At 35.8% G+C, this 60,948-nt stretch overlaps 5 protein-coding genes, 1 long non-coding RNA gene and 2 pseudogenes across 8 annotated transcripts; 5 read left to right on the top strand and 3 right to left on the bottom strand.

Moving 5' to 3' along the window:
• The first annotated feature begins 3,415 nt into the window (after positions 1-3,415).
• On the top strand, positions 3,416-8,857 carry LOC120127443 (cullin-1). Of its 2 annotated transcripts, none has more exons than XM_039145357.1 (20): positions 3,416-3,715; positions 4,088-4,222; positions 4,335-4,434; positions 4,565-4,750; positions 4,889-4,936; positions 5,024-5,227; positions 5,330-5,407; positions 5,751-5,840; positions 5,958-6,038; positions 6,140-6,199; positions 6,568-6,597; positions 6,675-6,761; positions 6,851-7,000; positions 7,074-7,129; positions 7,257-7,377; positions 7,475-7,636; positions 7,741-7,884; positions 8,013-8,231; positions 8,330-8,497; positions 8,599-8,857. In XM_039145357.1, the coding sequence occupies exons 2-20, from the start codon at positions 4,092-4,094 to the stop codon at positions 8,698-8,700; spliced, it is 2,217 nt and encodes a 738-aa protein (XP_039001288.1). In that variant the 5' UTR covers positions 3,416-3,715; positions 4,088-4,091; the 3' UTR covers positions 8,701-8,857. The 2 variants fall into 2 exon arrangements, with proteins under 2 accessions (XP_039001288.1, XP_039001287.1); XM_039145356.1 differs by having other exon boundaries at positions 4,045-4,222.
• Positions 8,858-9,764: 907 nt separating this feature from the next.
• Positions 9,765-10,584, bottom strand: LOC120127354. The gene is made up of 3 exons (XR_005516531.1): positions 10,489-10,584; positions 10,243-10,374; positions 9,765-9,979 (listed from the first exon to the last, which is right to left on the bottom strand). It is a non-coding gene; the product is annotated as an uncharacterized LOC120127354 (long non-coding RNA).
• A 200-nt stretch (positions 10,585-10,784) lies between these two features.
• On the bottom strand, positions 10,785-18,978 carry LOC120127352 (cysteine-tryptophan domain-containing zinc finger protein 3-like). The gene is made up of 10 exons (XM_039145264.1): positions 18,434-18,978; positions 17,642-17,714; positions 17,032-17,534; positions 15,642-16,909; positions 15,022-15,458; positions 13,091-14,934; positions 12,840-13,000; positions 12,480-12,640; positions 11,672-11,823; positions 10,785-11,248 (listed from the first exon to the last, which is right to left on the bottom strand). The coding sequence occupies exons 1-10, from the start codon at positions 18,605-18,607 to the stop codon at positions 11,054-11,056; spliced, it is 4,968 nt and encodes a 1,655-aa protein (XP_039001195.1). The 5' UTR covers positions 18,608-18,978; the 3' UTR covers positions 10,785-11,053.
• A 1,959-nt stretch (positions 18,979-20,937) lies between these two features.
• Positions 20,938-28,991, top strand: LOC120127348 (zinc finger CCCH domain-containing protein 32-like). Of its 2 annotated transcripts, XM_039145260.1 has the most exons (7): positions 20,938-21,231; positions 21,380-21,522; positions 22,166-22,228; positions 22,352-22,471; positions 22,566-22,856; positions 22,940-23,257; positions 28,244-28,991. In XM_039145260.1, exons 1-7 carry the CDS (start codon positions 21,138-21,140, stop codon positions 28,640-28,642), a joined length of 1,428 nt encoding a protein of 475 aa, XP_039001191.1. In that variant the 5' UTR covers positions 20,938-21,137; the 3' UTR covers positions 28,643-28,991. The 2 variants fall into 2 exon arrangements, with proteins under 2 accessions (XP_039001191.1, XP_039001192.1); XM_039145261.1 differs by lacking the exon at positions 22,166-22,228 and having other exon boundaries at positions 20,939-21,231.
• A 2,120-nt stretch (positions 28,992-31,111) lies between these two features.
• LOC120127353 lies at positions 31,112-34,990 on the top strand (annotated as a pseudogene).
• Positions 34,991-37,383: 2,393 nt separating this feature from the next.
• Positions 37,384-38,020, bottom strand: LOC120127349 (monothiol glutaredoxin-S6-like). Its single transcript, XM_039145262.1, has one exon. The coding sequence runs from the start codon at positions 37,919-37,921 to the stop codon at positions 37,613-37,615; it is 309 nt and encodes a 102-aa protein (XP_039001193.1). The 5' UTR covers positions 37,922-38,020; the 3' UTR covers positions 37,384-37,612.
• Positions 38,021-44,322: 6,302 nt separating this feature from the next.
• Positions 44,323-44,846, top strand: LOC120127351 (monothiol glutaredoxin-S9-like). Its single transcript, XM_039145263.1, has one exon. It carries the CDS (start codon positions 44,411-44,413, stop codon positions 44,714-44,716), a length of 306 nt encoding a protein of 101 aa, XP_039001194.1. The 5' UTR covers positions 44,323-44,410; the 3' UTR covers positions 44,717-44,846.
• Positions 44,847-55,258: 10,412 nt separating this feature from the next.
• LOC120127293 overlaps positions 55,259-60,948 on the top strand; it is a 10,322-nt pseudogene continuing 4,632 nt past the window's right edge.

Below are 60,948 nucleotides of genomic sequence, written 5' to 3'. Positions count from 1 at the left end.
TTTACTAGTTAGAAAAGGTCAAAAATCTAAAAGAAAATATGGGTAATGCAATTTACCATAGGTGTCCTGCATGTAGAAGGGGCATAATATACCTAGAAAACAAATCAGCAACCCATCTTTAATATGATTAAATCATGCAGAAGAAGCTGTAACTATACTGAATAGTTAACATCGACCGAGACAAACATGATTAATTAGCAAATACATCCTTCACATGATAACTTTCTTACATTTTTCCTTTTTAGCTTTATAGTTTAGGATTTAGGGATCACGGTTGATAGAGATTATAGTTTCTTTAAAAAAATTAAATTATCGTATATTTTTTTGGTACATTGAGTAATATAACTACATCATAGCCTACAGTCTTAGAGTGGCTAATCCTCTAGTATCAGCTCGTAAAAAATGAACAATTTCCTTCGGAGGGTTGGTAAGGATTTGAGTTCCCTCCTCTCTTTCAAGAGCCATTATAGCCAAACGGTCGGCGCATCTATTCCCTTCGCGCCAAGTATGACGGATCTCGATGACTCATCCTTCCTTGCAGATTTCCACGCAGTCTTTAACAAGAGCTTCTTCATGCAGGGCTTCCGTTTCACCCTTGATTAAAGCTTCCACGACCCATTTAGCATCAGCTTCAATTATCAATCTTTCCGCTGATTTATATAGGGGTCCAATGATCATGTTACTTCAAGATCTGTCTGATCTCTAGATCAAAAGTACTGCTTGTTCTTTATGCAGGAGAGACAGCTTTATCACACACAGAGCTTTCTGTGATGCATTAGCCGAAGAGAACAACAAGGTTAACCATGCAGCACCGATGAACAATATCGGATCATCGAACTTACAAAACCAAATGCCGGAGTTGATGCCATCAATGCTAATGGGCAATGCCAATGCATCTATGGAAATGTCTGATTTTAACAACTTTAGTGCCGATGCCGTTTAAGTCCATGAACATGGGAGGAGGCATGTTTTCGAGTAGCTCAGGCAGTCTATTCGGCGGTCCTGGAAGCATTTCCTCGTATCAGCACTCGAGCTTACAACTTAGCTCGAATAGTTCATCTAGCTTCAATTATTTACAGGACAGCATAAGTGGGTGCAACCGCAAGTAATAGTATAAACTCACCCATGATGCAAAAAAGCTTTGCTAGTGGCATGGAAGGCCCCGATCAATTGATTAGACCTCCGTCGTTTAACGGGCTTCGGCAGCAAAACACATCTTACGATCAGTTCCAGTCACACACCGATCATCATGCGACCATGGTCAGGATGATTTCTAACTCGTTCATGCAAAAATCACCAGACGAAATGGCACAACTTTTCAATGTCACCACAGGAGCAATGACTGATATGGAAATGTTCACCACCACCAACATGTTCATTAATGGAGCAGAACGATACCAAGGCTTGATGAACAACATGGAACTCGGAGGTAATAGTGATGGGTTGCAGTCAACGGAAAGGAACTCGACAGTGCCGCCGATATTCCGAGAAAGCAGCGGAGGAAGTAACATGACGACCCTCGATTTCATGGGGATCGAGGGTCAAGGCTTACCAATTTGCATGAAAAACACCTTCAACAACATCGATTGCCAATGCAAAATCCTTTCCAACAACAGCTCCCACATGATGGGGATTCAGCCGTTGAAAAGCCCATCCGGGATGCCTGAGAGCTACAGCTTTTGCCATGAAGATCATCTTGTTCTTGTATGGTGGACAAAGCTGACGTGGCCACTTTGGGATTAACTACCAGATAGGGTTCAAAGGGTCCACTCCCCATCTGAAGGATCTCCCATTTGTTGTCACCAAATAACCAGGTTGCCCTCCACTCCTGGAAGAAGACGAAGACTCCTTTTGTCGTGTATGATACAAGCCGCAGCAAATTTGTGTTTGGAAACAAGAAGAAAGGCTGATGACAAGTCATTGGAACATGAAAAATGTTCTCCACGTGCTCCATATTTGCACATTTGAATATGAAAAAGAAGAAAGTTTCAAATCAAGTGCTTGAACCTTAGCTCTTATGTTTATCATTGTCAAGTCGTAGGAATTGTACATTTATTTCATCTTACCTAATTCCTAGTAAAGACTTATCGTTTCACAAAAATAATAAGGAAGAGAAAAGCATTTAGAAAGATTTCAGAACTGTATATTTTCATTGAAAAAGTATCCCGCTCACATCTAAAGAGTAGCTTATTTATACAGCTAACCAGTCGGTTAATTACATCCTAGAAACTCTAACAACTTATAACCAACCCTTAACAAACTCACGCTGGACGTGAAGTTATTAATCACGCGAGACATCAGCAAAGCCAAGGTAATACAAGACCATACTCTAACATAAAGTACATAAAAGGTTATTAAATTATGTTAAAATAGTTATTTTAGTCACTGAAATTGCAAAAGTTATAATTATTAAATTTATTGAATTGTTATAAAATGGACATTGCGATGCTATAAAAATTGTAAAAGTTTGATAAAAAATTTAATGACAATTTGCAACAGTTCAATAAAATTTAATGATCATTTTATAATAGTTTGATAAATTGTAATGATCATCTTATAACATTTGATAAATTTAATGACTATTTTGTAATGTTTGACAAATTTCATGACCAAACTAATCATTTAAGCATAGTTTAGTGACCTATAATATATTTTACTCTTTTTATTAAGCCAAATATAATTATTAGATCTACTATAGGTTGGTTAAATTATGATTTTGGTCGTTTATAATGTTTAGATTTGAGATTTAGTTATTATATTTTAATTTAACATAAGTTGGTCGGTCTATTTTTTTAATGTAAGTAATCAATCTAAACATGGTTGAATTGAGGGGTGAGATCGCACTTTTAAAATTTTAATTTTAATATAATTTAAGTATTTTTATATTTTTATTGGTTATTTAATTTTGCACTATTGAATCTTAATAATTTCAAATCCCCTAAAATTATAATATAACATCCTAAGTTCTCACCCTCCACTTGACATCCTTCTTTATTGTCATTCAATTATATCAGTCATTACTTATCTTGGTTTAATTTACAACATCCACCATCTAATCAACGTGAAATCAAAATATATTACTCTCTTCGTCTTATAGTTTATATCTCATATTGACTATGCATATAGTTTTAAAAGATATATTTAATCAAGAAAAATGATAAAAATATACTTAAAAAATAGTTGATAAATTATTCTTTAGCAATAAGTTTAAAGGGTTTTTTTTATATGAACTTAAAAGATTCAAACAACGTTCGACACTTAATGTCCGAGAGACAACAAATAATATAAAAAGTAGATAAAGTAAAAAAAAATTGAGTGACCAAAATGAAATAAATTAACAGTTTAGTGACTGTATTCGTAGTTTACCCTGTATATATAAATATCATCTCTTATTACTTGCTACTGTGTAGAGGAAGGATGAAACCAGAACCCAAAATTTCTTCAAATCAAAGCCCAAAGCTTTTGAGCACCAAAGTAGCGAAGGGGAAACGTGGGGAGGTCAAAGCTCAAAAAGGGCTAAACTTTTCAATTGGGGTCGAAATTTAATTATTTCCAAACAAATTATCGCCCTCTTTTCTTAATTCTTTTGACTGCCTTCATTCAACCATTCGTCCACTACATAATTACGCCCCCCAATCATCTTTTCCGACTCGATTCTTCTTTAGCAATAAGTTTAGGGTTTCTTTAATTTGTCTGCTTTCCGATCGTATTTCCGGTACGCTATTTCTGATTATTTTCAATAATTTTTTGTCTGATCGATTGATTTTCAGTACTTCTCGACCAATTTTAGGCTTTTTTATAAATCTGTTTTGCTTGATCGATTATTTGAGTATGTTTTATTTGTGGGTATCGTATCGTTTGAGCTGACATTGTGTAGAAATTATATTTTTTGCTCAGTTGGTAGTGTTTTTCGTCCATGTTTGACCTTCATCTTTTGATATATTGTTATTCGGTTCATCTATATGTAAGGCTGGATTATTTGTTTGCCAATATTGATGCTAGGGTTTCACTGTTCGATTTTCCATGGTTTTCCGTCAATGCTAGGGATTTTATAGGTTTTAACTTGAAATCTTTGCTCCACTCTTAGGACAATGGAGCGCAAGACCATTGAGTTGGATCAGGGATGGGATTATATGCATAAGGGGATCACGAAGCTGAAGAGGATATTGGAAGGACTGCCGGAGCCTCCATTTAGCTCAGAAGAATATATGATGCTTTATACGTATTCCTCAGTACTTGTTTTCAAGTTTTGCTGATTTTTTTTAGCTGCTTATTATCTTTAGTTATCTGGTCTCTTGATCCCCATCATCTTTCCTTAATTGAAACTACTATAGGACCATCTACAACATGTGTACTCAAAAGCCACCTCATGATTATTCTCAACAGCTTTATGATAAGTACCGTGAGTCATTTGAAGAATATATTACTTCATCGGTAAGGAATTTGGTGTTATTGTGGATACTTTTCTAAATTCAGTTTTAATAGCTTTCTCGAACAGAAAATGAAGGCTATTTATTTACTTTTGTGTGTATTTTTCTCATATTTCCTCCTTTTATGAAATCAGGTATTGCCATCTTTGAGAGAGAAGCATGATGAGTTCATGCTGAGGGAGCTTGTTAAAAGATGGGCAAACCATAAAGTAATGGTCAGATGGCTATCACGATTCTTCCATTACCTTGATCGCTACTTCATTACCCGGAGATCTCTCCCTGCACTTAATGAAGTTGGGCTGACCTGCTTCCGTGATCTGGTTTGTTATTAGTTCTTCAAAGGACACCTTTATACAGTACCGATTCTGCTTTGATGAGTTGGATTTTGAGAGTTAGCTGCTTATTATTTCCAATATAATTTTTATTAACTATATATATATATATATTACTCATTTCAGGTATATCAGGAAGTTTATGAAAAAGTCAGAGATGCTGTAATTGCCCTTGTAAGTTTGCATCACCATGTCATGGTTAACTGTATTTAGTTCACATTTTGAATATAAAACTTAAAAGGAATGGTTACTTCATATCAGATTGATAAAGAACGTGAGGGAGAGCAGATAGACCGAGCACTACTGAAGAATGTCTTAGATATTTTTGTTGAGATTGGCATGGGACAAATGGATCGTTATGAGGATGATTTTGAAGGAGCCATGCTTCAGGATACTGGTGCTTACTATTCACGGAAAGCATCAAGCTGGATTGAAGAGGATTCTTGTCCAGATTACATGTTGAAGGCAAGTGTCAAAGTTTTCCTGCGTTTTTTTCATAGGTTATAAGATTTTTACCCTGATTGACACAGATGGTTATGATAGCTTTTATTTTAATGCTAATTGCAGTCTGAAGAATGCCTGAAGAAGGAAAGGGACAGAGTGTCTCACTACCTGCATTCAAGCAGCGAGACAAAATTGTCAGAGGTCAGTAGAATGTTTGGAAATTTATAGGTTAATGGAGAGCTTTTTCTGTGAGCTTAATTTGGCTTGAAGGGTGCACTTACTCTTTTAGAGAATCTGCTTAATTGTCCACCATAAGAGGGGACATAAAATGAATAATTTTTTATGTGTGATAGTTGTCACTAAGATTTTACAATAAAAGTTATGTGAATTCTCTTTAGGTGGCATATATATTAAATTGAGATTTCACGTTTTCAACCTATTTAATGACATGGAATAGTGTAATCAGAATTAACATAGAGTTCCTTTGAAGACAATTCTATCATTTATAGATCATTCTATTAATAGTTATTTATTATGTTACTAGAAAGTGCAACATGAGTTGTTGGTCGTTTATGCAAACCGGCTGCTTGAAAAGGAACACTCAGGATGCAGGGCCTTGCTTAGAGATGACAAGGTATTGTTCAACACCGTTTCTTTGCTAGCAAGGCATGGCTTCTAGCTGTTTGATTTAACAAATATATATATATATATATATATCAGATACTTATTTGACTTTGTTTACACTATCTAGGTGGAGGATCTTTCTAGAATGTATAGGCTTTATTGTAAAATACCCAAAGGCTTGGATCCTGTTGCCAATATATTCAAGCAGGTCTGAATTTTCTGTTTATTCTATTCTGCAAGATCAATGGCCATCATTCTTTTGTTATTCTATGATTTTACTGAACCTTTCTGAGTGTCTTTCTTTTGCAGCATATTACTGCTGAAGGTAACGCCTTGGTTCAACAAGTTGAAGATGCAGCAAGTAACCAGGTTAGTTAGATAATTCATGAAGATTTTTTCTGGATAGAATTCTCTCTCTAGGGGTGAAATTATTTTCTTCTAACTAATAGAGGATTGCATGAGCAGTATTTAAGTATATCAGTTAGGTCTTGTGGGTTTTTATCTACATCTGTTACTATGGTTTTGCAGTTCTCTTAATGGTGTAGTTTTATATACCTCTTTTACTTACCAACTTCTAACTTTCCCTTGTTATCTCTCTCTGGTGGGAAAGGTGAAAAATCCCTACAACTACAGACTAATATTTCCCCACCATCAAGATAAAAAAATAGATGATAATTTATTGTTTCTAATGCTCACATATTTCTTGTTTAAGTGCTAATACTTGTTCATTTCCACAGGCCTCAAGTGCTTCAGGTGTACAGGAACAGGTAAATATCCCAACTTTTATTGCTATGGATTCTCTCGAAGTCGGCATAAATGTTGAAAATTTGTATGCTATTATCAGGTCCTTATCAGGAAAATAATTGAGCTTCATGATAAGTATATGGCATACGTGACCGAATGTTTTCAAAACCATACTCTCTTTCACAAGGTTAGTGTTGTAAATTGTAGTCCTAACTGTCTACTATGGATCATGTCCCATCATTTCCCCTGACCCAAGTTTTATTGAAATGTCCACAGGCCTTGAAAGAGGCGTTTGAGGTATTCTGCAATAAAACTGTTACTGGCAGCTCAAGTGCAGAGCTTTTGGCTACTTTCTGTGATAATATCCTTAAGAAGGGTGGAAGTGAGAAATTAAGTGATGAAGCCATTGAAGAGACACTTGAGAAGGTAGCTTATCAATTTTAATTTTAATTTGTGGTGATATGAAATTGATTCTGAACTATCTGTTTGTTTTCTATAGGTAGTTAAACTACTTGCATATATTAGTGATAAAGACCTTTTTGCTGAATTCTACAGGTGAGGCTATTAACTTTTTTTGTCAATTAGTTTCATATAATTTGTCAAGAATGGAAAAAAACCAGTAATGGTGTAACTTTTCATGTTTCATTTTGATCCTACCTTTACGATGTGCAATCATTGACAGGAAGAAGCTTGCTCGCCGATTACTTTTTGATCGTAGTGCTAATGATGATCATGAAAGGAGCATTCTGACTAAGCTAAAGCAGCAATGTGGTGGGCAGTTCACCTCAAAGATGGAGGGCATGGTGAGTTGGCCTGTTTTTCTGTAGTTTAATATTTGTCTGCTTTGATTTTTTTTTCTAAAAATTTTGTGATGAAACTTGTGTTCTGCCTTTCTAACAGGTCACGGATCTGACACTGGCAAGGGAAAACCAAGCCAGCTTTGAGGACTATCTGAGGAATAATGCAGCTGCACATCCTGGGATTGATTTAACAGTTACTGTTCTTACTACAGGTTTCTGGCCAAGTTATAAATCTTTTGATCTCAATCTCCCTTCTGAGATGGTAATGATTTCAAACATTATTATTTGCATGATGACAGTAATAAATATCTTTCTTCACAATTTGGTTGGAAGTTTTATTTATATTTAGGAATATCATTGTTTCAGGTAAAGTGCGTGGAAGTTTTCAAAGGATTTTATGAAACAAAAACAAAACACAGAAAGCTTACGTGGATATACTCGTTGGGTACTTGTCACATTAATGGAAAGTTTGAACAAAAAAACATTGAACTGATTGTTTCAACATACCAGGTAAACAGACTCCTGAACTCTGCACACTTTAAAGTAAAAAAGAAAAAATATTATGTGGTTTTGATTCATGTCTGTCTCTTTATGGTCTTCGATGGTAGAATCTAATCTCCAGTTGCCTATGTAAACAGGCTGCTGTCCTTCTGCTCTTCAATGCTTCTGATCGTCTGAGCTATTCAGAGATTATGGCTCAGTTGAATTTGACCCATGATGACTTGGTTAGATTGCTACATTCGCTGTCGTGTGCCAAGTATAAGATTCTATGTAAAGAGCCAAACACAAAAACCATCTCCCAGAGTGACTACTTCGAGTTCAATTCCAAGTTCACTGACAAGTTGAGGAGGATTAAGGTCTGTAACTGTCTTGCGGCTCCTCTCTTTTACATTATTATTGCCTTTAATATCTATTTGTATGACAAGATTATAACTTTGTATGTCATCCTACGCAGATTCCTCTCCCACCTGTGGATGAAAGGAAGAGAGTGGTTGAAGATGTTGATAAAGATCGTCGTTATGCCATTGATGCTGCAATCGTGCGCATAATGAAGAGTAGAAAGGTTTTAGGCCACCAACAATTAGTGTCAGAATGTGTTGAGCAGTTGAGTCACATGTTCAAGGTATTAAATATATGCCAACCCTATTTATCCATAGTCATATTAGTAATAAATTAGAAAGTTTATTTTTAGTAATAAAGTAATCAAACATTCGGAATTCGCAGCCTGATATTAAAGCCATCAAGAAGAGGATAGAAGATCTCATCACAAGAGACTATCTGGAGAGAGACAAGGAGAATCCTAACACATTTAGGTACTTGGCCTAAAATTTGGTGAGTTTTTTTGCAAATGGGGATTTGTTTTAAATGATAAGTTGAGTACCAGGTGTATGTAAAGTTGAAGAAAGTTTTAGTACTGAAATTTGGTTAATGTTTCACTCTAAATGTTGAGTATTATATGAGTAGACCTTCGTTTTCCAAGGAACCCTAAAGTTTCAGTCTGATTTTTGATCTCTTCGTATTCATCGGCTACACATGAGTATGAAACAAATGAGCTGGGAATCCCACAATATGTTAAGGAACCCTTCTATCTCGTTTACTTTTTGTACCAGATGGTTTTAAATTGGAGTTAATAAAGTGTACCGAGACTTTTGTTTAACAATGGAATATATGATCTTGTAAGAAATCTATAAAATGTTAAGACTTACATTCCAGGGTGCGTCTTCTAATTTTAATTATGTAGTTGAAGTTTTAAAATTGTATCTATCAAGGGGACCATAAAATTTGAAAAATAACCAAATTGAACTGCCCTTTTACATAAACTTATGTCTATTATTGTCAATATGGGATCTTTGAACATAATGTCTTGTATCTCTTGGTATCATAAGCAAAACAATATTTTTTTATTGCCTCATGACTAAGTGCTTTACTCCTTTAATTAACTCGAAATCAATATAATTGTATTTTAATTTTAATTTATCAATAGTTCATTTATCCAATATTTGGATAGTTTTTAAACCCATTTTTGGAAAGATGTACTCTTTTCTACGCATCAACATTTCAAACAAAAATAATAATTAAAAAATTAATTAAATCAAGAACTAATAATGTAGAAAACAATTTAATACTCCAAAGACTTAACATTACCTTATTTCCTTTAGTTCTGGTGCTTTGAATAGTAAGTGTGAATAATAACATAAAAAATGTTTGAGCATGTGAAAAAGATAAATAGAAGTAGAGTAAAAAACATTCAAGTATTCAATGATCAGAACAGTCATTTAAACACAGTTTAATGACATCTAGTGTACAACCTATATATATATTATTTTGCAACCGAAATAATAATAATAATAATAATAACAGCTCCAATTTTATTGATCAGAGTTGAAATAAATGTCATTGCTATGCTATACACAGAAAAAGGCAGTAAGAAGTTAAAAAGGTTCAAAATTGTGTATTATAAATGACACCTTGAGTTGCATATAGACAGTTTTGCAGTGAAATAGCAACAATAATGAAACAAAACGTAAGACCAAGTCACGATTTTGCTACAATAGTTTGATCATAACCAGCTTCGCTGCTTATGCAACTGCACATATTGTTCAACCTGAAACCAAATCATATTCTTAAATTAGCACTCAGCAAAGTGCACAACGGGCGAAAGAATAGATTCAAAACGGTACATACTACAAACATGATAAGTAAATGATATTATATTTTTCAAAATTCTCATGATAAGTAAATTCCTTAACGTATATTCAGAAAAAAGAACAATAATGGCCTCTGGAACATAAATATATACACAGACAACAAGAATGTTGGAAACAATGGTATGCCAAAATATTAAACAATAAAAAGCGAAGAGCATACCAAGCTTTAAAGGGAAGATAAGAAAATAAAGAACTCCATCAACCTTCTTTGGATCTCTAGCACCAACGATTTTTATTTTTTCGGTATATTTTCTCTCAAGTATATACAATGACATGCACTACAACAGCTGACCTGCACATACACGAACAATGAAGGTGACACTTAAAGAAAACAGAAAAGGAAATAAAATTGACTTTATACGTCGGATTTTAATTTTTATAGCAGGATGAATCAAGTGTAGCAAACCTGCAACTGCCAACTACAGTGCTCTGCTTCATAGTGCCTGAACTGAGAAAACGCATGCTGCTGCATATACCAGTGTTGTCCTAGACAGGTCTCTAACTAATAGTATGGATAAATTAAGGTCAGGTGAACTAGAACTGACACTGGCGAGCGATGAGACCAAAATTCTACTCCACCTCAATCTACAATGGCCATCTCTATCTTTACACAATTATTTCTTCAACCAAAATTCTTTTTTAGTGTAATTTTATACAGCTTGGAGCGATCTTGCATATAAACCTTATAAATCACATATCCTCGATGGAAATTAAAGCTTGTTCCATGTCAGAAAGCAGTTGAAGCAAGTGAAAATGTATACTGATAATCCCAGATCCGTCTTGTATAGCACACATGTACAGCGAGTATTAGGAAACAAGCACTTGCAAGCTTGGAAGTGTTCAGGATCGAAGCAGGAAGAACTAACCAACCCCTCTTCCTATTCCGATCTAGATCATCATGGCCAAGGGGAAAACCATCAAAAAATATTTCCTCCCAGTATACAATCATCCTTACCACCCAGATTTTTTCCTTAATGGCTAATGGCTTCCATTGCCACTCGTATCAAATGTAACACTCCCTCCAAGTCTTGGAAGCTAAAATCAAGAGCTTTCTTCACAGAAGATATAGCCTCCCCACTTTTAGCCCCTCCCAAACTTGAACTGGCAGCTGCAAGAGAAGCTCGTGATTTCCTTGAAGCTTCCATTGCATAATTTACATCCTGTGCCTGAAAGTTATCACATTGATTTTAGTTGCTATAAGTCTCTAAAATTAAATATACACACCATAGAGCACAAAATGGCATGATACATTACAGTAAGAAAGAAATAAAAATAATAAGTTATCCAAAAAAAATAAAGCTAATATACACAGCTAACGGAAATAACCACAAAAGTCGGTGCTAATGCATAAAGCTGCTAGGATACATGCAATTTCAACATACAGTAACAAGAAGCCCGTAACAGCTTCTACGCATTAGAACCAAAAGAAAATTAATTGTAGGGATAAAGGTGTACATTTGTTTTTTGTTATTTATTTTATTTTTTTCGTGGTGGTGGGGGGGATGGGTGAATACTGCCCTGACTCCCGTTCTATATAAAAATACATGAATTAGACTTTCACAATTATATACAAGGGAAGTTACACTTACAAAATTGAGTAACCGAATATATTTAGGGCGGTTTCGAGCAGAAATAACATGACTTTCGGAAGCCTGGAAAGAATTAACACCTTTTGGAAAAGCAGCCTTGTCTGCTAATGTTGGTTGGTTTAAATTATCAACATCAGAAGCAGGAGATTCACCTGATATGAAACCATCACCAAGGTCAAGAAACTAAGTTAAAATGAACTGTCAGTTTGTCCCAATCAATGGGATATTAACTAACATTAGTCATAAAGAATCTAATCCATAAAGAAAAATAACAAAAGAAAATGGTGATTAAAAAGATGTGGCCTGTGGGAGACCTAGAGACTGATGAGTATGCATGCTAGGAAATATCTATGTGCATGCATGCATACCAACAAGGACAATATCCATTTTGTAAAACCAAGTAAATGTTGCATGTCAAATGTGAACTAGAACACTGGTGATTTACAGACTCAAGTGCTCCACCTGAAACAGAAGAATAAATAAGTAAATCTGTGTGAATGAGAAAGACAACCCAAGCAACATGAGTAACAGAAAGACACTGTCTGAAGATTCTCAGATGTCAAGATGCCAAAGAACAAATTCACAATATCTAAGCAAGTAACCTAACCATCCATGCAGTGCAGTTAGCTTCAACCATGCTTCTAACAAGCAACTGTCAGGTCTTTTCACAAATAAAGCAACCAGAGATAATAGACTGCTGCTCCTAGATCACTAAGTGGTAGAACCAGTAAACAACAATTTAATTTTATATGCTACACAGACTAACAGGAAGGGTTTCAACTACTATAATGACGGTTCTTTGAATTACCAGGAGGAACCATTTGTAAAGCTGCCTGCAACTCATGCCGATCTCTACTTGCATTGGCATGACAGGAATAGATAACTCTCATATAAGCGACCTCCATACACTTGTAGGCCAAAGAAGCAGCAGCCATGTCCTTCAATCTCGCATATTCATGGGCACAAAACCTAAATATTGATTGGTAAACAAACAGAAATAAAATCAAGTACCAGAAAAAATGAAACCATCCAAATAAATTGCAACAGAAGATTTCCATGTTGCGGGAATTTTTTCAACTAATACAAGATCAAGCTCCAACAAACGTACGGCAACTTAGGATTACAAAAGCAAGAGAACACAAACCAGAGCGCCTAATATTTTACTTACTCACAGAGTTTTGCAGTACTACTATAAATTTGCACTGAATGCAACATCTCGCCATGTTTGGTACTCTCATTGTTGCAAGATTCTAGTAGAGAAGCACTATGAAGAAACTTAAGTGCTGCCTGGAAGTAAAGTACTGTGCTCTCCCCATTTGATCCAGAACTCTGAGGGAATGTTTAAAATTTATTTCAAAAAATGCTAGGCTGGTACAAAGGGAAAAATACAACAATAAGCTAAATAAAACAAGGCAAAACCTTCACACGATCAGCCAGGTGCTTTAAATCTTTAGCCTCCTTCAAAGCATTGTTAGCTGCCTGACTTGAGGAATCCTTTCTCATTGGACTTGGGGCTCCAACATCCCTGATACGTCCACTTGTTGTAGTATCTCTTGAACTATTCTGCTGACTCCCACTTTGATGATCAACTTTCTTTTTTATTTGTTTCTGTACCTTGAATGCATCATGAGCTTGAGATCCATCAGCTCCATTTCCCTTTTGGGACCCAGAAACCGTATTAGGATGATGAGTCAGCATCTCATTTCGAGTTCCTCCGGAGGGTGGTAGTGATAGCGGCTTCCTTCCCTCAGAAGCAATTTCTGCATGATCAGAGTTTTCAGAGTGAAACCGCTTTGTATATTCTTCACTACCCCTGCCCTGAAAAAGATTCTGCTTCACAGTAGACATTACATCTTGACCTCCAGTGGCAACTGGTTTGGCATCTGACTGACCGTTTGATTGATTCTCTCTTTTACCAATCTCACCAGACAATTTTCCCAAAGATTTTTTATTTTCAGCAAATCTATTCCCAATTTCATTAGACTTTTCTCCAGGCCTCTCTTGAAAGTGATTTCTACCATCCCTAGGTTTTACGTCATATGAAGGCATATGAACTGGCTGTACATCAACTGAACCAGATTTAAAATTATGACTCCCGTCTTTTGGCCACGAGGACCCTTTGCCTGACTTTCTCGAATGAGAGACATTGGCATTGCTACAGTTTTCATTCTGAGTTTCCTCATCATGGTGATCATTTATCGTCGTTGACTTACCAGAAAATTGGGCCTCTTGGCCTCCTAAATAATCATCAGTATCATTCATAAAATGCCTTTTTCCAGTGTCAGGGGAAGGCTTAATCGGTGCCTTAGCTTTACTGCCACCTGATTGATCACCAAACTTATCCTGAATATCAAGTAAGGAGGGCTCAAGGGACCCATGTTGAGCTGCAGCTGAAGTATTTTCCTTCCTTACAGTCCCTGACTTATCACTCCCACCATCATCTTCACCATCTGAACATCTTCTTGGACTATCTGAAACAAAAAGGCCAGCATCATAATACTCATCTTTCCCTGCAACATTTCTCGTTAATGGAAGTTTATCAGGATTAAGAATTCTCATAGGAGATGAGGAAACTGATTCTACTGATGAGCCTTTTGTTTCACGGAAGCCAAGTTTTGATTTATGTGAACAAGAAACCTTAGATGAGCTTGAGGTAGCTACTAAAGAAGGCTGGGCAGATCCAGAATCCCTTTTCAATGAATCCATACCATCTAATCTTTGTTGAGACAGAGAGCTAACTAGATCTTGCCCACTTAGGTGCTTCTGCGTATGTTTACCTTTTTTCTCTAGTTTTCCACTGCTTTTACTTGCAGAAGAATCCTTCCCTCCTGATTTAGATACCCTGGCCTTCTTTTCCTTCCTGCTGTCATTCTCACTGAACTCTTCCTTTACAAGTACTCTGCTACCCTGGAGGTGATTACTCGCCCGTTCATCAACTTTCCTCTTTCTTGAAACTTCAACACCATCAAAATTCATCGGATCCAATGATCCATCAGTTAAGGAAACCTGAAGTTTATCATTTACTCTTTTACCGGATACTTGTTGCCTGTCCTTATCCATCTTTGAATCCTCAAAAGAAAAATGTTGACAGTGTTTAGGCTGATCCTTTCCTACCGATGTGCTAGGCCCACCCTTGCCAGCATGGTCAAACATCCAATCTTCGCCAGAAAGATGCAAAGTTTCATCCTTTATTTTCTTGGGGGCCCTTAAAGAATCTTGATCAGTGATCCTTTTGCCTTTCATCTTTGAAGTTTTGGTATCACCTATTTGCATGTTTTATAAAAACAACACATCACATAATTTAAAAAATAAGTTTTTCAATTACAATAAGTACAAGCTTAAAAGAATACCTCCATCAGAACCGTGTTCTGACAATTTATGCTTCTCTTTCTGATTATTTTTGTGTTTCTCAACAGGAAAATCACATTTGATTAGAGGCTTTAGAGCCAGCTCATCAACAACAGGAGATTGAGTCACATCAGTCATGCTTCCAGATCGGATTGATGACTGCGTGTTCTTCTTCATAGATTTTGCCTCATCTTTATCCATTGCATTTGATATTTCTTTTAAACCGTGTTTCTTCCTTCCACCAGTGAGAACAGAATGTGAACCAAGACTGAGTTGGTTTTGGTCAGGTTGCAGGGCATCTGATGAGGCTGATATAGACATATTATTGACAGGATTACTTGGAAGATTTGTTTGACTCTCTGCAACAGGAACATGATACAATGCAAAAACAGCTTTTGTAGTTTCTTCCTCCTCAACACTGCAACGATTCATTGCAGGCCTAAACATTTATAGGACAAAAAGTTTTGAGATTTTAGCAAGGGAGAAGAGATATATTGCCACAATTCATCACAAAGGTTAACTATCAACATCTCTGGTCTCGTGTTCGTCAATCTAACAAAGTTTTTACAACCATTAATAACATTCATAAAAAATTTAGAAGCGGTAATGACAAAGAACTTACAACCAGTTAAGCATGCTGCACAACCACTTCTCAGGTAACTCAGATGGATTTATGTTTATTGGGAGAAGACGCCACTTCTGACACTTATCACAACAAACCCAATTTTCTTTTATCAATACAGGAGCAGCAGTTGCAAGGGAAGGTCCAGCAATATTCACATCTGCTGAGTTGGAATGTGCACCCATAGTTGCTCTGGGGCACGATTCATTTACCAATACACCCTCAGTTTTGTTAGCACTTAGTATATCACTATGTCCATTGATAATGGCTGATGTGCTTTTTTCAATCTTATCAACTATCTTCGGCCAATCTTCAGGAAGAATTTCCAAATAACTTGATTGGTTCTCTTCACGTTCTGATTCTCCAATATCTCCAAAAACATCCATATCTCCAGCCTTTTGAAATGACCTGTCAGATTTTTTGCCTCCTGTTTCCCTTTTGTTCGTAGAACTGCTCACATGAGCAGTCTGCTTACCATTCAGCACCAAAGACGAACCCACCCTCAAGCTTTCTTTTGCTCCCTCTGCATCTGGACTGCCATTACTGTGACTACCTTTTGATTTTCTTTTTCCACCAGACGAGGCATGTTCCTTTGCAGAAGGCAACTTCATAGTGTCTTGTTCTTGTGAAGTCACTCTCTGGATGACCTTCTGATTGAGAGGATCTACCACTTCACTATCTAGAGCTTTGCTACCTTTGAGAGTATTAGAGTCAGCTTTGATAGAATCATAAGTTTCGTCTGCTTTATTATACCCACTTTTTCTGACATAGCCTGAAATATCACCCAAAGGACTTGTCTTTTGTTCCTCCAAAACCTTTAGAGCTGAAACAGCCCTTGGACTCTCCCAGCCAATCTCTTGGATAAGTTTTGGCTCCACAGACTCCTCAGCTACATCATGGAAACCTTTGTTTCTTTCTATGCCCTTACTTTTTACCTTGGCAACAACAGAATATGAATCAGACAAGAGAGGAAGCTTCAACGTTTTTGAAACAAGCTCCTCACAAGCCAATACGTTGACATTTACTTCCTTCTTTGACACAGCAACATTGTCATTCCTCATATCCCTGTTACTGCTACACTTCCTTTCTGCTGTAATATCCTTTTTCTCCTCCAACTTCGATTTTTTGTTTCCTAACAATATTCCGTCACCCTTTCCAGAATCAGATATATTCTCTTTCAGAATCTTTTCCTTTACGATCAAGTTAAGTAGATGATCAGGGAGAGGTGATAGTAGAGCCTCACCAGCTAGTGGGAAGGAAGTCATAAACTGCTCAAAATATTCAGAAAAAATATATATTCAGATCACTTTGGGTACATCAAATGCAAGAAACAAGAAAATAAACATTCTTTTTATTAGAAGAATAAAACAATTGTAGATAGAAGATTTACTCGAAGAATACTGGTCGGAGATTCAAACAATGCCTCTTGAGTCTCCCGATAAATCCCTTCACTTCCTGAAGGGCTCTCATCTAATGAGGAAGATGGTGAGACACCAAGGCCAAGACCACTGTAGATTGCAGCATTCTTTTGTGTCGACAAGTTATCTGACCCCACTTTGATTCGCACCTTCAATATTTTCTGGTCTGCCATATTGGCAGCTTTCTTATTTGCAGATTCATGCCTGGAGGCAAGCTCATCAGCACCACCAGGAGTTACACTAACCTCTTGTTCAATTGAATCATTCGCAGACGATGCCTTCAAAGCAGGGAGGGTTTCAAAATTAATAGGTGGTGGTCCAGCCTTCCGTAACTGTGAACCACTTGCCCAAGACGCCATATTTTTTGGAGATATGGATGGATTGCAGCTCTGACCTGGTGGACTCTTTGGATGAGGCCAACTAGGAGAACGTGTATAAGTCGGTAAGAATGATCCATAACCACCAAACTTTGCCCCTGGGCAATGTCAAAACTTCCAAAATAATCAATTTAAATTTATAAACTCCAATCTATGGTGACTCTTAACCTCATTAGAACATGATTCTCTTATTGTTTTGACTTACCTAGATTCTCTGCAGAAACTCCACCTTCAAAATCTTTTTGAAGATGTCCAAGAACATGTTGAAGTTTTTCATCCTTCAAACACATTACAGTAACCACATATCACTAAGTGATCACAAAACCAATGGAAGGAACTAAGAACAAGTATCAGACAAGTAATAAGATATTTAGAAAGGATAAAGTACTGCATTTTAGAGTTAGTGCCTAATCTTCTAGAAGCACTACAGTAACTCCATATGCTAATGAATGTGCTTGAATCTTACTCTCCCTGTTTCCAATTATAAAATCCCCAGCATAACAGTCAAGAATACCATCATTAATCATCATTAACCTTACATGGAAATTTGCGAATAAAGCTTTCTCAACTAGACAGGCGTACAATACTCCAGTTTACACCCAACAACTCAAAAATTCACAAAACCCGTTAATACACGACATTAAAAAAGCTTCATACATGACTGGATTAGACATAACAACTGAAAACAATTATCTTCCCTTAATTAAAAACCACTAAATATCCCCATCATGAACTAAACAATAATCCAAATATTTGAATGAAAAACCAAAATACCAGTCGTCCAGTCCATATATTATATTTCTAAAAGCAGCACAATTTAGCAGTAAACACATCTAAATTGAAGTTCCAATATCCAACATTGCAATTAAACAATAACAATCTAAACTTTGAAACTAAAACTCAACCAAAAAAGTCAACACAATATAATTAAACATTAGTGAAAAGGGAAAGCCAAGCTAAACGGTTAAGAAAAAAAAGGAGAGCAAGAATTTCTTACTATGTAAGCTAGAGAAGATAGATCAGCTTCAGGGTCAGTGGAGGCATCATAATCATTGTTATTGTTATTATAGGAGCAAGCCTCTCCTTTCTCAAGCTCAGCCTCTTCCATTTTTCTTCCACCAAACCCTAGCCCTAGCCCCATCCTCGCATCGTCACTCCCTAACGAAATCATTCAACGACAAAATTCAAATATAAAGCTAAATCTCACCCCCCAAATTACCAAGTTCTAAAACGTAATTTTCTTTTATTCCAAGCCCAAATGTTTCTCCCAAACATTATCCACAACCCCTAAAATCCACCAAAGGGAAAGACGGGTTTAACCCTAATTTCGACCAAAAACCAAAACTCGATCACGAAGCCCGAAGACCTAACCGAAACTTCAAAACGGTTTAATTTCCAGAAGGAAAAAAGATGGCTATTTGAACAAAAGGGATCCCGGGAAATTTTGTTGTTGATTTAGTGTTTCTGTTTTTGGGATTCTTTGATTTGTTCTATTCTGTTTCGATCTCATTAGCTGGAATTTGATAGCGCAGGGAGGGAGAGGAAAGAGAGAGACTCTCTCGGGTCTTTGTTGTACACGGCGATTTATATTTACTTACTATATTTGTGAAGTTAATTCGTGTTTTTAATAGTATTTTCTAGGGGTAAGTGTGTTCATGACCGAATTTTAATTTAATTAGGATTAAGAGTAATATTTTATTTTTGGCACGTTTTTTTCCCCTATATTTCGGTACGTTTTTTCCCCTATATTTCAGTACGTTTTTTTTATCTTCTTTATTAATAGTTAGATAATTTTTTTCTCGTCATAATAGATTTGATGATGACTAATTAAGATGATATTTATTTATTATCTGTTGGTCTTTTCTATTTTAAACATTCGAATTAGATTTAGATACGTAGTTACGTTCGTGGATAGTTTTTTCATATCATTCCACTGTGATATGTTATTTGTCGGTGATCTTTTAGTAGTTTTGATCTTTTTTATTTATTTGGTGATGTAATAAGATATATTGACATTTATCTTTATACGAGTTTTTAATTAGGTTTTTAATTTTTTGCTTACAAGATGTATTGACATTTATCTTTATACGAGTTTTTAATTAGGTTTTTAATTTTTTGCTTACGTGATCTTTGTATGATCTCAAATAATTAAGTTTATAGTTATGTTTATAAACATTTATTGTAATTATGGATATTTTTAAATAAATAAAAAGAGTTTGAAAGAGAAATCTATGCTTAATTAATATTTATTTATTTATTTAAATTTTTAATGATGCTTTCATTAACTGAAACTAGCATAATAAGTAATTACATCATAAATACAATTAGGAACAATGTTATCGAAATATAAAGGTCAAGAAGTAGTTGAAATAAAGTTAGTCAATGCATGATTTGCACCATTGCATTCACGTCGAAATAACGATCAGTTATCCGCGGGTGAGAATCAAGTAATCGTCGCGCCTTAGCTAGGTAGAATCGAAGAACAAAACGATCAACAACATGATTTTTCAGTTGACGAACTACGTTAAAGGAATCGCTCTCAATAATAATACGTGGAAACTCCATTTCTACTGTCATGCAAACTACATGGCAAAGAGCGTGGGCTTCAATTTGAGCAAAATTACGCGAGCAACAGAGGGGAAGAGCAAAAGTGCACAGCCAGCCACTACGGAACCATAACTGTCCCTCGCAACAATCCCTATTGTAGGTGAACCAAGAAATTGCGGACATGCACCATTAACGTTTATTTTAACAGTGTGTCAGTCTGGTTTTCCCAACATGTATGCAGTAAAGAAGTTGAAGATGTATGCGCAGGCGGTGAAACACTTTTAGCAACAAGATATGCAGTTTGGAGAGTTTCACCAATAGCAATAAGGTGCCAATCAAGTAATAATTACGAGTCATGGAATAAAATATTCTACCGGTGCCATAGTTTCCACAGAAGAACCATCAGTATGGTGAAATGGAGAATAGACATCGAAATTATAAGGTTCTCCATCCATACACCAAATGAATCAAAACTTCGATCATTCTCGGCAAAAATAAGGATTAACTGGATTGTAAGGAAATAACTCAATGTATGAGATACACTTTTAATAAGTGAGCCATATAAACAACATCGTCCATTTGAGACCCTAATACATAATAACGGACAACCAATCGGAAGCACCTCATGTGCCGTTTGTCATTCGAACAATCCAATTTGAGCCACATAGATACCTAGTCATACTACTTTAATTATGTAGAATGATTAAAATGATTAAAAATTTAGTAATCAAATTTAAATATTTTAAAGTTAGTAAAAAAAATACAGTCAAAGTTGATTGATGGAATTTATAATTTACCCTAAATTATCAATTATTAATATTTATCACTATACATTAATAAAGAAATAAAGGCAGCTAAAAAAATGCCCCAAACCCAGATGTACGGTATTAGAGAGAAAGGGGGAGGTAGAGAGTGTAGAGAGAGAGAGAGTACAAAAACAAAAGCTCAAATACATGGAGAACTAAGAATCTATATCTCTCCTGCCTGCTCATTGTTTCTCAGCTTACTTCCACCATCGATCGACCTTTCTACGATCATTCTAGAAGCTTCCATTGTTCTGTGTAGAATTTCCATTTCTATTTTTTTTTGTGTAGTCGGTAAGGCATTCAGAAGTAACAGAACCCGCCCCCCAAACAAAAATAGAACCCGTTTCGATGGAGTTGTACGGTCGCATCCCGACACGGAATGGGTCGCAATCGGTTCATCGGCCCGAATGGAGTCCTGCTGGTCCCGGAACTGGCTTGGAAGGTATTTCCCGTTTATGGTTTTTCCCGGTTTTCTACCCGCATTGTACCGATATCACTTCGCTAAAGCTTATTTTTATATAGAGATTTAGGGCTTTTACCATGCGGGAGTGAATTAGGCGTTTGATTAGTATTACTTTGGTGTAATGCAGAATCGATGTGGCAAATGTCGTCGAGGGGTACGGAATCGTACCCGGAACGGCCCGGAGTACCTGATTGTGTTTACTACATGCGAACCGGTCTATGCGGGTATGGTAGTAGGTGCCGTTACAATCACCCTCAAAACCGTGCTGCCGTAAGCGTAAAATCCTTTTATCATTTGCTTCCACAAATTGGGTTTCCTTTTGATTAATTGATTTCGTTTGCACTGTTTGTTTCTTTACATTTAACTTGTACTGGTTAATGGAATAGAATGAAGAATATTTATTGACGCTGTTGCATTTGACTGTTGGAAGCGACAGATGGTGTGTAACTAAGTGAACTTAATTTAACAATTTCATGTTGACTATAAAAGTACAAAATGCAGCAGTAGGAATCAGGAACTTATCACAGTAGTAGTGGATAAATGAAGCAAATTTCCCCAGTTATATGCCGCAACAATTAATGCAAGAATTTGATGCTTATAACTCATAGGGACATTGATATAGATAATATTTCTAATTTGGTATTTCTCTCAAAATAGAGACTGAATACTTCAATTTACAAGTTATGATTGACACCCTCTGTTCCGGATTTAAACAAATTGCCTGCAACTTATGTCTATGTGAGTTTCTTCATCATCTTCTCTAAAACCTGTAATATAAGCAGCCATTCTCTTATACTAGTTCTTAATGATCTGTCAGATGTCTGGGCTGATTACTTTTTTCCTCTTGTACTTGGCTTTAAGCCTCTTGTCAGAGTTTAGTTACACATATTTATTTGGTTGTGATGCCATTTAGGTTGAGGCTGCCGTAAGAGCTACAGGGGAGTACCCTGAACGACCAGGGGAACCTGCCTGCCAGGTAAACAAAAAAAACATTTATGGAAAAAATGCAAAATTTTTGTTAATGAATCAACCCTTTTGTTAATTAATGCTGCAAAAAAATTATTTATTTTCCTAACTTGTGCTTTTGTGGTGGTAGCAGTTTTATTTAAAAACTGGGACTTGTAAATTTGGTGCATCCTGTAAGTTTCACCATCCAAAAAACGGAGGTGGATCCTTTAGCCATGTTCCACTGAATATCTATGGATATCCATTACGACCGGTTTGGATGATATATTTTCTTTCTCAATTTGTATATATCCATTTGAGTATTCTTAAAAACATCCAGAATCAGTTTGATATGCATTTATTAACAGGGTGAGGAAGAATGCTCCTATTATTTGAAAATGGGGCAATGCAAATTTGGTGTTACTTGTAAATTCCATCATCCTCAGCCAGCTGGTACATCAATGCCAGCATCTGCACCTCAATTTTATCAGTCGGTGCAGTCTCCTTCAGTTCCTATGCCGGAACAATATGGGGGAGCATCCACCAGTGTGAGAGTGGCAAGGCCTCCACTAATGCCTGGTTCATATGTTCAAGGGGCTTATGGTCCTGTGCTGTTTTCCCCTGGAGTGGTTCCTATTCCGGGATGGAGTCATTACTCGGTAGGATAATCATCATTGTTGCATTACGGTAATGGCAAAAGTATATGAGATTCCTGAAGTTGTTTTTGACATTTTTTCTGCAGGCACCCATAAGCCCGGTACTATCTCCTGGTGCACAACCTGTTGTTGGAGCAACTTCTCTCTATGGACTAGCACAACTATCTTCTTCAACACCCTCACTTGCAGGATCCTATCCTTCCTTGCCTTCTTCTACTGGCCCTTCAAGAAGTAATCAGAAGGAGCAAACATTCCCAGAGAGACCTGGTGAACCTGAATGCCAATACTATTTGAGAACTGGTGACTGTAAATTTGAATCATCTTGTAGGTATCATCATCCCAGAGACAGGGTTGTGCCACGAACAAATTGTGCCCTCAACCCAATGGGACTTCCTTTACGTCCGGTATGTGAACACTTTTAATCTCTTAGTCTTTATTTTGTTCTTTATCTTGTGTTTTATGCTCAAGGTGACATTTTGTTAGACTTAGATTTTATAAGGATCTTAACTTCAAAATCTTGCTTTATTAAAGCGAGTTTGCTTAGATTAATATATTGGACATACCTCTGGAATTGACTTTGAGTGACTGCCCTAGAATTATGAACTCTGAAGTTCGTTTTTCAATTTATCTACCATAAAGTTAAAAGTTTTGTTCCTTAGATAGGAAAGAAAGGAAGTGACAACCTTTTGACCTTTGCTTTCACTTCTAATTAATGCTCAAGTGCAAGGAATGAGAAGGCTTCAATAAGGGTCATCACATGCACATTTAACAGTTTTATTGTTTGCACCTGCAAATAATCTACTGTGGAAGGCTTTTTTACTGGCCTTAAGAACTCAGGAATCTAATTATTGCTTACTAGATGACTTAGGTTGTCAAAGTTTCATAATTAGTTTTGGATAAAGACAAGTATTCTTTGAGTAGAATGTGTGGTAGGGTTATAACTTATCATTTGATACTAGAGTTGATCCCTAGTGAAAGTAATGATGGAGCACTTTAGTTGAGGCTTCTGAATATTTTTAATGTTCATGTGGCCAAAAGATGGATCATCTGAAAGTTGCTACAAATTTATGGCAGGGAGTAGCATGTCTTTTTGCAGTAACTAGGATGTTATTAAATTAAGCAACCTAGCTCCACCAAAGTTTCCTATGCCTTGTATGTGGACATCATCAAGGTTAATTATCTTATTTAATATTTTTAGTATGTTTTTAAAGAAAAAACTTGGGGATTTAATAATAACTTTATATGTTGAGGTCCTTATTTGCACCCTTTGTAATCCAGTGGTGGCTGTCTCAATCACTCTTAACAACTTGGCCTGATCAAGCATCATGCATACATCTATGTGAGGTGTATGTGTTTAATCCTCTCTTTCTCCTTTACATGATTAGTATTAATGTGAGTCTCGGTTAGTTTGGAGAGGATTAGGTATATACTATATGATCAAATTTGTGTGAAAAATCCTATGCAGATATATAATGGAGTTATCGTGATTCTTCAACTTATTAGGTATTTTATTAGTAACATAGATCTTTTGCTTTTTTCCTGATAATATTTGTTATCGATTGAAAATGTTTTATTTTTTGCTACAAAATATTTTTCTATTCTTGAATTGTTGTATTTGCCTAATAGTATACTTTATGAACGACGTGCATGCTTCAAGTTGTAGCATTTCGACGAAAATAGAGGTATAAGAATGCTATTCTAATCAACCTTTGCAAGTTCTCACTATAGTTATCATGGTCCCCTAATTTCTAATAGACTATTACCTTAGTGATCATATATCTTTTTAAATTTATTATAGCAATTTTGTACTGTCTTATGCTTTAGTAACTCCACTATGTTTTTTTATAAGAGACTAGGCCTCTTTAAAACCCCCTTCATACCCGCCGTTGTACATTGGAAGGAGAAAAAGAGTGCCTCAAATATTATTCCAAAAAGAAATTAAACCTCATACAACAGCAGGTTGTTACAACCATCACCCACCAACTTAACCTCAACCCACCCTACAAACATATCATCCAAACAAAAATTACTAAACAATTACCCTATATCGACTTAGCCAAACTGTCAGCCTCCCAATTGACAACCCTTTTTAGAGACCTGATAATAACACTATGTTCCAATACAAAACTGACAATTTCTTTAACTAGCTGTGAAAACACGGTAGGACACACTTCCAGAGTCTTAATCCATTTCACTGCAATTGCAGAATCAGTCTCCATAATTAACCGACCCCTACCACGCTATTATGATTCCACAAACAAAGATAAACCAACTTGAATGACCTTCAACTCAGCTAAGATAGGCAGACCTAGACCAGTAGATGCCGAAAATGAACCCAAAATCTTGCTCTTCATTTCTAAGGATTCCACCAATTCCACTGCCATTCCAATCACTTGTCACTGCCCTATCCACATTAATTTTGAAGAAACCCGGGGGTGGGGGACACCACGAGATAGTTGAGAGATTTATCTTCATGGACGGATTACTTGAATCAGCCAACTTCGGGTCACCAACAATGCAATCTAAGATAACTGGAAAATTAGGAAATTTCGCCGAAAACCACGCAACCACTCTATATCTAGAAATAAAGAACAACTGTTTAAGATCAAGACTTCCATTCTCGAAAACCACTTGGTTTCGACACTTCCATATTGACCACAAGACAACTCCCGGAATAAAATTCCAAATAATAGGCTTTGGAACTAGGCTTCCCCAAGAAGATAAGAAGACATTAGGATACTCTGGAAGGACAGTGGATAGGTTCCACAACCTTAAGAAACTCACCCATAAGCCCTACGCAATAGAACAAGAAAAAAGCAAGTGAGAAACAGTCTCTTGGTACAAACCACAAAGAGGGCATAAAATGTTCTCTATCCCACTAACACTACGCTTGATAAGTTCATATTTAATAGCCAATTTTTGATGCAAAACCTTCCACATAAACGCCTCCACTCTTGGGGTAGCATAACCGATCCAAACCAGCTTTGACCAAATCAGATCCACAACAAACCCTTCTAACAGTAATTTAACGCATGATGCATGATTCATCAACATTAATACAGAAAATTCTGCTCTTAGACAAAATTAGTTGTAGCCCCGAACACTATTCAAAAATAGTCGATACTCTCTTCACATTCTTCAGTTGACCTTCCGAAGCATCACAAAAAACTAACAGATCATCGCAAACTACAAATGAGACAGCGATAACGCCTTATTCGGGATTAGGGTTTTAGTTAGGCATGGGAATAAGGTTAGTTTCGATGAGCCAAATCTGTTTGCCAATGAAGGCGACGAAATGGCTTCTGTTGCTTATAGGTATAAAAGGTGAAGCTTGATAATGATATGCAATTAGTTGCTCGGTATGAGGTTCAGAGTGTTGTTGATGTTAATAATCAGAAGTCTTTCCTTACTTTGAATGCACTTAATGAGTTTGATCCCAAGTACTCTGGTGTTGATTGGAGGCAGAAGTTGGAGACTCAAAGGGGTGCGGTTTTGGTTATGAGTTGAAGAACAATGCGACTAAGTTGGCTAAATGGTCTGCACAAGCGATTTTAGCCAATGCTAATTTGATGAGATTGGGATATGTTTCGAGGGTGCATCCTAGGGATCATTTTAACCATGTGATATTGGGTGTTGTTGGTTACAAACGGTGAAATTGTGTTGCTCAAATTAATCTCAATACTGCGAAAATGTGGGGGATTGTGAAGTATACTGTCGACTTGTGTATGAAGTTAAATGAGGGGAAATATGTGCTTGTGAAGGATCCTTCCAAGCCTGAAGTGAGGATTTATAAGGTTCCAGCAGATGCTTCCGAGAATGATTATGTGGAAGAACTACAGTGTACGTTTTCAAGACAGAATTTTGTAATTGAGCATCTTAAAGAAATTGAAACACATGTTAAGAATAAGTCGGACTCTGAACAAAGGAAAACAGCTATTTGAGGTTAGATTTGGTTATGAAAAGATTATTGTCGTCTTGGGAGGTAAAGAGTTTATTGAAGGTCAAAATCCTGTTGGTATCAAAACCCTTTTGCCTGTTTTAGAAAAGCAAGTTAACACTACTGTTGGAGGCTGAAAATTCAAAATCTAAAGCATAGGAACTTGGTACCAAGTTGGCCGAAAGCCAACATGTCGTGAATGTTATAGCACGCGAGGGCCCTGCGAGGGTGCACAAGCCAGAGACGTACAAGCAATGACTAATTAGTTGGGATGGACTTCCTTCTTTTGCAAATTGGAAGGATTTTGTGGTCTTGCTATCACAAATTCGATACTTTGATCCTTGGGGACAAGGATCGTCTAAAGGGTGAGGAATTGTCACGGTTGGGAGAGAGGAGGAGAAGCATGAAGCGAAGGGCATTGGGGATTTAGAAAATGAATTAGGGATTGAGCTAAGGATTGCACGTTGTGAATTGGGGAATTTTGATGATGAAGAATTAAAAGGGGAGCGTGTGACTCACATGGGGAAAATTAACATGAAGAAAAGAGCAGACTACTTGAGGAAGGGAAACAATGGCCTTAGCCAAGCCAAAATAGGAGGAAACCTAGCGTATTGTGATTAAATAACCATGTATTGTAGAATATAGTTTTCATGTGTGAAAAGAATGAACTTTTTCTTCTCTTGAATCTATATTCTCTCGTCTACTCTCCCCTCTTTTCTTCTCTTCTTCGTCTATTTTTCTTCTCTATTTCTCGAGGGTCGTAACACAGACTAATAGGCCGATAATCTTCCAAACTCTCTGGATTCAATTTCTTGGGGATCAATGATATAAGAGAATGATTCACTCCTTTCTCCCACCTCTTCCCTGAATAAAAATCCGAGAAAAACATTAGGATCTCATCCTTCAAAATTGGCCAGAATCTCTTAAAAAACCCATATTTAGTCCATCCGGTCCAGGCGCCTTGTTGCTATCCGAGGATGCAGGGAATGTGGTTTTTGGCTTAGTGATCACATATCTTTGTAAACTTTATCATTGCAGCTACTTGATCTTATGGAATTTTCAATTTTGCTATTTTTCGTACATTGTTTATAACAGGAAGATAGGTGATGTACTAAAAGGTTGGTTAGATAATAATTTCTTCATGACTTCATCTTGCCTAGTCTTAAAGATTGGTTAGGTAATAATTTCTTCAATACTTCACCTTGTGAATCCCCTGTATGTCTTGGGGTGTGTGTGGACCAGATAGGGAAATATGTTCTAGTTTGCTTTTATTTTTTTCCACCTACTGTTCAGCCTTATTACTGCTATCTCATCCACTTATTTTTTTTGGAGCGTGCTATCTCGAACAGCTAGTTTATTACTTTCACAGTTTTGTGATGTTGAGATGCAATGTCTATCCTAAAAACTTTAGTTTTTAAAAAATTGGTGTGATTTGATTCTTTTATGTAAACAGGGTGTGCAGCCTTGTTCATTCTACTTGCAGAATGGTCACTGCAAGTTCGGGTCCACGTGCAAATTCGATCACCCTGTGGGAACAATAAGATTTAGTCCATCAGCATCATCTCTCATTGATATGCCAGTTGCTCCTTATCAAGTTGGGTCTTTACTGGCTACATTGGCACCTTCTTCTTCTTCTGATTTACGGCCGGAGCTTATTTCAGGGCCTAAGGAGGATTCTTATTTGAGCAGGATTCCTTCATCTGCTAGCACATCTAGTAGTTCGGTTGGTTTGATTTTTTCACTGACGGGTTCTGTTCCTCTTTCCGATTTGCAATTTTCAAGTCAGAGTGCTGTTCCTCTAAGCAGTAGCAGAAGCATAAGACATGGTGGTGAGGTCCGTCGCACAAATTGATGTAAAATGTTAGAGCCATTCTTCATTATCTCGCAGATACGGTGATGTATTTTCCTGTTAATAGATCTGGGTACATTATAGTCAATTGTGCAAAGTTACATTTATCAGCTGCAAGGCTTATCGACCAATCTGCTTAGCTCAGAATAGAACTGATTGTATTTATGCCTAGCTTGTTTTTTTATTACCATCAATATTATACGCAATAAGCTGTTGTAGCAGAGTATGAACCAGTATCCCTTTCTTCCAAATAATCACAACATAAAGCCTCTATATCAGGTTAGCCTGTGACCATGCTTTCAGCTTGATGTTTTGTATTCCATCATTTTGCAATTAACACTTTAGGTGGATTGTTAAAGTGAGTTGCAATTTTGCCATTGCTACGCGTGTTTTATATATATTAAAGATAATCTATCTTTTCTTTTCTAGTAAAAGTATCTTCATTTTCTATTTTTAATTTCGTTCATTCGTTTTCATTATCCAACGATTAAATCCGTAAAACTTTTAATTTGCATACCGTGTCAACTGATCTACCTCTTTGCCATATAATTTGCTTCACTAGCTTTGTCGTGACTTGAAAAGTAAGGTGCTGAAGCCTTTCCGTCGTTTAGTATAACGTGAGATTTTTAGTTATCCCACTGTTTATTTTCCTTACTGAAGGGATTGAATTGAAACAGCAAGAGGCAAATTAGCTTAACAAACCAATGAGATCAAGCAACGTGCATAATTATATAAATCACATAGGTGAAGTTAAAAAGATAATCATTGGATTTCACCTGATCCAATGAATGGGGCACACATTGCATTCTTTGTACATAGCTAATGAGCAAATCACTATGAAACTTTGAGCATGCGCAACAATCACTGTTGCTTTAACTTATGGCAACAAGGCCATAAACCCCCATGTTTCACAATTAGACAATCCATGGTTCAATGATTTGAAAGTAACTCCTCTGATTCGAGCATGGCCAAGACCGGTAAGTTCAAACCAGGTTTAACAAATCTTCAGCTTCATTAATGATTACTATAAGATCATAATTAAGCATATACAGATACTCACACGATCAAAGCCCTTTATTTGCAGCAAATTGCTATGATAATATAGGTGCTAATCAGTAAAGCATATGGCTAGGAGAGAAGTGGGTTCAAGAGAGTGGGCTCACATGTTTTCTGTAACTATAATTGTAGCCACCAACTTTGCTTTGCTTATGCACCCTACTGCACTATTGATTCAAAGCTTCTTTCTCCTCTTCACCTGTATTTTACTTGAAAAGAAAATGAAAAGAGGGACAAAAGAAAACTCCCTTTTGGCTCTTAGCTTCAGTATCTAGCTCTGGCCTCTGTACTCCCATTTTCTTGGATGATGCAGATCACTGTGGTCCAGAAAATCAACCCTTAATGAATGGGACGTTTCGAAAGAAACTGAACTCGAAAACTGGGATTTTTCGTTTCGAATGTGACACTGAAGATCAACCCTTTATATGTTCTATATGGATATGTTGAGATATTTTGTATGTTATATTTAAGCCACCTTTTCTTGAAGTCTGGCTGGTGATTGATTCTTCAGGTCTGTCTAATGATGTATTCAGCTAACATAATCAAAACCAATTGGTTAAGCTTTTGGCTTCTGGTGTCAGCTGCTCACTGTCATGATTCCTGGTTCAAACATTAAAAAAAAAATTAAAGGTGTGCTCTAGAGAAAAAGACCTATAAGTTGTTCATGATGTGCCTACCTAAGAGATAATATAAATAATTAGATGATAAACTATTCATTTCAAACCCTAATTTCTCCCCTCAAAGCCAATAAGCCAATAACATTCCTTTTTTCCCACTGAAACCACTCGTTAGGTTATGAATAATGAATTCGAAGTCCTTCAAAGTAAAATAGTGGATTTTATTATTATAAAAAAAGTAGTGTTGAAATAATTTTATTCCATTTAAAGATCCAACTTCACTCTCGAATTCAGATATAATCTGGTCTCATGCACACAAAAGGAAAAAAAAATGCAAGAATTGATGGGATGATTATTACCACTTGATCCATGCAATCTTAGGCCATAATTAAGCCAACAGTTTGCAATACCAAGCGTACATATATACACTCAACTTGCTTAATAAATTTATGGGTATATTGTTGATTAGGTTAAGTGGAGCCTGACACAATAAAACCAACACCAGATGTTTTTGTAGTTGGAATGGTTGAATCTGTAAACAATTTCCCCCCTAACTAGCTATTAAAATTCCCATATTTAATCATGTAAACAGTGTATCAGCACTAAAGTTTGTGTAAGGGAGAAGAAATAACATCCGAATTTGGAGAAACTAAGGAAACTGTAGCCTGTTAAGGTAATGTCCCAGTGATTGTGGGAAAGAAATACCATAGTTGCAGGCTTTGGCTTCTAGCTAGAACCTAAAACTACTTTAAATTTTGGCAGATACGTGTGTATATATATATATGTATGTATGGACACAGGGGAGTGGTACTAATTATAACATGTAATCCAACTCATCCTCTTAATACCCTACTTTAGTAAGACTTTACACATAATATAAGAGTTAATTAAGTTATTCTTTTATATGGGTAGCTTTCACTAGCCATGATTATATCCCCAAAAAGCACTGCAACCCTTCAGGATTCCTGCAATATTTTTTTTCTTCGTAAACAAAAACCATGTCAAAAGAACAAACAACCAAATAGTTCATGACTTAAGATTAGGCACATTGAGTACTCAACACTCGTTAAAAGTAAATTTTAAAGCCATTACCACCTTCTAATCCTGCATGAACTCATATTACAATTCCACCTAACCCCAGAAAGTCCAGCCTTTCTCCTTCTTAATATAGATCTTTAAGAGAAGAAAAAGAGAGATTTGGTGTCATTAAACAACAACCTGTCAAAAGCAGAAACCATGGAGTACTGAAAAAAAAGATATTTGGGCTAAAATTTGTTAGTGCCTGCTTGTGGTTCATAACATTCATAGGGCTGAAATCTGAATTTTTCCAGGTTTTTGAGAAAATGGGTGTTATTACTCTTGGTGAAGTGAAACCTACTGTATCGGGGAAGAGATTTTTTCGTCCAAGTTCAAGTATAAGGCATGCCACTGAATGGTAATAAACTTTCTTCTTCTTCTTTGTTGCAGAGTGATTTTTAAGGCATTAGAATTTGGGTTGGTAGGCTGTTTCTTCTTTTCTCTAACATTTCTGCACTTAATAATTACTTCTGATGCATGGAACTTTGAAAACTCCTACCATTTAATTGAGTTTGGACCATTGTGTTTCGCCTATCAAAACAGTTTCTGTAACCTGAGTTAATGATTCAGATATTTTATTTTAATTTCGAAAGTGATGTTTTCCAACTTCAATCTTTATTTCTGGAACCTAGGTTCATAATTTATGCAAAGTGTGCAATCTTCTTGGTCTAATAATTTTCCACTTGCTGATAAGCCTGGAACAGTCATAGTTGAGTATGACAGATTAACCCCTTTCGAGCTAAGATCTTGACCTCGTAAGTCTTCCATCCGAAGCGACGGCAACACGAGCCTCGGTTTCGGATATATGGATGTGTTCTTATCCTACAAAATCAATAATATGAACTGCTATATTTTCATAAGCTTCCCTATCAAATGGTTTCTATTTTCTCCCAGAATGCAAGAAAAACACATACAGCTATCAAATAAAATTCAGGGTCCCATTTGGTTCCGAGCAATTCATATCCATGAATGTACGTAAAATAGCTTACATGTTTTTTTTTACCATATGACCTTATTTCACACACTGTTGTTTAAGCAACACCACTCATGCCAATAATTATTGAGTTGTCACTTGTCAGTTTCCCCATCTGGGTGGACCTCCATGTCGAACCATGAACCATGGTAGGTTTCTTTTCCCTATTGACTGAGACGTCCAATGAAACAATTGAGGAATTCTTGAATTCAAGCATGGGAATGCAGATTTATGCCAAAAGTAATAATGTGATATCTAAACTATTTACACTAACAAGGATGTAGAATTTCATTCATCTATTCCAATGAGTATAGTTTTAGTCTCTTTGCAGCATTCTTTTAACCTGGTTATCAATCTTGCAGGCCTATTTCTGATGTTTCTAGTGATCTCGCCATTGAAGTAGAAGCATCAAGCTTTGCACTTCATAAGGTAAGGTGAATCTGTTTTGGGATTTCTTTAGCTGCCAATATGTAATTCTGATGTATGCTGTATGCACATGGTATTTGAAAGATGTTTACCTTGTGACCAAGAAATTGTTGTACCATTGTGATAGAAGCTTTAGTTATGTGGTTGTAACTTTTCTTTTCAGTTCCCTCTGGTGTCTCGGAGTGGAAGAATCCGTAAGTTGTTGGTCGAAGCGAAGGATGTAACAATTTCGGGTATGAATTTCTCTTCTATTCCTGGTGGACCTGAAGCGTTTGAGCTAGCCGCAAAGTTCTGCTATGGAATAAATATTGATATTACATTATCGAACGTCGCGATGTTAAGATGTGGATCGCATTTCCTGGAGATGACGGAAGAGTTTGCGGAGAAGAACCTGGAAGCTCGGACAGAAGGGTATCTGAAGGACGTAGTACTCCCAAACATATCGAGCTCGATATCTGTTCTTCACTGTTGCGAGAACCTCTTGCCTGTTTCTGAAGAGATCAACCTAGTTAATAGGCTTATCAATGCAATAGCGAATAATGCATGCAACGAGCAGCTCACTTCAGGCTTACTGAAACTTGACCACAACTTCCCATCGAAAGCTATGCCGAACACCGAACCAGAAACACAGTCCGACTGGTGGGGAAAGTCTTTGGCTGTTCTTAACCTTGATTTCTTCCAACGAGTTTTAACGACCGTGAAATCGAAGGTCTAAAACAGGATATGATCAGCAAAATTTTGATAAATTACACACACAATTCTCTTCAAGGTCTGGTCCTCAGGGACCATCACTTAGTAAAGGGAAGCCTGTTGGACTTAGAGCTGCAAAAGAAACAAAGGGTAATCGTTGAAGCCATCGTTGATTTACTGCCGACTCAATCGAGGAAGAGTTCGGTTCCCATGGCTTTCCTCTCCAGTTTACTGAAAATTGCAATAGCCTCATTGGCATCGACTTCTTGCAGATCGGATCTCGAGAGGAGGATAGGCCTGCAACTAGACCAGGCAATTCTTGAAGATATCCTAATACCAACCAATTCACATGGAAACAATCATACAACCTTGTATGACACGGAGTCAATTTTAAGGATCTTCTCCATATTTTTGAACTTGGACGAGGATGATGATGAGGACAATCCCATGAGAGACGAAAGAGAAATGGCATATGGTTTCGACAGCCCGGGATCTCCCAAACAAAGTTCAATCCTCAAAGTATCCAAGTTACTGGACACTTATCTTGCAGAAGCTGCACTGGACACAAAGTTGTTGCCATCAAAATTCATAGCACTTGCAGAGTTACTTCCTGACCATGCTCGTATCGTTAGTGATGGATTATACAGAGCGGTCGATATCTTCCTCAAGGTCAGGTTCTATCAGTAAGTAGTCCCCTAGTTAAGTTAAGGCATTGTTAGAACCGTTTTTTCTGTTTTGCTTTTTACAGGTTCATCCGAACATAAAGGATTCCGAACGATACAGACTATGTAAAACCATAGATTGTCAGAAATTATCTCAAGAAGCTTGTAGCCATGCAGCACAGAACGAAAGGTTGCCGGTGCAAATGGCTGTCCAAGTGCTATATTTCGAGCAAATCAGGCTTCGGAACGCAATGAACGGAGGTCACAATCAATTCTCTTTCGGAGCAATCAACGGACGTTCGAGCAGCGGTGCGGGGAGCGAAGCCATCTCGCCTAGAGACAACTATGCGTCGGTTAGAAAAGAGAACCGAGAACTGAAACTCGAAGTTGCAAGGATGAGGATGAGGCTAACCGACCTTGAAAAGGATCATGTGTCGATGAAACAAGAGTTGGTCAGGTCTCACCCTGCTAACAAGATATTCAAATCATTCACCAAGAAATTGAGCAATCTCAACTCATTGTTCAGGATCAACAATCTGAAGACTATAGGGGGTAAACCAAATGCAGAATCTCGGTTCTTGTTCCAAAGGCGAAGGCGTCATTCGATATCATAGTTAACGAGGTGTGGATAAACTGAAAGAGTGTATAGTTAATGATCTGTGTATGCAGTGTGAAATTTGTGGTCTAATTGCAGGGTTGAGAGTATATATATAGTTGTTTCTTTTTTGGAGTGTCGAATTTTCGGGTTGCTTTGTTTAGTGAGATCAGTGCCATGACATTTTGAAAAGAGTCTTGAGAGTAGGGGCATTACTCACTTGAAATTTGTATCTTAAATGTGTGGACGCGAGAATCTATACAATGAATTACGGTAGACAAGTACCCATTAAATGATTTTAACGATAAGAATAATGTTGAATGTAATTCTTTTTATGAGATTAAGGTTTGATTATGTGTACCTGTAGAGTGTGTGGTGTTAATAATTAAAAATATTTTAAACATATATTACATTGTTTTAATATCTTGATTATTTTGTAATAATTAAATAAAATAATAATAATTTTAAAAGTTTAATGATCAAAACAATCATTTGAGCATAACTCAATGAATTATGACATGTTTTTTTTCAAAATAAATTTATATAAACTAAATTTAAACAACATGCGTATCAATTTTTCTTCTTAATAATGTTAATTTCAATTGAATTGATGAGAATTGATATTTTTTAAAAGAAAAATTATCAATATAATCTTAACCGAAATAATTAAAGTGTGAACTATTTAACTAATTAAAGATATTAGGGAATAATTCATCAAGTAAGTCCAGTGATAAAAAGAAATATTGATTTCTTTAGAAGCCTTGGATTTGAGCAACGATATTTGTAAGGTGTGTCTACATTGTCAATAGGTTAGTAAATTTCTGAACATATACTACATTGTAATCACTCCAGACTATTCAAATATATATATATATATAGAAGAAGTAAGGACCAAATTGTATCATACTAAATTATAGTAATTAAATCCTAAATCTGTGAATAATATAGGGAACAAAGCCATAATTTGACCCCAGAAATCTCTAGTGAAATTACTAGTTTTAAACCCGTAGGTTTGCATTGTTCCTTGGAGGCGGCGCGGAGGCTGAAAAATCGTACTCCATTTTCTCGAACTGAAAACGGTACGGACGAGATGTGGACTTCTCTTTCTCAATTAGGCAACATATTGCCCATCCCGAAACTCTTCTGGTACTACAAATTTCAGCCTTGAATTCCTTTTTTAGCGTTTTCGAATTCCCAGTCTCGAAAAAGATAGAATCTTTTTTTGTCTCCTCTTTTCCCTGATATTTTTTCAAGCAATTGGGGCGAGAAATGGAAACCGCAATGAAGGTGTTACAACTGGGCCCTTGGGAATCATCGAGCATAGATTCTCCGCTGAAGAATTTCGCGAGGCAAACGCGACGGTTCGTAGAGCCGTCGAGAATTGGCGGGGGAATGCAATTATGGAGCAAAGAAGCGGAGTTTTGAAAGATTACATTCACGGGTGAACAATCATCATGCCGCTCTGTTGTTTTCGGTTGATTGATAGAAGGAACTCTGAAGAGAATGAGGAATGTAAAAACTTTTGCAGAGTATTTTGTTATATAGACTTATCTATAAGTTCTGAATAAAGCTATTCAATTTTCCCTTAACTGGAAATTTTCGTGTATACTGATGATGGATTATACAGTGTTTGTGGCAAGATGAATTTCGCTCATTTGTCTTCTATGGACATCATGTACTTTTTGGCAGATGTTAGATGTTATTTACCTGCTTAGGGTTTACTAGAATACCAGTCCATGTGTTCTTTTAACCGGACTCGGTATAAATGATTGTACATCGAATCTCTGCTTATTAATGACCAAAAGCTGTTTATATCCTCGGGAAGAAATGGAATAATGCTTATACCATTATGCAGTTATCTGCTTTGAATTTGATCCCACCAGGTATCTTCTAAGAGCCCCTGAATTCAAAACTTGGTGAGTTACTGTTTCTGATGATTGATCAGGTATTCTTTGTGGATGTTTCAACAGTGTAGGGTGTGCTATCAGGCTGAGTACTTGAATCTATGTTTACGCCATTAACACTTGCATGTAATTCGAAATATAGGCAATAAGACTTTTTTATGATTAACATGGAGGGTCGTAACGTGATGAAGTTTTCCCCTGATAATTTGCCCTGTGAATACAACTGGTACACCGGGTTGGCGTCCAAGCTGCTGTTGTGCTCGGAATATGGTCCAAGCTCACATGCAGTACGGAAGTCAACTTTGAGTTTCTTGATGATATGGCACATGCTGTAACTGCTGCTGAATATCTGCTGGGTAATAATATGAGGTGCTATGAAGCTGGTATGGAGGCTTCTGTTGTCTACGATGAACCTAAAATAATCGGCCATGAAAGGCTGGTACTTAAACCGAGGGAATACCATTTACAAATCGAAAAAAGTTAGCATCGTGAAAAGAAGTCTGAAGTTGTTGAAGCTGAGATTAAATTGTTCTTGTACATTGAAACTATCATCTCAAGTTCTACTTTTTTATGTACATTCTGATGCTAGAGCTTGGCCTTTTAAACATTATTTTTCCATCCAGTTCATACTGCTATTACATTCCCTGCTGCTCTAAAGCTTATTTTGCTGTTTCTACTACTACATCTATAAGCCACCAGGAAACATTGAAACCTCAAAGCCAAGCCAAGGTTCGAGCTTCTAAATGCATTACATAACAGCGGATATACTTTTATTTAAAGCGCAGACGAGGGATAGATATTACACGGGCATTAAAAATACAAGTTAGTACGAGGAAAATACTATATAACCCTGGTCAGCCCCAAAAATTGTGTACAAGGATGCTCTGCAACTCATACATAAGCCAAAAGGGAAACACAGATAACAAAACCATTTATCACTTTATTTGAGTTCATGGAAGTTCACTTCAATCTTTCAAATCCATATAGCCCCAGCCCTTATTAGCAATGGGGCAAGCTGGTTCCTGAGTTGGAGGGACATGACTTGGTTAGCTCCTCCAATGAATTGCTGGCCTATGAAAACAGCCGGCACACTTGGATTGCACCCCATCTGCTGCAATGCCCTTTCGACTTGTTGCCCGTTCGCAATTTCGTCGAGCTCGTAAACCGTCAGGTTCGCCCCGAATCCACCGATGAGAGTCTTGATGGTATGGCTTATGCAACAAGTGGTCCGGCTAAAGATTACCACCGGCCTGTCTGCAATCATACTTGCGATTGCATCCATTGCTATGCAGAAGAGAAGTGCTTTTGGTAATTAATGTGAGAGCTGTATGAAGCTTCTTTGGGAACTTTAAAAAATTGTTTTTGAATTGCTTAGCCTTGATGAAGAACTACCCACCTTGGACAGCTATTTATACTGTCCATGAACAGTGGTGAGAAGGAATAAAATAATCCAGAATATCTTCCTTTCCTTACATTCAGTACTAGCAACTTGCACACCAGTATGAAAATACATTTAACAGTGACAACATATATAGATTTTATTCTAATGAACAACACTATCCTTAACATATTAAGTGCAAAGAAAGCAAAGTCTTTCAGTAGGCTATAGAACTATCCATGCATGAGCCATGTTTGATACATTAAGAATTCATGTTATCCGACACGTTTGTGTTTGTGTATTCGTATCGTGTTCATTGTTTTTTTTTTCATCATAGAACTTCCTATTCGATCTCTATCTATCTTCTTGCAGCAGCTCTGCTGAAGAGGAAAAAGAAGTTGGTTTTATCCAATATATCAGACACCACTTTTTCCCCCTTCTCTCTCATAAACCACTGATTTCCATAAGTTCCAAATCAAGAAAACCGAAAGCCAACAGAGAAAGCAAAGGGAGAAGAGGAGAAAAATGGAGAGAAAAGAGATGCTTACTATAAAAGCTACAAACGTAATGACCGTACAAAGAAGCAAGAAGAAGATGCCTCGAGGACCCACAACCACAGACATTATCTAGTACTTGTTCTTACATTGCTTAGCCTTGATGAAGATGCCTTCACATGGAACCCCATTGTTAGTGTAAGTGCACTCAACTATTGGAAAATGCATTCAACCAATAATAATCACCGTATGATTTGAGTTGAAATATGAAGTTTTGATTTAACATATATTTTTGCCATTTATCTGCAATTTTGACCAAGACAAATAAGGGACTCCTATAGGTAATCTTAAAAAGGTTAAATCATTATGTTGATACTCCACAATATTTATCACATGGTATATTAATAGATGAAATTACTAGTTTTATCAAGACAGAATATATTCTCATGTTAGAACAACTGGATCCATCGTGATCACTTTATCCCAGGAACATTATCAATCCACCACCAATTTGAATCACACTCACAGTTATGGTGCCATCAGCTTTTCTTCTTTATCTGTTGATAGCACCAAAACCTCTCGACTTTTTCCAGGTGTAAAACGCGTTATACGTATATTTATATAGTCTTTGAGTACGTACCGGCAGAAATCACCACGTGGTAATATTCAGCAGCCAAACCTGGCTCCAGATAAAGCGAAAGGCCAGGGTCAATTCTTCATATAAATCATTAATATATATGTAAATCTGCATGAAGAGCTACCATGCACTCTGCACCTGCACGAATTGATCTACATGCTACTAGCAATATCTATCGTAGAATATTACGCCAAAGATATGGACTTCTCCTCTTTTACCTATGAAGGGATTTTTTTCATTATATATATATTTTCTATTGATAATATGTGTTGATCTGAGAATTTTATAAGTTCTATCTTTTACTAAAACTTTAAAAATTCCCCCTAACAAAAAATCATTCATTTGTGCCTCTATATTTATATACACACACGCATATATACATGGATATATTCTTTGATTAGCATGAAAGAGATAGAGAGTGACAATGAAGATAACGTACTTATATGGATATGGTGCAGTTTAGGAATGCCAACTTTGGTGGATTCACTTGTACATAGAGATACAGTGGTGTACTTGAGACTTGAGAGCTGGTAACCCAACAATGAAAAAAAAAAAGAACAATGAGGGGGAAAAAAGTCCTGGCATCACAGCAACAGGGATTTTATCAAACGTTCATGAATCAGTGCATGTGTGAAAACTGTAAGATTTGGAGAATTTTTGTTTATGAAGAAGATTTCCATATATGAAGATACAGCAACTGGCATTTTACTGCAGTTGTTGTTGAAGAAAATCAAAGCTATATATATTCTGCAGATATTAAAATGGATCATCGTGTTGAACTGGAAGCTGAATATTTTTTGTTGTAAAATTCTCCAAGTCGGCTGACAAGAACAGCTAGCATGGGCGGGTGTGGCATATATGGAGCAGTTGTTTTCTTCTTTAGCATCCACTGATCCTCCACGTGCCTTACTATTCCATGTTTCTTATCTTCATCCCTGACGTGAAATGTTGATGGGACTGGAGGATACGAAATTACTCGAGATCAACATCCGGTGTCGTTTCGCGTATCTGATTGTACTGATTAATTTAACTAATAGAATAAAGATAAATATATACGCGGATTTGAGTCCATTTTTATCTGATTTCTTTTTTCTCCTAATGGAGGGTTAATTTTGATGGATATATAAAATATTTTAAAAGGTAAAGGATAAATATCAAATTTATTAATTTTGATTCATTTGCAATGTGATCAAGAGTGAGTAAAGAATCAAATAAATAAATAAAAAGATAATTTATTAGATTTGATAATCTGAACTATTAAGGATTCACAAGTTTACAAATCATGATAATCCGATTTAGTTTGAACTTAATTTCATTTTATATTTAAAGTATAATTAATACTTATTTTAATCAAATAATATAAGTATTTCATATATCAAATAATAAAAAATAATTTAAAAACATTATATAAAATTTATTAAGTATTTTTATTTACTTTAAAAATAATTCTTTTAGAGTAATTTGGGTTGGGAAAGTCGTTTTTGCCTCTACAATACTTAATCTGAATTAATCGATTAAGAAAAATTCTACAACATTCGTGGAGCGTGGATGAGCACCGTTAACGATGAACACCATTAAATTAATTTATAAAATGTTAAATTATAAAGTACTAAACGTATACTTATAAATTATTTAATAATTTAAATGTAATTTAATTAAAATGTAATATTTATAAAACATTAGATTTTAGGGTAAATTATATCATCAACCACCTAACTATTTACCCTTTTACTTTAACCATTGATTTTTCAATTTTGTCAATCGGGATTTATATAATTACACATTTTAGTCCTCATTACACATTCTGTTAATTTGGTTCTAACTTTTAATTAATTCAATAAATTGAATCATCAATCAGATGATGACATGTGTCACTATGTGGTTGGATGTTTTTCTTAATATTTTTATTTAATTTAATAAAATTTTCATCTAATCAAATGGTGTCATGTGTCACCAATTGAATGAATGCTGGTAGAGTTTTAACCCAGTATATATGGAGAGGAAGCAAACCCCACAACCACTAGGCTACACCATTCAAATGATAAATCTATCATGACATAATATATAGTTAATGGCAATAAGAAAAAGGAAAAATGGCCTAATAAGAACTCCAACATGGAATAATTGAATAATACGATAATACGATATATATAAACAAATATTATAACTGATTAATATGTAAATGTATTTTATTTATATTTTAAATTATTTTAATGAAAAAATAAAAAAAATTAATATATTATAATTGAAATATAACGAAGAGCTTCGTTGACTTAGAATTTTTCTGATAGTTGAGGGTTTACCATTTTAACTTATGCATTGACTTGTTTATATACTGGTTAGAGTAAGAATTTTATATTTTATTATTTATTCATTATATATCTGATTTTTTAGGGAAACTTGATTTTATTGAATTAGTCTATTTTGATATGGAGTTGTTAAATAAGATTAGAATCCGATCGACGTTATAATATTTTAAAATATAAGATATGATACATTTAAATTCAATAAAATTAGAATAATGAAGACAATTTATTAATTTAAAATATGTAAAACGATACATTCCAATTATAACATATTAAATTCACTTTTATTTTACTTTTTACATTAAATGTGATTTAAAATATAAATAAAACATATTCATTTATTAATTAATTATAATTTTTGTTTATATATATTTTATATTTTCATACTATTCAATTATTTCATGTTTGAGTCATTATAAGGTCATTTATTACCATTAACTATATCATAAATTATATAGATTATGTTATGTATACTAGAAAAATTTAGCAGTCCATCTTAGTGGTTAGGATGCTCAGTTTTTCGGCTTGTGTAATAGGTTTAAATCCCACCAACAGTAGTTATTAATTTAATTTATTTTCTATTCATTCAATTGGTGACACATGACACCATTTGATTGGATGAAAAATTTATTAAATACAAAATATTAAAAAAATCCAATCACACAATGACACATGTCACCATCGGTTGAGGATTAAATTTATTGAATTTAATAAAAGTTAAAGACCAAATTAATAGAATGTGTAAGCAAAAAAAGGTTAAATGTGTAATTATACAAATTTTATTAACGCCACTTCATCTCCTCCGTTAATATTTAACATCATGTGGCTTGATTGACAATATTTAAATAGTTAGGTGACTAGATTAATAAAATTAAAAAATTGATGGTTAAAATAAAATGGGTAAATAGTTAGGTGGTCAATGGTATAGTTTATCCTAAAAACTAATGTTTTATAAATATTATATTTTAATTAAATTACATTTAGATCTTTAACTAATTTATAATTATTCATTTAGTATTTTATAATTTAATATTTTATAAATTAATTTAATGTTGCTGGTCATTAACGTATTCATCCGTGCTCGTCAAGCGTGACAACATCGTCCATCAATTAATAAATTAGGAATTGATGGTTATATAAAAAAATAAATCTTTTAAAAAATATTTGTAAGAAAAGCCTGAATTTTTATCGAATTATGCAAAAAAAAACATCCAATAAATATATTTTATTAAAACAAAGTCAAAAAATCAAATCAAAAAATTAATAAAATAAATAAATAAAAATCTGAACCAAGCTAAACCGATTTAAAATGAACAAATTAAAAAAAAATAAAAACTCAAATTAAAAAGAATCAATCTCATATATAAATGTGATACGTTAACTTTGATTTAATACAATTATATATAATAAAATATTAATTTTAGTTCAATAAAACAAAAAATTAGCTAAATTACATACAATTTAAAAATAAATAATATTACTTTATTTTTATTAAATAAATATAATTTTTTGATATAAAATAAACAAAAAATAATGTTAAATCAAGAATAATTATAATGAATTGTAAAAATCAAATTAAATCAAATCAAATCAAATCAAACTTCAAATATATAATTATAGAATGATTTGAGGTCAGGCTTCTGGTAAGTTCCATAACCAGCCTCCACGGCCCAACACTATATCCTGGGACCGCCGTAGTTGTTCATTTACCAACTCATGCCAAAACATAGAATCTCCATCAATGGTATTCTCGGATAGGAAAAAACGGGAGAAAATCACATGCATGTTTCTAAATAACAAATTTTATTGATTATGTCCGCATTGATTTTATTTAAATATATTTAATATAAAATTTTATATTACTAATATATATATATGTTCATTCTAAACAAATGTTTTTAACTTTGTTAATTTTTATATCGCCTTATCTTTAAGACAAAAAGGCGCTGCTTATAGGTTAAGAGCTTAGTTTATTTATTTATTTAATATCCAGGGTAGTTCCTAGATGCATACGGATACTCATCCACATACAAACATCATTTGTTAATTTCAGAGTGTTGCAATGTTGTAATCTTTACTGTACCTTCCCCATGGATACTCTTATAGAATGAGCACTTCTCTTAAATGCCTATTACTTTATTTTTGGCAAAAAGATAGCATGAGAATGGAGAATCCTGCCCCACCATCGATGAAGGAAGAGTTGTTATCATTGTAAGTAATACGTTGGCGCCATTCACCGGAGGCTCACTCGCACATTTCGACGGTTGCTATCTCTAGGAGCAGCAGCCCTGTACATGAAGTGAGCCTATAAGTGTGCTCACATGTGAGAAGAATCATGCAAGTTGGAGAGCAGAATAGTAAGAATTTACAGCCACATAGGGACATCACATTCGCGATCTCGTTCATAATCTTTCTGCAGCAGAAGGATTCAAAGGAGGCAATTACGAGGATCTTGCGCAAATTGACATCCCACCCTCAGAATTTTCTACTTTTGTTACATTTTGATAGGAGAATCTACCAAAAAGGTGGGAATACATATGGTTGGTAGATTAAACACGCAGGTCGATGAATCAAGTTAACATGAATCTTGTACTTCGAATATGGTTCGAGTAATATTTAGCAGAAACTTGTTTTAGCCAACTTGTTGAACCCATGGAGACATAGTAGTCCCCCATCCCATAAAGTAGCATCTCTAGCTAAAACACATTTTCTTCTTGTTTCCGTCCCTATAAATACTCTACCACGGAAGCTTAAGTTCCAGCAACCTTAAGCTTTGAAGTTTGAACCCTGTTCTCTCTTCTTCCTACTTCACTTTCTAAAAGTCCAAACTTCCACTACCGAATACCATACGAATTCAACCCGATGCTCTTCGACCTTTAAGTGAGACCTACAGGTAACCAAGGGAACTTCTCCTGTTACTTAGCTTTGCACATATTGTGAACCAAGATTTTTCAGCATGGACAAGGTGACAAGATTGGCCTCGGAGAAAGGGGTGGTGCTATTCAGCAAGAGCTCATGTTGCATGTGTTATACAGTCAAAATTCTATTCCAAGAGCTTGGGGTGAGCCCTATGGTTCATGAGATCGACCGAGACCCTGAAGGCTGGGAAATGGAGAAAGCTCTCATGAGGTTGGGGTGCAATGGACCTGTTCCAGCCATCTTCATTGGTGGAAAGCTGGTGGGTTCCACCGATGAAGTTATGTCCCTCCATCTAAGTGGAGGGCTGATGCCTATGCTGAAACCCTATCAGACTTTGTGTTAAAGAACCCTTTTAAGTAAACTTCAAATATCACATTGAAAAGAACAAAATTGGCTCAATATTAGCACTCATCTCTAGTCATGAGCTGTGTTTTGTGTAGTCTGTCCGTAGGCCTCTACATGTCTAATGTGCTTTTTAGCTTTGGATTAGCTCTTCACCATGTAAAATCAGTTTCTATTTCTTAATAAAGTATACTTAATATACTTACAGCTTTTTAGCTTTTAAACAGAATTTGTACACTTTTAATATATTTGAAAGATCATATCCCATGAAACCAACACTTTGGAAACAATAAAAGTATGGATAATATAATCTAAATATACAAGGGGAAGGGAACGGGTTGTTTAAGAACTGAGCATAGTCTAATATTTAACTACCAGTAAAATGTTTGTAATAATATTTTAATTAAATTATTAAATTATAACTTTAAAAAGGTGATTCATTTATAAGTATGCTAAGAATTGAATGACTGAAGTGTATTTTATTGATTACAAAACCATATGTGAAAACCCCCCTGTTGAATTCATATCAATATCTATAATCTAACTGAAGAGGATGAATGGCTATCACTATATCACTATTATGATATAAAAACCTATTGCAAGATTACATTGAAAATGTATTATCTAAAGCATTTTATAGGGAGTTGTGCCAACATTGACGAACACAACTCCCCCACAAACTATAAACCAAAATTCCACAACACGGATAACTAGGGGAGCAAGTAACCACTGACCAGGCAAAACGATGATCAAGGGCCTTCTCAGGCGACACGCCGTGCGACGAGTACAGCTCGCCGAGGAGGCGGTGGGATGCAAATAACCATTAGGGTGAGAGCGATAACCAGGACGATAAGAAGCCGCGTGATATTTAAACCGCTGCCTTCATCTTCGTATAGTTCGGAGCAAACAACTTTCCCCATCTGCAGCAAGACGAGTTGGGGTTTCAGTTTTTATCCGAAAACAGTGGGGCTAAGAGCTGGGGGGAAAGGGATGCAGAGTCACCGCATGTTAATGATTCTTATAATTACAATAAAGAAGAACTTTCAATTCTAACTGCCGTTCTCAATTGGTTTGATGTAGACATCAGGAAAACTACAAACAAAAGGTTAGCTATGCATGGAAAGTAAATCAATGGTTCAAAGGGGTGGCTATGGAAAAGTAAGACATAAGCGTCAGCCATACGCAGAAATTCAGATAGTAGAGCACCTTTCTTCACTTGGCTACCTTCAAATTTAGGTTTCTTTGTCAAAATTAATTTATTTGGTTCTAAATGCTAACATATCAACTTTCAAAAACTAGTGGCTTAAATAAATATCTGCACTCTGGCATCATGTATGAAAAGATTAAATATGATTTAGTTTAAACTTCAGAATTATGTGTCAGATCAAGAACGAAACTAGGATATAATATTGAAAGTTAAATTATCTAATTTTTAAATTGATAAAGAGTGAGTGCAGAATCATTTCTTCCTCAATTCAAGAAATCATAAAACAGAGAGATCCGCTATCAAAAAACACCAATCCAATCTTCCTCGTAGGAACTGTATTACAAAAGTTAGATTGCTTTATCGGACCTTTAAAAGACAACAGATCCCTTTCGATCAATTCAATGACACAATCACAACTCTCAAAACACGACAAAGCTGGCCTGTAAAGACTTGAAGAACAAGCTCCAAAGGACTTGAACCCTTTTATAACCTTTACCAAGCTATACGATGATGAGCGACGACCATAGGCCGTTGTGGAGGTTGCCTGACGCAGGTGAGCATGAGAGTGATGATGATACCTAGTGCGAGGAGAAGTCCTGTGACGTCGACGCTTAGGTTTATTCAAAACTGCACCATCTCAATGCTATTAAAACCAGTTGCTAATTCCTTTTTTTATATAGAAGGGAATTACATCGAAATGCAATGCAGATTAAGGTGGCTCTCACAGTCGTTTAAAGTCAAGTCATGTGTGGAAATTTGGATGGCCTATAAGTTTTTCATTGGTCATATTAAGTTGTTAGCAGTAGAATATTGACTAATCTTATTGGATACCCTTCAAAGTCCATCCCCACAATGTTTTGTTGTGCCTAATAAATCAACCACCTGCTCCATAATACAAGTTGAAATGCTCTATGGAATCATTGTCAAAGTCCACGTCAAGTATCTAAATGTTGACACTGACTCCTGGTGTTCGACTATTTTGGCATTTGGCCGAGCATGGAGGTCTCTTTGCTACATGCTAGTACAAACTTTTTATTATGATTCAACTTTAAGTAAAATTTATGAGAAATGACCATCCAGCTCAGTTGGTAGAGCACAAGGTTCTAAACCTTGAGGTCGTGGGATCAAGTCCCACGGAGGGCATTTCATAATTTGGAGGTCTCCTACGGAAGCTACTCTCAACCTGGTGTTGGGGGCAGCCTACTATCTTACCTCCCCCTTACCCCATACATATGGGAAAAAAGGGACAGCCATTTTTTTTTTTAAGTAAAATTTATATGTAATGAAGGTCAATAAACAAAAGAAAAAAAAATCATAAATATGTGCGTCCTGATGGATTGCATTGATTATCGTAAAATACTGATATGAGATTGGATTAACCAGCTGGAATGGTATCAGAAATGATTATATCCGTACAACATATCTACTTTAGAATCAGTCTTCTACTTTTTATTTCTTGACGCAAAGCCGATTTTGATGGGAAGTGTTAAGACAATAAAGGAATCGTGGGAATGACCAATTGCATACACTAGTGATTTATAAAAATATAAAAAAGCTACGAACAATGGCGCACATTTACGGAATTCTCTGGGCGTACTTTAGCAGGGCTAATGGAACCTGAGTCTCTTGTCGATTCGTCGATGTTCTTGTATGTTTTCTTTCGATTGAAAACCTACCGGTCTTCTTTAATCACTTCACTCTCTTTTGTCAATGAATTGGTGTAAATTATTTGGGAGTCAAGCAAATCAGGAGCTTTCTTATTTTCCCCCAAAACCGAATGATAGGATTCCAATTGTTCAACCTCTTCCTGAGGTCTTCGAGGCAGGTACAACAGAATGGAAGTCCTCTCTTGTTGGGCAGTTCCTCGGGTCAGCCCCTAATTACCTTTCTCTACAAAAAGTCATTGATAATCTCTGGAATCAGGCTTCGAAGGGTGCTTCTATTCAGGTCAGTCTTGTTGGGAATAATTTATATATATTTTCATTCAGCTCTGATTCTGCTATGGATGGGTCCTTGAAAACGGACCATGGCATATTCTTAATAGGTCATTAATTCTCAGAAAATGGGAGCCTAATCTACAAAGGCTTAACTTTTATTTGTCTCGCCTGCCTTTATGGATTCATCTGTACAATGTTCCTCTAGAATTGTTTACTAGGGAAGGACTTAGCTACATTGCTAGTGCACTAGGTAACCCTATTTCCATGAACTCAGTAACTGCTTCAAAGACTAGGCTAGAATTTGCTAAGGTCTGTATTGGTGTAGGTGCTAAGGAGGAAATTCCAAAAACAGTTGAAGTGGTCATGGCTAATGGTCAGACCACTACCATCTATGTAGAAGTTCCCCGGTATCCTAGCTGTTGTAGAAGGTGTGAATCCTTTGGTCACACTGATATGAACTGCTCTAATAAAACTTCTTCAGCTCCTTCATTTACTAAAGTTTTGAAGAAGAAATCTGTCTTGAAAGCTAACCAAGAATCTAACTCCTCGGAAGGAATTGAAACCTTACAGGAACCTAATCCATACTCTTCCATTCCATTGGAAAAGTCTGACCTTACACAACAATTCACTCATTCCCCTATTAACAAGCTTGATCTTAATATTTTAGATAATGAGCTTCCTGTTAAGATCCATTCTCCAGTTCAAACTGCTTATTCTTCTAAGAGTGATCAAAGTATCCAAACTGGTGAAGAATCTTCTGTCTTACCTCATATTTCTACTAAACCTGTAGAATCTGTTATAGAGGAATCATCAACTGTTTAAATATCATCCAATGATAAGTATATTGTAGCAGATCCTATCCTTAAAAGAGGTAGAGGTAGGCCTCACAAAGTTAAATCTAAGATTGCACTAAAAGGATCAACTAATCGTTTTGAAATTCTAAGCACGGTTGATGAGAACTCTCCTTCTGTTGAGGTTCAAGGTAGAAAACCTAGGCCTGCTGCCTCAGGGGTTGCAAATCTGCTTAAGGAGCTTAAATTAAAAAAGAAAGAGCACATTGTAAAAGCACAAAGTTTTGTAGATAGTGAACAAGGGGTGACCCTATCTCTCCTTCTCAATGATCATATGCTTTTGGAACATAAGAGGATTAAATAATCATAAAAAACAAACTAAAGTTCTTAATAGAGCCAAGCTTCACAATGTTGAAATTCTCTATTTGTTGGAGACTCGTGTAAAGACTGAAAAATCTTCTGATATCATTCACTCTAGATTTGAGGATTGGAGTGTGATTACCAACTATGACTCAGCTACTAATGGAAGAATCTGGTTTCTCTGGAAGACAGAAATTGATATCTTATTCTGCCATTCTACTTCTCAAAGCATCACTGTTAAATGCACATTCAATAATGAGCCTTTTATCATCACTGCTATTTATGGAACTAATGATGGCCTTTCTAGGATACTTCTTTGGCAACATCTAAGAGATCTTGATATCTCTTTTGGCTCTCTCCCTTGAGTTCTAGGAGGAGACTTTAACACTTATCTTAATCCTAAGGAAAGTTCTGATTTTGATCTTTTAGGGCCTTTCTACTCTTCTGTTATGAAAGATTTTCATGATGTTTTATTTGATCTTCAACTCTGTGATCATCCTTATTTTGGTCCTTCATTTACTTGGAGTAATAAGCAAAAATAGAATTATCTTGCAAGAAAACTTGACAGAGTGCTTATTAATCCTCTATGGTCTTCTTCTTTCCAAAAGTTTTTTGTTGAATTCCTTGAGATCATTGTATGACACATGTCTGGTTAAGTAAAGAGATCCAAGTCAATCACCCTAAACCTTTTAAAATTTTCAACTTCTGGGTAAATCATCAAAATTTCCTTTATGAAGTTCTAAGTTCATGGCAGCAACCTTCCCAATGAAACCCTATGCACAGGCTATTTCAAAAATTAAAACGGATGAAACCTTGTTTACAGTCCTTCAACAAGGATATCTACAGCAATATCTCTACTAGAGTTAAACTCAAGAAAGCTAAGCTTGAAATATTCAAATATCAACTCTTAAAGACATCAATCCTATTGAAAGTGAACTGAATGTTCAAAAGGAGTTGATCACTCTTGAAGAAGCTGAACATCTGTTTCTAAAACAGAAAGCTAAAGTCAAACGGATAAAAGAGGGTGATAGATGCATCAAGTTCTTCTATTTTGTAATTGCTAACAAAAATAAAAGAGACACTATCAGAGTTCTTATTAATGAACAAGGTCAAAGACTGGAATCTTTTGATGATTTGGCTTCTAAAATTTTAGATTACTTCAAAGCTCAGCTTGGAACTGCTGATCCTTGTGTTCAAAAATCTGATGCCCTCTTCTTGAAAAATCTGCTACAAGTCAATCTTCCCACTGATATTGTTACTGATCTTACTAAAATTTCCACTTCAGAAGAGATTAAAGAAGCTATCTTCAACCAAGGAAATGATAAAACTCCTGATCCAGATGGGTTCACCCCTCTTTTCTTCAAGAAAGCATGGAATGTGGTTGGAGAAGATGCTATCAAAGCTATAAAATTTTCTTCAAGGAAAACTACCTTCTGCCTGCCTTCAATTCAACAATTATTGCCTTGATTCCAAAGATCCAAAATTCTAGCAAATTTAACAATATCTTGCTGCTCTATAGTGTACAAAATCATCACTAAAATCATTGTCAAAAGAATGACTAAGCTGCTGCCAGACATTATTTCCCTTAACCAGACTGCTTTTGTTAGAGGAAGAACTATAATTGATAATACTCTCATTGCTCAAGAACTTGTAAAAGGCTATGGAAGGAAGAACATTTCTCCAAGGTGTGCACTTAAAATTGACCTTCAAAAAGCCTTTGATTCTCTCCACTGGGACTTTATTTCAACTATTCTAATTGTTATTGGACTACCAAGCATTTTCATAAGCTGGATTGAAGCTTGCTACAAGGAAGCCAAACATTCTATTTTCTTAAATGGTAGTTTGATAGGATAATTCAAAGGCCAGAGGGGGTAGGGCAATGAGACCCTCTTTCTCCTATTTTATTTGTTCTTGCCATGAATATCCTTTCAAAGATCCTAAACATAGCTGCTGCCAGAGGAATCTTTGGTTATCATCCAAAATGCAAAAAAATTGGACTAACACATTTATCATTTGCAGATGACCTTTGAATTTTTTATAAAGGGAACCTTGATTCTGTTATTGGTATTCTTAATGTTCTTCAACATTTCTATTGCGTGTCTGGTCTTAAGCTCAATGTTAGTAAGACATAACTGTTTGCTGCTGGAATTTCTCATAGGAGTCTTGAGGCTATAAAATGTATCTCGGGGGTTTAAACAAGGTTTCTTGCCTGTAAGGTATCTAGGGGTACCCTTAGTCACTCGAAAACTGAAAATTCAATATTGCCAGCCTCTTATTGACAGTATCAAATCTAAATTGCATCTCTGGTCTGGAAAGCTGCTCAGTTATGCTGGCAGATTTGAATTAATAAAATATGTTCTTTTTAATGTCTCCAACTACTGGTGCAGACAATTCATGCTTCCCCAATCTGTTATAAAAAGAATTGACCAGCTCTGTGCAAGGTTTCTTTGGAAGGGTTCTGATCAAGCAGCTGTTGGAGCTAGAATCAGCTGGAATTATATATGTAACCCAAAATCTGAAGGTGGCCTCGGTTTTAAAAGTATCAAAACTTGGAACAAGGCTTGTATGATTCAGCTCATACGGAACATTCTTGCTGGAGAAGGTTCACTTTGGGTTGCTTGGATTAAACTTTATGTGATCAAAACAAAGATTTTAATGACTTGAGTGATAGTCCTTCCAACAACTGAGGTATAAACAACTGTTAAAGCTAAGGACTGGGGCCCTTCCCATTCTCAATGCAGGTATTTCGAAGACTAAGAAATATGGAAAGAAATTAGAGAAAAACATAACAAGGTTCCATGGCACAAAGTGGTTGGTTTCCCCTCCATATTCCAAAAGCAAGTGATTACTTGGATTGCCATACTTGATAGGCTTCCAACTCGTGCTAGACTCTCAGATGGGAATTCCAACTGATGGTTTATGTGTTTTTTGCAAAGAGGAAATTGAAACTAGGAATCACTTGTTTGCAAACTGCAACTTTGCTAAAACCCTGTGGAACTATATTGCAGCTCACTCATTTGCCCCCCATGTAACTCAATATTACAGCTCACTCATTTGCTATACCCCACATGTCATGGGAAGCAAGGCTTGATTGGTCGTGTAGAGAATGGAAAGGTAAATCTTTTATCTCCACTGTTTTGAAGCTTGCATGGAGTACTTATATCTACTGATTTGGGAAGAAAGAATAGAAGAATATTTCAAAATAGAACTAGAGATGTGGATCAACTTTGAAGAACATCAAGGAGTTTGTCCGAATTAAGCTAATTGGTAGAAATATACTAGACTTGATGAAGTTAATTCTATTCTCTGTAACTATTGGAGTATAGACTAATTTTGGTTGTACATAACGGTGTACTCCTTTGGGAAGTTTTTGTAGCATGTAATGTTTCTTTGGATAATAAAATTTAATTTATCCAAAAAAAAGAATCATCTTTTGCATAGAGGGCGAGAAAGCCATTCCTTTTGGCTGAATTTTCGATTCAAACTCCATGAAAACTTTGACAACAACAGCTTCACAAGGCAATCCCACAAAACTTGGGGGGGGGAATCATTATTCAACATCACACCCAAGTTTGTAAAGTTGAAGTACCATCGGATTCTCAGATTTTAGAAACAACAGGTGCCGGTGGGAAGTCTGATGCTTCAAAAGGCTAGCAATGACAGGTGATACAAATGGATAAGTATCCACAGTCTGCAATAGTATACAAACTCAAGCTCTTTATTATAATTAACTAGTATTTGATAGTTTAGCTCTCAGACCTTATATACCTTCCATATTATGTTCCCACTCCAATCCAATCAAGTTTGCGATTATAAGTTACATAAAGAGAATGTACCTTATATATCCGTATTCTAGAGATGAAATTAGGTCTTATCAACTCACAGGAATTGTCAATAAACCTTCAATGTAGAATCCTCATCCATTGTCCAAACGAAGGAGGCGTGTCAAACCTTGGTCCAGCAACAGACCTATAGATGTAGAGCTTATCGACTGGCAGCTATCCCGTCCTGAATCCGGGGGTCCAGTTCTCATCTATAACTTCAACATTCAACCTGGGCATCTTCTGACCTAGCAGCTTGCATGCTCCAAAACTCACAGAGCAAGAAGACATCCGGGGATCGCATTGTCTCCATCTTTGCAGCATGGCCGATAGAGCCTTGTCCCCGAAGGAGCACTCCCTAATCTTTAGTTTCCGGAGGTTTTCACACCCAGAAAGCACATTATGGTTCCCAAATCACTCTCTCTGCAGAAGCCACAGACAGCATCTCTAGTTTTTTTGGCATACCTCCCAATATTCAAACACACAATCTGAGAAGACCGGAGAGGAAAGAAACCTGAGATCCTTGCAGTGCTAGGCGATGGCTACAAAACCAACATCAAGTGGCTCGAGGGTAACATAATCAGCTGTTCTCGGCTCAACTATACAAAGGCGAAAACGGGTCAAATTTGGACGGTTCTGAGCAGTCCTTACTAATGCCTCGTTAGACATTCGACGACATAAGTACAAAACCGAATTTAGCGTAGGACAAGCCAAACAAACAGAAACAAAGCCCTGTTCTGTTAAGGATACATTCGGTTCTACACCAAATTCGAATTAATGAATGAAGTGCAATCATTAACAGAACACAGAGGGCCTCGTTAAACATAGAGTCATTAGTAACGATCTGTACATGGTAAAAGGAGAGTCTAAGTGAAAAACAAAGAGAGAAGAATATTATAGTAAAAATTAGCTTACCCTCATTCCCATATGTAATGAGGTAAGGGGAGGTAGGATAGTAGGCTGTCCCAACGCTAGATTGAGAGCAACTTCCGTATGAGACCTCCGAATTATGAAATACCCTCCATGGAACTCGATCCCACGACCCTAAGGTTAAGAGTCTTGTGCTCTACCAACTGAGCTGGATAGTCATTTCAAGAATATTATAGTAATAATCTTTAAATTATAAAAGTTAATTATAATATTGTTCTCGAATTGAATTGAGTATTTAATATCCTAATTTGAATTCGATTTGATTTGAACTAATTTTTTGTTAAATATCTCATTCTTATAAAATCGAATTAAAACCCGTCGAATTCAAATCAAATTTCCATCCTTAATGTACGACGGAGTGAAGCAAATTGACATGATCCAAAAGTAAAGCTATCCAGTATCCACCATATTTACAGAACCATTTTTGAACCAGCAATGCTTTATAAGCTGGAATGGATGGGTAACACCCCTAAAGGTCTTAGCTTGTGATTAGTGGTATTATGTGTCATGGGGAACTTGGTGGCCCTGTTGGCTGGGCTATTTTTGGGCCTGATGGCTTCTTTGGTTTACTTCAAGACTGTTTTGACGCCGTGGCGGTGGCTATGGACTCCATTGTAATTCTCAGGTTGCTCTACACTGTTAGGCCTTTCCTTGAAGGGCTTGAACTTCAACTCTTTACCCTTTTTCTTCATCATTCCTTGAAATAAGTGCAAAGTACAGTAAAGATTATTAAATTATGTCAAAATAATATTTTAAATATTATAAAATTATTTAATATTTATAAAATCATCATTAGAATATATAAAATTATAGAGTGAGCATTAAATATCATTAATTATCAAACTATTATAAAATATTTTTAATTATTTAAATTTATTATTGTTTATAACACTATAACGATCATTTTATAATATTTGATAAATTTAATAATTATTTTAATAATTTGTAAACTAAAAATCATTTTAATATAATAATTCAAACCTATAGTTTATTTACCCAATAAATAATTTCTTTACCGAATGGCAGTATGGCACAAAGTAGCGTAGAGTCCACACGAAGACGGGGTCATCACCAAAAACCTTATATTCTCCACAATCACACCATCACTCATCACCATCATCAGGTTTGATTTCAACTATCGAACGGTAAAAAATCAACGGAACCTGTCATCTTGCGTGTCCGTCACTAACGTTATAAAACACAATTACATATTATTCCTTTCGCGGTCTTTGCATTTGCAACGTTTGCCACTATATACATTCGGATTTTTCCGTCACGTGATTTTCCCACTCTCTCTGCCCTATTTTCGCATTAAATCCAATAAATACAACAGAAAGAGAATCAAACTCTGATTTCCCGTTCCTCCGAAGTTGCAATTAATTTCGAGGAATTTATGTTTTGTTCTGTTTGGATGCCGAGAAAAATTATGTGAATGGCCGAAAGATACTTAGTCGTTAAGTTTCCTTTGATCTCTCTTCTTTCGCTTTTTCTTTTGAATTAATGAATGAAGTGCAGTGTGAAAGCATATCTAAATCGAGTTATTTACTTTTGATAGATAGAATGTTCTTTTAGGCTTTACTTGGTTGGTGAGTAATCATACTGATTATTTTACTTGTTTGGTTTATGAGAAAACAGTTGAAAATATTTTAAAAGTTTTAATATCATTTCGTGTTAACGTGTTGTGCTGTATAAAGAATTCCGTTGTAGATCAAATAGCGAATCGACTCGTTTTTTAGAATTCTCTAGAGTTACAAGTTTACCGCGACAGGAAAAACTAGCCGTTTCTTTCATTTCACGCTTAATTTATGGCAACCATATCATAGCACATAAATGATTATCAAGTAACTAATTATTATCTTCAGGTTTAATGAAGTTTTTATATATGAATTTGTTACTTCTGTGATTTACTATCAATCTAATAACTGAAGACCTGAGTGGATATTTGTGTTTCGAGCAGTGGAATTATTTGGATTGAAGCAGCTACATTGGGTACTGGATTTGAGGCCTTTGTTCTTCCCAAGCATTTTGGGATGGCACTGGAGCCCGATCAAGCTTCAGTTGACTCTATTGCCCTATTTGTGGCACTCCTTAGATCCTGCATTGTGATTGGTCACCTTCTGGAGAAAAATCGATGTTTTAATGAGTCTATAACTGCACTTGCTATTGAGTTGTTCATCATTCCCTAACCCCTGAGCTTGTTATTACGTTAGGTTGAATTGGTCTCATTTAGCTGACCATCCAGCTCAGTTGGTAGAGCACAAGGCTCTTAACCTTGGGTCGTGGGATCGAATCCCACGGAGGGCATTTCATAATTCGGAGGTCTCCTACGGAAGTACTCTCAACCTGGCGTTGGGGCAGCTACTATCCTACCTCTCCCTTACCCATTACATATGGGAATGAGGGTCAGCTAATTCTTTTGTAGAAGGGATATAGTTTTTTTTCTTTTCAAATGTTTGCTGATGATCTTGGGTATGATTGCATTGCAGGGTCTTTGTACCGGAATTATTTCTGTTTACCACTGAAGGAAGGAGCTCACGCTTTCTAGTATTGATGAGGAGCTTTTCTTTATATATTCTTCCTCCTATCATATTCAATGCCAGGGTAAGTCTCTGTCTTATGCCAAACTGTCAAATCTTTGGTTTTGTGCCTTACGTATTTTGATAATTGATATTACAAATGTCATTTGAATATGATGTTTTGTTATTTCTCAAAATTGAAACTACTCATGCCCTTTTTATCTTTGTTTTGTTGGTAATATGGTGATAAATCTGACATTTTTCTATTCACCAGATTCCAGGTCAAAAAGAAGCAATTTTTCCATAACTTTGTGATAATATTGTTTGGTGCTGTTGGTTCTTGATATCATTTGCCATTGTATCCACAGGTATATTCAAATTTCTTCAAGATTTCTAGTCTTCAAGAAAATCTCTCTACTATCGTTCATTCCTGGCATGTGTAAAGGCAATTAATATATTCAGGAGCACAGTTTTGCTATTGCATATACTGGAATATATCTGTTATACTGCTTATGTATGATACTAGGCACCTTTTTATGCTTTATTCTCCAAATTTTCAACTTGACAAATAAAATTTCCTAATTAACATACTACTACGCATGGAACCTTACTATTAAATGCCTACATATTTTTAGAATGATTATCTCCATGATTTGTTGATGAAACTTAGAAGTTATTTTCTCAAAATGGTTTCTTGTCTCAGGTACCATGCAGTTGTTTAAGAAGTTAGATATTGGTTTCCTGGACCGGAGATTATCTTGGTAATATCCATGTCTTCAATTAATAGTTGTTGATGTTTCTTAGTTTAAATGCTTACTTTCATCTGATATGCAGTTGTGTGTAGCACAATACTGTTTAAAGATTGGACCAGATTATTCATCCATGTATTATGAAAACTATGAACAGATATTCTCAATTCCTTTTATTTGAATCATTATAGTGTATTGCATGTACTTTTTCGTCTCATTTTAGGTGATTTTTTATGCAAAATACAACATGCACAAACACCACATACATTGTACACACATCATACACATACAGATGCATATGCATATGCTTTTCATAGAACCGGGTTTATGCCTATCTTTGCTCTTACCGTTGCTTTCTTCTTTTAGCACTTGGAGCTATCTTTTCGGTCACAGATTCTGTTTGCACGTTGCAGGTATAAATATTTATTCGGTTTACTAAAGTGAAAAGAAGAGTTGAATATACATTCTCGTATAACTCTTGTATTTTCTGTACAGGTGCTTAATCAAGATGAAACACCTCTTCTGTGCAGTGCAGTCTTTGGTGAAGGTGTGGTAAATGATGCCACATCAATTTTACTGTTTAATGCAATTCAGAAGTTTGATCTCTCTCACATCACCCCAAGCATTTTTATGGAGTTCACTGGGAACTTCTTACACTTTTTTATTACGAGCACATTGCTAGGAGTAGGGGTGAGTCCTTTCTTCTAATTTTTGCATATTTCATGTGTTTATCTGCCTTTTATTATGGTTGCAAAATTTGTTCATCATTTGTCGTTATAGTCTTTGTAAAACAACTCTTTATTTTCAATTTTACATTACATATATGACCGGTCAATTAACTGGATCAGAAAGTGCCATGAACATCTCTAAATTACATTTATTGCATGGGATTCAAAGCCATAGTGTCAAGGAGATTTCTTGTTTGAACTTTTAGTCTGTCCAAAGGAAGACCTAAAGAGATAATTAAATCAGTGTTCAATACAATCCAGATTGACAGAAGATAGGATTCTTTTTTTCTTTGATTATTAACGAGCTAGCTATTTGGTTTTAAGTTACTTCTAAAAACTCTAGGCTTTTAGCTTGATGTTGGCTTGAACATTAAAGAGGTCTCTTTTTTCTTTCATCCCAAGAGAACTTTTATTTTGATGACTAATCGAGTATGCTATTACCTTAACGCAATTTTTTTTTGTTATCAAGCCTGCTTTGTTATTGTCATTTTTTTTCAATATGACCGACTTTGCATATTGTGTCTGCCCCATTTCAAGGGGTTTTGGTTATCTGAGATTACAGACATGCATTTATTTTATTTATTCTTCTAACATAACATCAATTTCACTTGCAGGTTGGACTAATAAGTGCATACGTCATAAAGAAAGTGTACATGGGCAGGTTTGTTAAGGACAATGATTATCTTTTCTTTTCTCCTCTTATATGATGCAAAATGGAGTTTAATACTGCTTATATGTCCACCCGGCTTTGTGTTAAAATGAATGCATGCACCTTTTATATGTAGCATTAAATCTCCATGTCAGAGTGTTCATGGTGCCGATTGGAGTTTAAGAACTTTGTTGTTAGGCATTTTCTGTTCAGAGGTTTCACAAGATCTATATTTTTTACTGTCAAATGTTTGTGAATTGTGAATTTACTGTTCCATGTGTGGATTGAAGTTCTGCGATGTTGTTAGGCATTTTATCTTGAGAGCTTTAACAAGATCTATTATTGATTGATGATTGTCAAATGTTTTTGAATTTATTGATTTTTCCAATCGTCTAGAACTGGGAACTAATTGATGTTCTTATCACCAACCTAGATTCACATGATAATCGCAGATTAACTTGACGGTGATAAATTTAGGGTTGTTCATTATGATCTTAGGCTGAGCTCTTGATGGTTCAAAAACTAAGTATTCTTACCACAATGGTTACTCTTAAGTACTCTTATTAGAATCTTTTTCTCCCTCTCTAAATGGCTTGCGGTTGGAATCTTATCTTCCAGCATGACATGAGAATCTTTTTCTCCCTCATTTCAGGCACTCTACTGATCGTTAAGGTGCTCTCATGATTCTCATGGGTTACCTCTCTATATGATGCTGAAGTAAGTATTCTTTTTAATGACTGTGTGCCTAAAGATCCATCTTTCTAATATTTCAGGTGCTGTTTCCTATCAAAAAAAATATTTCAGGTGCTGTTTTGCATTGCTTGTCATGTCCTTGTTTTCTCTGAATGAATGTTTTTGTTTTCAGTTGTTCAGTTTGAGCAGTATTCTTACAGTGTTCTTTTGTGGCATTGTTATGTCGCCCTAACCTGGCATAATGTGACTGAAAGTTCAAGAATCACCACCAAGTATGTTAATTTGGTTTAGTCCCACATGTTGAAAAGTTTTCTGTTTGTAATTGCGTCTTTCTCTTTCTTCTCTTTAGATATTCTTGTCAACACAAATAGACTGTTTTTACATTCTTGCTCTGATTATTGATCATTGCGACATGCTTTTGCAACCTTATCATTCATAGCAGAGATTTTCATCTTCCTGTAGTTGGTATGGATGCTTTGGATATAGAGAAGTGGAAAGTGTTAGCTAAAGGTAATTCTATATTTTTGGCCAAAGTACTGTTTCATTTATATTGTTTTGCTGTGTTGATAGATGATTTAACTCTTTGTATCTTTTTTATCATTAACAATCTAACAAATTGGTGTCTTTTTTATCATTATCTTTAACAATCTCAAGAATTTGATTATGCAATGTCAAGTAATAGAGATGGTCAGTATAGTATTGTATCAGTCACCAGTGTGTGCCTTTTGTTTTCTTTGAATGGCATCTAACTTGAACACCAAAGCAATGTCTCTCAATATCAATTGACTGTTCAGTTTGATATATCCCATGTTTTTGTAGTCCTGTACATCTGTGGGGGTGAGCTCAATACATGCTTAGTTCTAGTTGGAAGGGCAGCTTCTGTATTCCTCTATCTTATATCTCCAATTTATTGAAAAGGTCTGAGAGCGACAAATTTACTTTGAAGCAACAGGTCCGTGTTTTGAGTTATATTTTAGATTTTCTTCCCTCGGACATACTGGTTCACATACTGGTTCACTGAATTATTCAAGTCAAACAGGTTACGATATGGTGGGCAGGACTCATGCGAGGTTCTGTCTGTGGCGCTTATAATCAGGTAAATTAGGTGATAAGATGTATGACCTTGAGACTTCTTCATTTTGATTGATTTATTTCCCAAAAGTCTAACATAAATTAATAATCATTTCAATGATGTTTTCGACATCTATATAAGATAATAGTAGTAAGGACTAAGGCATGGCACTTTCTGTTCTCGGCATGAATTTGCTGGCTTTCTGAATTGTTTGCCTCGTTAGATGAGATAATTTTTTGCAGTGAAAATGGTAGAAATTTGGCATTCTAGTGCCTGATCAAATAATGATGTATGATAAGACGGACGCTTCATCATGCTTTTCTATAAATTGAGAAATGTTACCATAAATTTGTGTATGCTTGGGTGACCACCATCCATCTACTGCAGCATTGTTAGGTGCACTTGCTTTGACATGTTATATTGACATTCTTATCGCCGTGCAAAGAACACTCTAATTTCTGTTTGGCGTTGGTTCTTTCTAATCTTGCTGGATTTCAAAGATCTCAAATCTAAGGGTTTATGTCATGATATGATTCATGAAATTGATGATAAAGCTTGATGATTTAGAGGTTGTAGATTCGTTTTCAAGTTTGATTGTGGTTAAAACATGTTCAATCTTTCTAGAGATTTTTATATAAAATTCGGTCAAATTATAAGTTGAGATTTTGTGTTCTGATGAAAGTTGATAAGGTATTTGATTGTATGATGTTAAAAGGTTGATTTAAAGTTCATTTCATGTTTGAATCAAATCAAATAGAGCAAAATCATGAAAACGTAGTT

Source organism: Hibiscus syriacus, unplaced genomic scaffold (genome assembly GCF_006381635.1).
Source record: "Hibiscus syriacus cultivar Baekdansim isolate YM2019G1 unplaced genomic scaffold, ASM638163v2 tig00110467_pilon, whole genome shotgun sequence".
NCBI lineage: Eukaryota > Viridiplantae > Streptophyta > Magnoliopsida > Malvales > Malvaceae > Hibiscus > Hibiscus syriacus.
Note: the sequence above shows the minus strand (reverse complement) of the source record. Positions and strands in the feature narration are given on the sequence as shown.

Excerpts from the sequence above, each read along its gene's own strand:
- LOC120127443 (XM_039145357.1), top strand. The coding sequence starts at position 4,092 with ATGGAGCGCAAGACCATTGAGTTGGATCAGGGATGGGATTATATGCAT. Across the intron at positions 4,435-4,564 it reads AAGAATATATTACTTCATCG|GTATTGCCATCTTTGAGAGA; the intron begins GTAAGGAATTTG and ends TTATGAAATCAG. Across the intron at positions 5,408-5,750 it reads GCGAGACAAAATTGTCAGAG|AAAGTGCAACATGAGTTGTT; the intron begins GTCAGTAGAATG and ends TTATGTTACTAG.
- LOC120127352 (XM_039145264.1), bottom strand. The coding sequence starts at position 18,607 with ATGATTTCGTTAGGGAGTGACGATGCGAGGATGGGGCTAGGGCTAGGG. Across the intron at positions 11,824-12,479 it reads TTTACAAATGGTTCCTCCTG|GTGAATCTCCTGCTTCTGAT; the intron begins GTAATTCAAAGA and ends GTTTCATATCAG. Across the intron at positions 11,249-11,671 it reads ATATTCGGTTACTCAATTTT|GCACAGGATGTAAATTATGC; the intron begins GTAAGTGTAACT and ends GATAACTTTCAG.
- LOC120127348 (XM_039145260.1), top strand. The coding sequence starts at position 21,138 with ATGGAGTTGTACGGTCGCATCCCGACACGGAATGGGTCGCAATCGGTT. Across the intron at positions 21,523-22,165 it reads ACCCTCAAAACCGTGCTGCC|GTTGAGGCTGCCGTAAGAGC; the intron begins GTAAGCGTAAAA and ends GATGCCATTTAG. Across the intron at positions 22,229-22,351 it reads CAGGGGAACCTGCCTGCCAG|TTTTATTTAAAAACTGGGAC; the intron begins GTAAACAAAAAA and ends TGGTGGTAGCAG.
- LOC120127349 (XM_039145262.1), bottom strand. The coding sequence starts at position 37,921 with ATGGATGCAATCGCAAGTATGATTGCAGACAGGCCGGTGGTAATCTTT.
- LOC120127351 (XM_039145263.1), top strand. The coding sequence starts at position 44,411 with ATGGACAAGGTGACAAGATTGGCCTCGGAGAAAGGGGTGGTGCTATTC.